The following is a 50,992-nucleotide window of genomic DNA, read 5'->3' as shown; positions in this document are numbered from 1 at the left end:
TCTGTTTTGTTTTGAGTTATACTGTCCAGAGTTGCAATTCTGAGTTGGACAATTAAGTAATTCTTCTAAATGCTAAAATAAAGTCCAGTTCTGCAGTTGTAGTTTGTATCAGTGGTGAGATTCAAATAATTTAACAACTGGTTCTCTACCCTAATGATTTCTTCCAACAACCAGTTCACCAAACTGCTCAGAAAGTTAACAACCAGTTCTCCCAAAGTGGTGCAAACTGGCTGAATCCCACCATTGGTTTCTATGTTTATGCTCTGCATGAGAAATTCTCAAACCTTGGGTAATGACTTCTGTAGGATTGTAAAGCTGAAGATAGGCCTACTCTGCCTAATTGCAAGGACCCTTTTTAATCCTTGGTACCGCAGGATATGCAATAATATAACTCATTGGGTGGGGAAAAACACATCAATAATAGAGCTCATTGCCCACTTGACCCAAATCCCGGGAGAAACAGTCAGATCTAACAGGATCATCTGAATCTCCCATGGCATGTTGTTCTAGAGGACAAGTGCTAAGAAGGCATTAGTCTTGGGTCTAGCAAGATGAAATTATTTAATAGAATAATTTCAACTGAGCTCTCAACTAGCTCAGGTGGAGTGCAGAAATTGATGCTGGACTAGAACCTGCCTGAGATACAGGAGCAGGACTTTTCTTCAACACATTATCTGTGGGGTCCTTAGTGCTCTCTGAGCATGGTGGTTTGCTTGCAGATATTTCATTATCAAACTAGGTAACATCAGTGTTTATTGTTGTATCATTGTTGTCTTGCAACAATGCAAGCCCTTAGAAGAGGGAAAAGGTGACCCTACCCAAGAATGCCTTAATCTTAGACAATTTTCCTCCAGTGGATTTAGAATTGAGTGAGGTTTCTGTAAGGGCCTTTTGACAATTCAGCTTTGGGGCATAAACCTCTCTTGTTGGATGACTGCCAGACCAGGCTCATCCCTGGTTGGACAACCAATGTCATTGTGATTCATGGAAAGGAGGAGGAGGAGAAAGTCACACAAATTTATTTATTTATTTGGGAATCAGGACATCATAAACTTTGAGAATGATGCTTTACATATATAAAGAAAAAGAAGAATAAACTTAGTCAGAGGCAGTATATTTTTTCCCAACAAACCATAGCAATGTCAATATTCTAGTTACTCAAGTATAGTTACATTGTAAGACTTTGGGGAAATGTTCTGAAAGATGACAAAATAGAAAGTTATGGGTGGGTATCGGAGAAAGGTTGGAATAATGACCATTTCACCATGTATTCAGCAGAGAATTGAGCCAACTCCTATGGAACTAACTGCATAGCTACCACTTAGATCACAGGTTGGCAACTATGGCATCTTTACGACCTGTGGACTTCAATTCCCAGAATTCTGGCTGGCTTAGGGATTCTGGAAGTTAAAGCCCATAGATTGTAGACACCAAAATTGCCCTCATAGATTGTAGAAGTTCTGTGTCAAAATATTTTCTCCTATAAACATTAGTGTCTTGCTGCTCTTTCTAAAAAGCGTTATTCTATCAGGTTGTTGTTTTTGTTAATATCACCAATTATTTTTGGAATGAAATATTGCCTAGCATTTTTATGTCTTGCCAATACTGCATTAAAGCGTACTTATTTTAAAAGGCTTTTTTTTTCATAACAAGATTATTTTTCAGTCTGAGGAACTCATTAATAAAGCTTTAATCCACAGAAGGCTTATGTCTTATTTGGATTTGTTCAGCGCCAGTTCATTTCTTTTCTTGGCATGCCCTCTCTGAACTTGCCGAGCACGGGACCCAAATCCCAGGGTTTGAAGTGACTCTGTTATGTACTTCTGGCTTGGAGAGACACACAATACCACCAGCAACTTTGCATCACCACCTAGAAAGAATTGGGAAGATATCCATGTTAACCAATTCAATTTCCCCAATGCCAAAGCTTGGCTCCAGAAACTTCACAACTGAATTTGCTCTTAAATAAATTTAGTTGCCATGAGATAGCATGATTTGTGTCTCTATGGATGATGAATTGGTTAGAAAGCAAAGCAAAGTCTAGGGATAAAGGGACATTTTTTTCAATGGAGGAAGTAAGAAGTGGAATCCCTGAAATGCCTATGTTGAAACAAGTGGTTTTTAAGTTGTTCATAAATGATCTTCATTCCCAGGTAGGCACCAAGCATCTCAAGTATGCCACAAAGAAGAGGGAGTCAAACTATGCTCCAAGGCACCTGAGGGTAGAACGAGAAGCAATGGGTGGAAACTAATCAAGGAGAGAAGCAACTTAGAACTGAGGAAAAATTTCCCAACAGTGAGAACAATTAATCAGTGGAACAGCTTGCCTCCAGAAGTTGTGAATGCCCCAACACTGGAAGTCTTTAAGAAGATGTTGGATAGTCATCTGTCTGAAACGGTATAGGGTTTCCTGCCTAGTCAGGGGGTTGGACTAGAAGGCCTCCAAGGTCCCTTCCAACTCTACTACTATTGTATTGTATTGTATTGTATTGTATTGTATTGTATTGTATTGTATTGTATTGTATTGTATTAATAATAACAAATGGTGGGGGCTCCATGTTAATGTTAACTAGGCAATATTCAAAGAGGGCAACAAAAATAATTAAGGAATTAAAATACTCTCAGTATGGAAAACAACTAAAACCTTTGGAATTCTATCTAGAAAAAGGAAATGGGGAGTGGGGATGACTGAGGTATATAAAATCACAGACAACATGGAGAAAATGGCCAGGGAGACATTTTTTTTTCTTTTGCTGAAAATTCTACATCCATGAATGATCCAAAGAAGTTACTTGGAAGATTTAGACTTCTTTACCCCATGGATAATTACCACAATACATTGCGATGACCACTAACTTGGCAGATTGGATAAATTTAGGCCCAGGTCTGTCAAAGGCCACTGGCTAAAGAATTTAATATTCCTTCTGATTGAGGGCAGTATCCCTCCATATACCAGTTGTAGGGGAGAATAGGAAAAGAGTACTTATTTATTTATATTCCAACTTTCTTATTTTTTTTAACTCAAGAACTCAAGGTGATGAACAGAGGTAGGTTGCTCCTGGTTTGGCCCAAATCGGGCAAACTGGTGGTAGCGGTGGCCGGAGGCTCCACCCACCCACCTGGCTGCTTCTGCGCATGTGCAGAAGTGTTGCATGTGGGAACATGCGTGGGAGCGCACCCAAACCAGTAGTAAAAATATTACCAACCCACCACTGGTAACAAACCTATCCAATACATGTTCTGTCTCCTGTTTTTCCCACAGTAACAGCCCAGTGAGGTGAGTTGGGCTAAGAGAGAGTTACTGGCCCATGCTGGCTTTTAGGCTAAGACGGGACTAGAACTCATAGTCTCCTACTGCCTAGCCTTGTTCCATAACCACTAGACCAAACTGGCTCTCATCTACATTTGCTTGTGAGCAGTCCAGAAACATCTGTTATCGCCATTGTGGGAAACACAGTAATGGATTCAGATGAGCCTTGGTCTGATTCAGAACTATTCTTTCATCTGGTAACCATCTCATTTTACAATATGCATGTGACATACTCAAATAGTAGGAATCTTGCTAGAAAAAAAATGAATAACTAGAAAATCTAGTATCTCTCCTTGCTTAAAATAAGGATTTAGCATCCTATCATTAAAGTCATCTTTGCTTCTTGAAACCACACTTCTATATCAACTATACATTTGAAAATTGGTATAGAAGTACAACTTCATTGTATTAATAAGAGGCATGTAACTAAGTATAAATATTATAGTGTACCAAGCTATACTCACCTATGGCATCCTGTAGCAAATGTGTAAGTTTGCTATTTCGATAGGGAATGTGGGAGTTCTGCTCTGATAGGGCTCCAAGTACATCTGCTAGAGCAGACAAACTGCGATTAATGAAGGAGGTCTCTCTTAACAGTGACCCAGTTACACCAGACATACCTGGGACAATAATCACAAAAAACAGAACACATCTGAAAACAAAAGTAAGCGTTTTGCATAATTTCGTACTTTTAATTCCTGCATCTGCCACATTTGAGTTATGTTGGACAAAAGATTGTATAAAACTCTTGAGAATGCTGTGGACAGCCAAGAAAACGAACGTACTTATCATTGAATAAAACGAGTCAGAGTTCTCACCCGAGGTACAAATAACCAAGTTCAAACTATCCTACTTTGGACATATTATGAGAAGACTTAGATCAGTGATGGCTAACCTGAATGCCCTGCTCCCCACGGATGTACGTGCAACCCTCCCACATGCATCCATGCTCCCGGCACTCCCCCCACCCCCACGCATGCGCACACACCTCCCTGGGCATCCCCCATGCCCTGTGCATGTGTGCGCAACCCCATGTGTGTGCCACACTCCCCACGCATGCACGTGTATCTCCCACATGTACCCCGCCTCCCATGCATACGTGGCAGAGACCCAAAACCCAGTTGGCTGGTGGGAGGCACAAACGCATGTGCATTGGAGCTGAGCTGGGGTGACAGCTCATGTGCCTGCAGAGAGGGCTCTGCGTGCCACTTGTGGCAGGCATGCCATAGGTTCACCATCACAGACCTAGATCTCCACTGCTGGGAAAACTGGAAGGAAAGAGAAGACAATGGTGATCAAGGTGGATAAATTCAATTATAGTAGTGATGATGCACCATTGAAAGAACTGAAGGACCAGGTTACGGACAGATCATCATGGAGAAAGTCTTTTCTTTGTGATGGTTAAAAGTCCCATAATAGTATGACGTCATATAAACAAGCAATGAACAAGAAATGAATACAACTGAAGAAACTGTATAGCAGGAAACACTACAAATTATAAATAAACTTATTGAAGAAGTAGATATATAATCCATACCATCAGAACACAAAAGCACTTTTAGGGCTGTGTTAAAATCTGTGAAATGAGTTGCTTCAACTTTTCTCAGGCAGATGCCCTTCGTATGGGACTTCAACTCCCAGAATTCCTAGACATCAGTGACCATGTTGCTTAGTATGCGCTAACTGTAGTCTGAGAAGTGTAGTGCCACCATATTTAAAGAAAACCAGATTAGTAAAAGATTAATCTAAATAATAAAAGATACATAGAATTTATTTAAGTGAGCCATGCAAAGTTTACAAGTGCAACAACTGTTCTCCTCACTTTGGAATTGAGTTGTTTTTGATGAAAACGTGGAAGACAAATTTGAATACAGTCCACTTTAAAACATGGCTGAGATAAATAGATATCAATGTAAAGACGAAGTAATATAAACAATGGCAGGAAGGCACTTTTCTGGTAAGGTAATACTATTAAATTGTGAGGGATTGTACACACCTAAAATAAGCACAGATTTAATTTAATTTTTTTTTTTTTTGCATAGAAGTTCAATTCCCATTATTTTTAAGACAGTATTTATTTATTTAAGATAATTACATAGCTGACCATGTTATGTTAAACTCTGGGCAGCTCCCAAACAAACTTTGTCCAACTGAACCTAACCAGCATTACCACATAAGGGAATTACTGACCACAAATATTACTCTGACGTGATATTCTTACCGTTCAATGGTCAATTCAAATAAATTCTTCAGCTTTAAAATTCAACATATAGTAAAAGCCTATCCACAATATGACAAATTTTGTGATAGAGAAAATCATGATAAGATTGTTCTCAGCATTAGAGAAGTAAAATGTTTCTTTGCCTTTTCTTTATCACTTCAGCAAACTCCTCTTATAATCCTGATTAAGAGCACAATTGCAATCCTAACATGGAGTTGGGACAGAAACCCCCTGAATACAGCTGGATTTAATTCTGAATAAATGTGTGTTAGGGTTACTATGTTAATCTATTTATTATGTAAATGTTAATATAGGCAAATTGGTATTAATCCCTGTAGTTAATGATGCCAGGTGATTCCCACCAAGATCTGGATTTTCATTGGAAAAGACCATCAAATGGTTCTCATCAGTGAATGGTGAAAATGTATAATGTGGTTCAACTGCATTTTGGTGTAAAAAACTTTAAAGTTATTTTTAAAGTTCACTATTTACTCTGAAAACAGCCACGGGGGGTGGGGGAGTTTTTGGCAGCCACCAAAAAATTGTGCCTTTATAACCTAGGTTCAGTTTTCAAAACATTATTTCTGGAAGGCTACATTTAACTAAGTGGCTTTTACTGGTAAGGAAGCTTGTACTTTAGGAAATGATCAGAATTTGTGGGGAGAAAAAAAAACCCTGTGCTTTTAAAAAAGGAAGAAAATATTTGGGAAAAGTAGAAGCCAAAGAAAACAGAAAATTGTTTATAAAAACCATTAATATTCTTACTACTGGAGACTTAATTTTTTTATTTCCGCTAATTGATTATGTGTTATCATGTGATTTTCAACTCCAGTGATGAGAAATAGATTTCTCCATGACAACCTGTCCCTAATCTGAATCTTCAGGTCTTCCAAAGCTCATTGACCCTGGAACTGAATCCATTTAATTTGCTGCTGGTTGTCCTCTTTATCTTTCCCTCCATCTTGCCCAGTCTTTGAGTCTTCTCCAAAGCACTAAGTCTTCACAAATTAAGTGGGTGTTTTAACAAATACGTGGCATATTTACATAGAACATAGAATAATAGGGTGGGGAATGACACTGAAGTAATTCTCGTCCAATCTCCTGTCCATGGCAGGAGATCCTATATCAAATACTTTTGCTTAAACAGCAAAATCTTAACACACAAGCTCTCTAAATGGGTTTAACACAGTCAATGCACTGTACTGCAGGACTGTCAGCAGTAAACACAAACATAGCTTCCTTGGCTTGGCATCTTGGCTGAGGAATTACAAAGCTAAATTATTGGGGTGATTTGTTCATCGAAGGGACTCCCTTGCATTTCTAAATGAAGAGATTGGGCCTAGTGTATATATGAAAAATGAACTGACTTCATGGGTGATTGTCCTTACACAGCCAACTAATCATCTGTCAAGAAAAGTATTAGCAGGGATAGAAGAATGCTAAGATGCCCCAAAGATTTTGAGTCAAAAACACCACTCAAAAATGGGATTAGAGGTTGATCATTCAACAAATTCAAAATGCTGGCTATTTGCAGCAGTTGTGGGTTACAACCGGTATGCCCCAGTACGGGCATACCGGTGCCTGCCGGGAGCACTGGGTGCCGTTCCAGTATGGTGCTCCACAGGGCCCGCCCGCCCGCCTCCGCTCCTTACCGGTGTTTGAGCTCTTTGGTGATTATGTGCAAGGAGTGTATGGCGCCTGCGCGATGCTCCGGTGAGCAACTGGAGCATCGTGGAGGCATCACAAAGTGTTGCGGGAGGTAAAGACACATGCGTGTGCTGCGCGTGTGTACGTGCGTGCTGCATGTGTTCATGTGGTGGACACCGGGTCCCATTGCACCGTACTGGTTGCAGCGTGATCTGGAACCCACCACTGATTTGCAGGGTAGGAAAAGAGAATAGGAAGATAGCATGAGATTCTACGGACTGGCGTTAAGAAAGCTTCTGTTCTGACCCAGCTTCACAAACACAACAAACTCTCTGTAGTTGAAGCAATGATTCCTTTATGAGGAGCGCCAGCAGCCCCGGCAAAAAGTTTCTCTCACACAGCAGGCTAACAAGTGTGTCCAGCAGGGAGATGAATAGTTATCTGCCACATCTATTCATCTCCACCCCCAGCCTTTTATCCCCAGAGCTAGGGTGGCTCTTCCATCCCAAGGAAGAATACAGATTTCCATTGCTCTCCTCTCCACTGCCTTCTGCACATCTGCGCATAAGGCACTGGACCCAGCTGTTCCTCCTCTTCCACATCAGCCACCTCCAGACCTGGGGGCTGTTGACTCTCCATCTGATGGCTGATGGACGGCCCAGGCTCCACCTCTATCTCTGTCTCTCTCTGACAGCTCCATTCCTTCTTCCCCCTTGGAGCTCTCAGGTTCCCTTGATTCTGACCCTGACTCCAATGCCTCCTCCCCATCTGATTTGGCTGCTGGAGGGGCTGATGGCCAACAGGCTACAACAGCTTCACATAGCTGTGTGAGCTTTTTACACCAACTTATACCAACCGTCATGCAGTGGAGCACCATCACACTAGAGCTGATGGTATACTAAAAATTCAAACGTCATAAAATGTAATGTTATCGGCCAACTCCCTTGCTTTATTTTTTAAGGTAAAGCAATACATGGATGCTCATAGAGGACAGCAAACATAGGTCAGGCAAAGTGTTAGCAGGGCTCTAACATTTGCGTACTACCAGCATAATTTTTAATAAGGCAACAACAACAACAAAAATCCATACACTCACTTTGAAGCTTTGTCCTGTCCCCCAAAAAAGAAATTGGAGGGCAGTTTGGAACTCTGACTTTTTGAGGAGATAGTATACAGTATAGTATTCCATAAATATTAAGCAACCAAAGTGAGGATATTCTACAGTAGTAGCTGGCAACAGCCCATTACCTGCCTCCTGGCTTCCTCATGAGCATGGTGCTAAAATTGGCTTCAAACTATTAAATAAAGGTGGTGACATTTTCAGTGGGTTTCTTACCAAAATAAGAAACAGAAGAAAAATGTCAAACTTCCAAGAGATTTAACAAAGCAATTTAATGTAAGTCCAACCTCAGAACAAATGGAGGGGGAGGAGAGTCTTTTTCCACCCCTGATCTTTTCCTGTCCACTGGTACAAAAACAAATTGTGGTTTGAGGGGCTGCTCGAGTATTCCCTGTTCCTATTCACCAACTTGACATAAAAAGTCTAATTTGATGGATTTCTGATACGATCGTAGGAGCTTCCATATGTTGCATGCACCTTCGGAAGCTAAATGAAAACTTGGCTTATCTCTTCACAAGAATAGGATGGTTTTGCTCCAAAGACTAACTTACCAACACTTTCACTACCAGCTAAATCCACCAGCTGAAGTTTTGTTCGCATTTGCTTCCGTCTCTCCACAGATTTCCTGGAGAGCTGTGCTGGTGAACAAGCTCTAGAAGAGCAAGCAGAAGTGAAGAAATGTTCTTTACCTAGTTTTTGACTAGAATGGTCACCTGTCCAGGAAGGAGCTGGATAATAATAAGGGGGGAAAAAAAGATTATTTTGAACCTGCAAAGTTAAACATACCATAGATTTGAATTATTTCAAAAGATCTGCAGACCTAAGGCTATAGCTAGTCTAATAACGAAAGGCTAGACAGAGGATAATATGATGCCTGCGCAAAAGGTATGGATGGTTGCCAATTGTTCACAACATTTGAAATAGTCTGACTATTTAAGGGATCTTCTGTCTCATTATGGACCTGTCCAGTTGTTAGTAGAAGAAGACCTCTTGAAGATAACTCCACTAACAGAGTTTAAAGTGCTTTTGTTGCACTATTGTTGGGATATGGAAAGTATTCCTTAGGAATTATATATTGCCCACCCCCTCCCCCCCTGCACACACACAAACACACACACACACCTGTTTCAATGTTTAGGAAATTTCAGAAGTGTCTACAGAATCAAATGCTTTTAGCAGCAGCATGCCATCATAGGGCAAATCACGACATGACATGCAGAAAAAGGCAGAGTGCAGGAAGTCTTCATTTAATGATCACTTGTTCAGCAACCATTCAAAGTCACGATGCTGCCGAATGAATGGTACATATGACCACTCTTCATAGTTGCAATGGTTGCAAAGTCCCGATAGTCACATGATCACAATTTCAGGCACCTGGTGATTAATTTGCAATTACATCTCAACCTCCCACAGTCCCAAATTGTGATTGCAATTTGCCTGAGTCAATAGTGAAGCCAGCAGAAAAATTAAAGTCATAGTCACAGGATATCCTCCCTTAACGACTTGCGTAGTCCTTGCTTAATGACAGAAACCGAGATTTCTGGAACTGCTGTCACTAAGTGGTGTCACATGGTCACATGACACCAATCATTTCCAATCATTTATGAAGAATTTCAGTCATGGTTGTCCCAAAGAGCTGAAGAAGTTTCTTGGATGAGAAGAGAAACGTCTTCAAAGAAAAAACAGAAAGTCCAGTTGCCTCTTGAAAAGCACCTTTGAGAGTTACCAATCCAACTTATTGTTAATGAGCAAGGACTTCATGAAATCACACAAACACATGTAATCTTATTGTGGTTTTATTTATTTATATATACTGTATATATGTATGTGTGTGTGTGTGTGTGTGTGTGTGTGTGTGTGTGTATGAAACGTCGCCAAGATACTGTCAATCTTACACGGGAAAACCCGAATACAACAGGACCAGCATACCTACCCTCGTGAAAATCTACGAGGGTAGGTATGCTGGTCCTGTTGTATTCGGGTTTTCCCGTGTAAGATTGACAGTATCTTGGCGACGTTTCAACGAGGTCATACTCATCATCTTCAGGCTGGTGCCTTTGGCTTCGTGCTTGTGTGAGCAAACCGTGATCGGAGCTGCTGTTCTTCTATAAATATAGGTGGGTGGGTGTGGAATGTTGGCTTTGTTGCTTTAAACAGATTGGTTGGCTGTGTGGTCACATCTTGATTGGTTGATGGAATTGATGTTTGGTGAGGGTGATTGGTGATGGTGTCCTGTGTTGTTCTGGGTCCTGTGTCGGTTTTTGTGGCTGGGACTCGTTTATTGACTAGGGCTAGTTTCCAGATGTCTGTTGGCGGGAGGTATCATCACATTTATTCATGTTATTCATGTTGTGGGGGTTTCGATAGCTTCCATAATTATTCTCTTGTTGAAGTGTTCAGTTTTGGAGAATAATTTGGTTCCTTCAAAATCAATTTCATGTCCTGTTGCTTTAAGGTGCTGGAAAAGGGAGAAAGTTTTTTCTTCTTTTCTGACTGCGTTCTTGTGTTCTGCAATGCGTGCATTTATTCTCCTATTAGTTTGTCCAATTTATGTGGCTGGGCAGATTTTGAATGGTATTTCATAGACGCCTTTGTTTTCTAGCTGGATCTTATCTTTGGGGTTTCTTAAGATGTTGGCTATTTTTTGGTCAGTGCCGAAGGCTGTCTTGATATTGTGTTTGTGGAGAATTTTGCTGATTTTATCTGTGGTGCCTTTGAAGTAAGGGAGGTGGGCGATGCCGTTGTCCTGTTCTAGGTTGGTAATTGTGGTTTTTTTGAATCCGTTGGAAATTAATACGTTTGTGAGGGTGTGTAATTCAGTTTTCAGGTGGTCTTTGTCAGCTAGGTGTTTGGTTCTGGAGATGAGGCTCTTGGCTACAGAGTTGATCTGTGCACGGTGGTGATGAGATTGTGCGTTTAAGTAGCGTGTGTTTGTTTTTATGGTAGATGGTGTGTCCTAGAGAGCCATTGGTTTTTTTGTAGATTAGGGCATCCAAAAAGGGAAGTTGGTTGTTAGCTTCTATTTCCATAGTAAGTTGCATTTTGAGGTGTAGGCTGTTGAGATGTGTGAGGAAGTTGTCCAGTTTTTCTTTCACATGCGGCCAAATTACGAAAGTGTCATCTACATATCTAAGCCAGAGTTTGGGTTTGTGTTCAGATTTAGCTAAGGTGTTGGTTTCAAAGTGTTCCATGTATAGGTTTGCAATGATGGGTGAGGGGTGATCTCATAGGTGTTCCTTCTATCTGTTTGTATCTTTGTCCACTGTGGATGAAGTATGTGTTGATTAGGAAGTGGTTGGTCAGATCTAGGATGTGCTGGGGGGGGTTGTATTTGTTTTGGATAGCTGTCAAGGCTTCTTTAATAGGCACTTGGGTGAAGAGGGATATGACATTGAAGCTCACGAGTAGATCGCTGAGTTGTAGGTTTTGTTTCTTTATTGTGTCTATGAAGTGGGTTGAGTTTTGTAAGTGTGAGGTGAGGGATTCTGTGTAGGGCTGAAGTTGTTTGGCAAGAAATTTGGCAAGATACTGTAGAGGTGAGCCTATGGAGCTGACTATAGGTCTGAGTGATGTTCCTTCTTTGTGTACCTTGGGGAGGCCATAGAGCCTGGGGCATCTGGATGATTTTTCCCTGGGGAGGATTCTTTGCTGGATCTCTTCACTGATGGAAGCGGCTTTTATTTTGGGTTTGGTGGTTTTTTCCAGGTAGGTGGTGGGGCCTGTGTTTAGAGGTTTGTAAGTGGGGTCTTGGAATAGATTGGATAGTTTGGCTTGGTAGTCAGATGTGTTCATCACCACAGTGGCGTTACCTTTGTCTGCTAGGAGAATGATTATGTTGTTGTCTTTCCTCAAGTTGTTGAGTGCTTTTTTTCTTCTTTATGTAAGTTGCTTCTGGGTGGATTGCTGAAGTTGAGGATGTTGGTGACTTCAAGTCTAATTTTATTGGCTTCATCTTGGTTGATATTGGTTAGGGTAGCTTCAACTCCGCATATGATGTTTTCAGTGGGGATGCGTTTGGGGGCGACTGTAAAGTTGAATCCTTTGGAAAGGACATTGGTTTCTGCTATGGTGAGGGGCTTGTCTGATATGTTATGTACTGTTTGTTTCATGAGTTGCCGTGGAGGGGGGTTGGGCATCTGGCGTTTTTCTAGTCTGTGAAGGTTGTTGGTGTGTGTGTCTGTCTTGTGGGAGGTTTCTATTTCGGCTCTCCAGAGGGATAGTTGTTTGGAGTGCTGGGTGGATTTTGTTGCTGAGTTTGAGGCGAAGAGTGAGTAGGTCTCTGTTAGTTTGGTCTAGAAGGAATCTTTTCCCATGGAGTTCGTTTCTGATTAGGGCTAATTCAATTCTTTTCAGGATCCTTTCGGATCCTTTTCAATGGAATTTTAGTTGGAAGCATGTGGGGATCACGATTTTGTCTCAGCAGTTGCGCAGGAATGTGAGGTCACATAAGATGGTGGTTCTTCAGACTTCGAGTTTTTCGTAGGTCCTGATCAGCAGGAAGGTTTCCTCCCCATAGAGGTAGGATATTTGTTTTCGTAGATTTTCACGGGTATAGGTATGCAGGTCTTGGCATATTTGGGTCTTTTCCCATGTAAGATTGACAGTATCTTGGCGACGTTTCGATGAGGTCACACTCTTCATCTTCAGGCTGCTGCCTTTGGCTTCGTGCTTGTGTGAGCAAAGCGTGATCGGAGTTGCTGTTTTTCTATAAATATAGGTCGGTGGGTGTGGAATGTTGGCTTTGTTGCTTTAAATGGATTGGTTGGCTGTGTTGTGTTTCTCTATTTCGATAGCTTCCATAATTATTCTCTTGTTGAAGTGTTCAGTTTTGGAGAGTAATTTGGTTCCTTCAAAATCAATTTCATGTCCTGTTGCTTTAAGGTGCTGGAAAAGGGAGGAAGTTTTTTCTTCTTTTCTGACTGCTTTCTTGTGTTCTGCAATGCGTGCATTTATTCTCCCATTAGTTTGTCCAATGTATGTGGCTGGGCAGATTTTGCATGGTATTTCATAGATGCCTTGGTTTTCTAGCTGGATCTTGTCTTTGGGGTTTCTTAAGATGTTGGCTATTTTTCCAAAACTGAACACTTCAACAAGAAAATAATTATGGAAGCTATCAAAATAGAGAAACACCCCCACAACATGAATAAACGTGATGATACCTCCCACCTACCAGACATCTATACACACACACATACAGTAAACAAGCTTCTTACCAAAATCATCCTCTGAGGCAGCCTTGATGGTTATAGTCAAAGTTATCACCAGGTGTGAACGAGACGAATCAGTATGTACAAGGGTTGAATGTTTGGTCCTCAGCTGTAGACCCTGGTAAACGAGCTCCAAGAGTTCCACAACATCTTCAACAGATCTTAGAAAATATACATACATAGACCCTGGTAAACGAGCTCCAAGAGTTCCACAACATCTTCAACAGGTCTTAGAAAATATACATACATACATACATACATACACATATATACACATATACATATATACAAACAGTATATGTGTATAGAATAATTTGGTTCCTTCAAAATCAATTTCATGTCCTGTTGCTTTAAGGTGCTGGAAAAGGGAGAAAGTTTTTATATAATGCTGGTTTTGTTAAAGTATATATATAATGCTGGTTTTGTTGTTTTCGGGTCTTTTCCCGTGTAAGGTTGAGATTGTCTTTGCAACGTTTCGGCAGGATCACACCTGCCATCTTCAAGCTGTGGGCTTAAAATGGGAACGGAGCTGCCATCTTTCTGTAAGTCTTGGTGGGAGGGGATGGGGTGGTGGCTTTGTTTCAGTAAGTGGAATGATTGGTTGTGTGGTTGTATCATGATTGGTAGATTGGTGCTGATTGGTGCAGGTTGTGTGTGCATTGTTGTTTTGTATTTTAACGGCTTGGGTGGTGGGTGGTGTTCGTTTGTTGGCTAGGGCTGGTTTCCAGATGTTTGATAGGCGGGAGGTATCATCACGTTTGTTCATGCTGTGGGGGTGTTTCTCTATTTCGATGGCTTCCATGATTATTCTCTTGTGGAGGTGTTCTGTTTTGGAGATTAACCTGGCTCCTTCAAAGTTGATTTCGTGTCCTGTAGCGAAATAGATCTATACTATTCTCCCTTTATTTATTTATCAGCACAAATGCAACACAAATGTAACAAAGGCAACATAAAAAAATGGCTTTCTGCCTGGATGGCTCCTAGGGTGAGCAGAAAGACAGAAAAAGGGAAGCAGTATGCTCCCTCCCATATTTGGGCATACCAGGGGTTGTAAAAGTCAGAGCATTTAGAATTATTTTACAGCAAAATACTCAGTGGGGATAGGAAAATGATAGAGCTTGCATATGGAATAATGCATTCACAATCAACCATTGTTGATTATATTACACTGTTATCTAACAAGCCATTTACTGGTACTTGAATCAGTGTTGCAGAAAAACTTCAGCAGTCCTTTCAATTTCAGAATACTTAACAAAACTGGAATACTGCAGTCTTAGGGAAATCAATTAATTTTTCAAGAAATGAAACAAGGGCCATCAAGAGAAAATTCAGCTTGACCCAGGGTTAGCCAGTTACTGAGGAAAGAACCTATCATAATCCAAACTGGTCTAAGGCTTCCTGCTCAGATTTGATTTTAGGTCATGGATTGGGGAAAATGGAATCTTACTTGCTATTATTTAGCACAAAGAAAAGAAAGCATAAATGCCTGCCAGCATCCAACATTTTAAAAAAATCAAAACAGCAGAAAATGGCAAGAAAATTCAGTGATTATCAGAGGACGACGTGAGCCAGTGTTCACAGAAATAAATACGGTGAATAGATTCCTTAATTGTAACTGTGCTTTTTTTAAAGCAATTATCAGTTCATTCATAGATGATTCTCTATGGTGCCCATGTTATAAACCATTTCAAACTGAGAAGATTCGGTTAGGAATCATCTGTTCAGTATGCACGTCCACTGAGGTTCTTGTCGCTCTTCTCCATTCCTATGTATTAACTGCTCTCTGTTTTTTGTTACAGATCACAAACAGGAGACAGTAGACATATCTTTTGGAACGTATCCCAAAGTTAAAGTAGGACTACTGCGTGGAATTTGCAAAGGAAGCAGATTTTGGGTAAACATGAAAACATACTTCTTAGCAGAATAGAATAGAATAGATGTTTAATAGCAGAAAGATTGTTTCAAAAAGTCAGGATTCTTCCTTCCTTAACCATAACCAAATAGAAGTTGGAAGCAGGAGTGGACTTCAAAAATTTCAGCAACTGGTTCTCTGCCCAGTTGCTGGGAGGGCATGGCCATGGTTGGCATGGCCTACGTTGGCCTCTTACACCATAGTGGGGGCCTCCCCCGGGCTCCGGAAGCCTTCTGGAGGCCAGAAATGGCCCTGTCTCTGGTCTTCTGGAATTCTAGGAGGCCCATTTTTCCACTCCCCGAACCTCCGCCTGGGCTGTGCACTTTCCTGGCATCCAAAAAGGGCTGTGTGGAGACTCCTGGGAGGGGAGGAGCTGGGCAGGGCAGGGTGGGAGGGGCCAGCAAGGGGTGGGGTTTGGAAGTTCTCCAAACTGGCCATAATGTTAGCTAAGGGTTCTTCTGAACCCAGGCGAACCTGTAGCAGTCCACCCCAGGTAGGAAGATTATTTATTATGGATGATATCATTGCATTTTGTGCAGATCAAAATGCTACTGACACAATGGCTGAAATGAAGGCTAATATACTGCCTGTAAACATCTCTTCTGGGGGGAAAAGAACCCAATTTTGCTCTCTTGATTAACCCAGTGAAGCAAAATAAACACTTATTTTTACTGCTTTGGATGATATTTGGGGAGAGCACTTATGGTTTTATATGCTTTATCAACACAAATTCACTACAGATTAAACATTATTCAAACTTCTAATAGCATATTTTAGACTCCAGAGAGACAGGGCAGTCAAGAATCATGAATGTTTTACTTTTTTTACATTGGTTTTCAGAGTTAAATTTTTCTGTATAAATTTGTGCATTTATTGGTACATTTTTTTTCTTGTGTCTGGAATTTAACACGTACCGTATGTGTTTCAGCTGCAAAAAATGTTTTGGAAAAAAAAACTATATTTTTCTATATTTTCTGGATTTCCCCCAAAGTTATATTTTTAAAGAAACCTGCTACAAATTGGAACTGCAGGTGGGGATATCTCTTTGTCCTGTCAGGTTTATATCACATGACCCAAATTCTAGTTTTTGCAATCAGTTCTCTTTCATTTGAATTTCGGGCACCAATACAAATTATAAATTATCCTGGGCTTTTAAATATTAGCCATCAATTGCCTGGGCAAGGCCAGAGGCCAGCTGTATTGTTGAGAAGGAGGATGAGTAATGCAAGGAACTGCTTTAATTCAATCTCTCTGCGGTCCTTCCTTTTGCCATCTTTCCTACAGTTACGCAAAAGGAAGGAGCCTATTTAGCTCTGCAGATTCTCCTCACACTTTTAATTAATTCATTGTGCAGCAGGAGTTAGTCACTGCAAACCACCATACAAGGCAGATGTTCACTTCAAGCTAATAGTACCACCAATAGCGCTTAGACTTACCGGTATATACTGCTTCATAGCGGTTTACAGCCCTCTCTAAGCAGTTTACAGAGTCAGCCTATGGTGCCCCCAACAATCTGGGTCCTCATTTTACTTCAGAAGGATGGAAGGCTGAGTCAACCTTGGGCTGGTGAGAATCAAACTGTTGGCAGTCGGCAGTCAGCAGAATTAGTCTGCAATGCTGCATTCTAACCACTGCGCCACCACGGCTCTAAACAACCAGCATAAAATAATGAAATGGTTTACAACAGAGCTCCCCAACCTTTCTGGGTTGGCAGCCTGGAGGGGGGAGGGAGGGACAAGTGCCTTTAAGCATGCATGCGTGTACGAACGGGGGGCACATGCATGCAATGGACACAGGGGCACAAGCATCCACGTGACACAGTGACGCTAGCGCAAGTGTGTGTGTGCATGCAGCCCACAGGTTGGGGAGCCAGGGTTTAGAAATGGAAAGCAGAACCTCTAACAACTTGATGGTTACATCGGGCCTGATGTATTAATGTCCACTTTCTAAAAGTGCAACTTTTGCCCACCAAAGTCAGGGTAAGGATACTGGAAGATTTTAAGAGATGGAAGATTATACCTAGTCCTTTGCAATGGTGGGGAAATTCTGGGAGTTCAAGTAAACACATCTTAAAGTTGCTGAGTTTGAGAAACACTGGTTGACGGTACTCACTTTGTTCTTTAAAACCCTTCCCATCCATTCCCGTAAAAGTGGAGAAATGGGCCAAAACTGGCAGTACTGTGAACAAAGGGAAGTTGCACTATTTAAAACTTACTTTAGAAGATGACAAAATTCCAACAGTTATCTGGTTTTATTTAATTCTTACTAAAATTTAAGAGCTCAGATGCTGATTTTTTTTAAAAAAAACAACAACCTTTGAAGTCTCAAAATATTATTCCCCTTTCAAATTAATCATGCATTTATTATTTAATTTTTTTAAAAAAATGTTTTTAATGACACAGAATCCAGCTCCCCTCCCACTAGCCATTAAATATAAAAAGAAAATTTACTGCCCCTAAAATATCAGCCTTAAGGAAATGTTCCAACCATGATTGTGAAAAAAACAACAGTTTCCCCCCCCCTCCTGTTCTGTGATCAGGGTACGCAGATTATAAAACCAGATGGAGAGAATTATGTCTGCTCAGACTCCCCTACCCCCAGTGTTTGGCATATTTTTAAATCAAGGGTTTTTTGGCAATGACAGAGAAACACATAAACAAAGCTCCAGTGGTTTGCTTATGTTAGTAAAACCCACAGACAAAAATACTGCCTTAAATTATCTCCTTTGTGGGTGCAGTATATTATAGTTTATAAAGGAAATAAAAGGACTGTTGTGTCTGAGTTCCATTTCCCTCCCTCCCTCCCTCTGCCAAACAGTACACGAAATGCTTGCACTGTGCAACACAACTTTGCAAGCTGAAGGAGCAGTGAAAAAAATCTCAATTCCACTGAGGTCAGAAACAGAGTTTACTTTGGAATTTAGCACAAGAAATGGCAAAATTCTTCTTAAAATCATCTATAGCAGTGTTTCTCAACCTTGGTGAATTCAAGTCTTGTGTACTTCAACTCCCAGAATTCCCCAGCCAGCTGTGCTGGCTGGGGGATTCTGGGAGTAGAAGTCTGCAGGACTTAAAGTCGCCAAGGTTGAGAAACACTGATCTATAGTTCTCCTGTACTGTAAAATGTAGGTTGCTGAGCACTCAAAATGTGATTTCATGACTATCCCCCCCCCCTAAGATGCTGGAAGTTTGAAACTGGTCATAAACATTTTGGGGAGGGGGGAACCTGTCATAACTTCAAACAATTGCTAAGTGATCCGTCTATGTAGATTCTCAGCAGTGATGGGTTCCGGATCCCGTTTCAATGGGGCCCGGCATCCTCCACATGAATGCGCGTGGTGCGTGCACACACACGCAGAGAGTGCACATGCATCTTACTTTCCAGCAACGCCTCCGCAAGCCTCTGCGATGCTCCAGCTGCTCGGCGGAGCGTCATGCAGGTACTGTACACGCCATGCACGTCCACAGAAGCGCCAAAGGCTTTAAAGGGACAGGTAAGAAGCTCGGGTGGGTGGGTGGGCCCTCCTGAGCACCGTGCTGGAACAGTACCCAGTGCTAAGGGCAGGCTCTGGTACGCCCGAACCTGCGACCCACCACTGATTCTCAGTCATCCATGTCATGGATGTCCCAAAGGTGCTTTTCAAAAGGCAACTGGACATTCTTGTTTTTCTTTGAAGACGTTTCACTTCTCATCGAAGAAGCCTTCAAACAAAAAGCAGAAAGTCCAGTTGCCTCTCGAGAAAGCACCTTTGGGATAAGTGACCATCATAAAACTTGTATAGGCAAAATTGTAAAATGCATCTCGCCATCAGCTCAAGGCACGTAGCTTGAAAAACTTTTGACGGAAAGAGATAATTTGAAATCCATATACTAGGTATTTTCCTACAACATGTGCAAAGTTAAGTAGAGAGTTTCCACAACAAGTGCATGGGCCAGCTGTCTGGCACCTTTACATACATCGGGGTTAAGCTTTGGACTAAGTGTGAGGAGACTCAGACCTTTATTTGAAACTGTGCCCAGCAACCCAGAAGAAAAGCCAAAGGTAAGCTGAGACTGGTTATGAATATCTTGGTGAAAAAGAAAGGAAAACAGATAGCAATTTCACCTATTTGCTTTCTACTAAATTGGGATTTAGTGAAGCTGAAGCAATCATTTTTTAAATTATTTTTTTTTTATTTTCAAAACAAACACAACACATCCTTCTTTACATACTATAGAAAGTGTATCAGTTGGTTACAAAAAGGCTTTCGTGCAACTCTTCCACAGTCAACAAACATAATTCATATTAACTCAAGTATTTTAACTCAGATATTTATACATGTTACCATCATCACACCTCCATTTTCATTTGACTATAATTGTTTAAACATCCTTCATCATAAAATATACCAAGATTTAATACATAACCACATACTGGCATTACATTTACTATTTCTAAAATCCTCCAATAACACTGGATCCTTATATCCTATTCTAGCTAAACATCCATAATATTTAATAACGTTTTCTAATCCTCCTTTCCAAATCACTGTTTACAATTTACATCCAGTTTCCTTATGTTGTACCCATACCTGTATATACGTTATCATTATCCCTCCTTTATTTAACTATATCCTGCATCATAACATTTCCCCCCTAACAATCAAGACTTAACTGTATCTAATTTAGATCTTTTTCATTAACCTTTATATATAATCCAAAAGGATTTCTAATCTTCCTTTCATGGGTACCATTCAATATTCATATCCAATTATTACTTATCATAACACTATTCATTGTATACATTATTATCATTATCAATTATTTATTTAACTATATCTATTGTCACTCAATTACACTAAGTTTAACTAGTTTTAAATTATACTCTTCCATCTATCAATCTGTATCTTTCCAGTAGCAAAACAGTCTCATGTCTTCTGCCATTTGTGGTGTCAGTCCTCTAATCATCTCCTTAATCAACTTTGTATGGACTCCTCTTAGCAACTCCTTGCTTATAAAATCTGTCATGTAATTTCGATGCCCTTCTTCTGTTTCCTTAATCAGCTCATCTTTGATTGTCGGTAGCGTTATCAATGATATTGCTAATAAAAATTCTCTCTTTAAATTCATAAATTCTTTTGTTTTTTTCTCCTTCTGTATCTTGCCATCTGGGGTAGATTTCCCCTCCATTTAATTCCTCTTTCAGTATTCCACTCTTTCCATTTTCAGAGACAAACCAATCACCATTAATATCAGCAATTTTAATTTCTTTATATTCATTTTCCTCTTCGATTTTTAGGATTTTAACCACCACTTTTTCCATTTGATAAACATCTCCAACTTATTCATCATATTTTACTGTTAGATACTCTGTCTTCCAACTTCTTCTCTATCCTCTCATATGTGTTTGATAATTTCTGTATTCCTGAGAATATCTTTTGCAGACTTAAAATTTCTTTCTGCTGTTGAAATTGTGCCATTACCTCCAGCTAACAAACACTGCTGTTCTAGCTTGGAAGGTTTTAACAAGATTAAGCATAGATTCACAATAACATTTTATTTTCACCTTTCTCTGATTAAAGGGACAAAGGGACATCTGTATGCTTTTCTTCTTAACACTCTCTATAAACAAGTAGTGAGACCTTGGAGTGCCAAGCCAGGATAATCAGTGAGTAAGAGTGTTTCGTTTTCAATACACAAACCACCAGCCTCCTAGTAGCAGTGCTATTGTTGCAATCTTCTCTGTTTCTTTTTGTATCTTTTTTGTATTTCAAGTTTTTTAAAAAAGTCTGATTCTTGAATGAGTTAGAAGAACACCCACAGTAATGAAAGAGGAGAATTTTAGTCCATAGGTTACAAAGAATAATAAAAGAAAAAATAGAAGAAGAAAACTTAATCCATTCATTTTAAAAGGCTTGCATAAATTCCATCCATGAAGATAGCATTTAAAAAGTAAGATAAGCTACTGTCCAAAACCATTGCAAATTTAATTCCGCCACTTATTTCTTCTGTTCTCCAATTTAAATTAGTTTTAAGTTTTTTATAAGCAGTCTCTTTTAAAATGGTAAAAATTCCTCACCAGCTGGAAACACTTTCTCTTTCCGTATCCTTCCATTTTGGAGCCGCCCCAGCTTCATTAGCCTAACGGCTGGATTTTTTGTTGCCAGCTTGAAGAACTTGTCTTGGATCGATCAGGGACTTTGCAATGTCCCTGAGATCAACAAGACGTATTCTTCCTGTTCACTGTCTCTGCGGGACGGATTTGGTCCGTTTGGACCACCCAGCGGCAAAAGTATCGACGGTGATCTGAGCATTGAGATAGCACGTCGTCTCGTCGCAGCATTGGCTCCTTCTCCTGAAGCAACCATTTTGAGAACGGAAAAGTTCTCCCTATCAGCAATTTTCTCTGACTACTATTTTGCACTTTATTATTTCACACTATAGTATTCTACTGCTTTTAACCTTGCAGTCTCAATTATCTTGTAGTATCTCAATTATGGGTCCTAATCAGATAGCAATAGCACTTAGACCAATATACTGTTTCATAGTACTTTACAGCCCTCTCTAAGCAGTTTACAAAGTCAGCATATTTCCCCCAACAATCTGTGTCCTCATTTTACCGACCTTGGAATGATGGAAGGATGGGTCAACCTTGAGCCAGTGAAAATCAAACTGCTGAACTGCTGGCAGCCGGCAGTCACCAGACGTAGCCTGTAGTACTGCAGTCTAACCACTGTGCCACCACGGTTCTTGCAAAAGCCCTAAAGTTGGAAACTGGCTCCTGAATGCTATAAAGATTTCCAAACCCATGGGTCATATTTGCTTATTACTCCTTTTTGTATCTTTGTGCTAAATGTAGGAGGATCTGCACACATAGAAATATCGCAGTGGGATTTGCATGAGCCGAATAATCAATCCTTCCCCATTGGGATATTCTTAAACTACATAAACTTTCAGAGAGGAAATAGAATACATGTTTCCATGCAATCAAGAGGTTAAAAAATTAACACACTGTTACAATGCTAATATGCCACAAACAGATATGGAATGGAAGACACTTTGATAGATGTTAAGCTCACATTTTTTGACAATGCCGAATGACACATGTTGCACAACAAGTTATTACTCAAAGACACTCCCTGAAGTACTCACTCATTGGTAAGAAGTGGAATATCATTCTTTCCTTCTTTATTTGTCATTATACCCCTTTTGATACCATTCAGCCTTCCAGAGTTGTTTTTGGCCAGAAGATCAAAAACTTCATTATTATACACTTCTACAACAGAAACCTCAACCCAATGGCTCCCTGGTGACTTTTCTGAAAGAAGTCTGAAAGAAGAAAAAGGACTTAAACACTGGAATAAAAAAAAAACAACCTAAATAAGCTATGTCAGTGACCCAGATTATTACAGCTTGAATGGATACTAAAAGTCCATAATCTTTGATATTTGTTGGTTTTCTGAGATACCTGAGCTTTTCTAAAATGTGATTCAAAGTATTTATTCACTGCTTAGTCTGTGATGTGCTGTAAAGCTCTGCTGTTTTAATGTAATGTGTGTGGATGATCTTAAGGAAGGAGGGGAAGGGAAACATTCAGATAAAACAGACAGGAGACCCCATTGGCTTAGCAGTCAGAGATAGAAACTTAGGAAAAACCCTATTGGATCAAGCGGTTAAAAGTGGGGTTGGGAGGTCTGTGCCTGCAGATCTCCAACACTGATATTATTGCACTATTATTATTGCACATATTAGCCCTCCCAGGTAGACTGAAGATATGACTAGACAAATGAATTTTATTTTATTGTAAAGTTACATTAACAAAATATTGCAAAATATCTTTAAATAATTATTATTAATGTATTTATTAACAAATGCATTACCAATCTTCTATAGTAAGTTGTTGGAAGGTCACAGGATACTATAGATAGAGGCATTTTATAGGTATTTTACGTAGATGTTCTATTTTTGACCCAAGAAGATGCAGTGATAATTCAAAGTCTAGTGTACAATTATAATTTAATGTACAGTATCTATCAGGCTGAGTCAAAACGAGGTCTCCCTTGACTAGAAGGCTACTTGAGCAAGTCAATTCCCCCCCCCCCCCACAGAACTAGTAGATCTCTTTGTATGAAAATAGAATTGAAATGTAACAGCATATATCTAGCAATTCAAGGTGTTATATTCAATCTCTGGCATATAAGATCTCAAAGTTTATGTACAAACTCTCAAGTCATATCCTGCAACAGCTTGCATAAAGAACTGCACGGTTTCAAGGCTGATGTTTAAATTATTGATTGCTCTGTCTTCAACAGGACAACTTGCAGTAAACCCAGCCAGCAAAGCTTCCTCCACTGACAAATGTCTACATTCAATTCCTCATAATTTCAGCCTATCTGTGTACAAGTTCACTGGGTTCCTTGACAGATAGCACTTTTCATTTCATCTCTCAATAATTCAAATGCTCAAGGGTATTTTGTAGAACATACAATGCTTGATTCAGATGTGGAAGGGGCACCCAGCTGCTTGTGCACATCTGCCATTCTCCTTTCTTAAAAGACTATCCCCAAATTTCAAAGAACAATCTGATAATTGTAAAAAGAGGAAGCCTATTTGCACAGTAAATATACAAAGCCCTGATTGAAAAATCACAAAGAATAATGGAGAAAAGGCATCAATCACTGCAACGGAGACAGACTTGTACAGAAACACCATGAATGAAAAGTGTAAAATAATTCTGTACTGAAACTGCAACCATTTGCTGTCAGCTGATTTGTTTTATCTAAGTGTACTGATAAGTGTTAAATGCCCACTTTCGTATTTTCTGAATGGGGGTTCACAATTATTTAAATTATAGGCGGCAGGAACTATTCAAGTTCCACTCAGATGATTTGCTCTTTCATGATTGATTGAGGAAAAATAAGATCCAGTACAGTAAATGTATTAATGATGTCCATCTGTCATTGGGCCGATGATTACATCACAGCAACTTCCTCAGAAAGGCCTTTGTGTTCTGTAACAATCTGCCAAACAACTCTGGAAACTTTCCACTCTTAGACCGACTGTAAAAAAAAAAAAATCTATTACAGTATCCTTTTGAGACATGGATTTTATTAAGCTTTTTAAAGAGTGCATTGTTGGGGTTTGTCCCCCCCCCCCCCTTGTCTCTCTGATTGAAACTGCAACTTTGAGACTCTTATGGTAATAAGCAGATTTTTTTTTTTCTGAAAGAAAACTGAAATACATACGTGCATAGACACGGATATATATATCGATATAATCAATACCTGAATACTTCTTTGCTGGCTCTAGGAATGATTCCTAATTCTGTCTCATCTTCCACTGAGAAACGGAAACTGTTTTCAAGCTGTGGGCCCAACATTGTGTATGTTTTCCCACTGCCAGTCTGCCCATAAGCCATAATACACACATTGAACCTGAAAAATAGTGAGAGAGAAGTGATTCTTAAAGACGGACTTTAAATGGTCGAAACAACCTTGGAAGGAAGGAAGCTTACTATTTTGCACAGAAGGGGGTCCTCATTCTAATGCTGGAAAAATCAATGTAAGAACATCCCGCCTGCCTGTCTCTTTTACCTAGCCCCAGTTGAAAATTTCTATGAATGAGGAAAGAAGTTTCTTCTTCCTAGCAGGATACAAGGAATGCTATAGAGTAGAAAAGATAGAAGGGCAGAAGCAAAATCAGATCACTGCTTTTAGGATAATGTTTTCCCATTTGATGAGCTGTGGTGGCGCAGTGGTTACAGTGTGCCACCACTGTACTGCAGGCACTTCTGCTGATCACTGGCTGCCAGCAGTTTGGCAGATCGAATCTCACCAGGCTCATGGTTGACTCAGCCTTCCATCCTTCCAAGGTCAGTAAAATGAGGAGCCAGATTGTTGGGGGCAATAGGCTGACTCTGTAAACCGCTTAGAGAGGGCTGTAAAGCACTGTGAAGCAGTATATAAGTCTATTGCTACTGCTATTGATTCCTTGGAGCTTGTATCCTGAATCAGACAGCTGGAACAGAGGCAAGAGGCTGGATTCCATTGGCAAGCTGACCGCAATACTTCCAATTTTCAATAAACAAGATTTTGGGTGTGTGCAGTAAAATAAGAAGCACAATGAACACATTCTTTCCATCCATTAATTTCTTCCTCCAAAGGCTAAGAGTCTAAGCCAGGGGTGTCCAAACTTGGCAACTTTAAGACTTGTGGACTTCAACTCCCAGAATTCCCTAGCTCTGCTGGCTGGGGAATTCTGGGAGTTGAAGTCCACAAGTCTTAAAGTTGCCAAGTTTGGACACCCCTGGTCTAAGCCCTGTTCACTTTGGGGACAATGGCCACATCGTTTATGTCTTATGGTGGACATTTTTTTTATAAAATGGGATTGAGGCGCCAGCCCCCCCCCCCCGCAAAGGCTCAAGCCTCTGCTTTAGAGTATCCCTGAAAACATTTATTTGACTGAATAAGAAAAAACTATAGTAATGCCAGCATGATTCATTCACAAGATCCTATTTCCTGCTACACTGTGTAGCACAGAGCATGCACTTAAATCTGACTGCAGTGCCTGGCTTAGAAACCTTTTTAAAAACTCAAATCTGAATGTACATTTCTTGCTTCAATATCACGGACTTGCCCCGCAACCTTCAGGTAGCACACAGACAGTATTTTCAAGAACCCACATTCCCAGATAGTGTCCCAGATGGACAGGCTTTATAATGAAGACAGATACCTACCGGTAAAGGGTTTCATAGTTATAAAGCACATTAATTCATGCTCTACTGGAGCAGTAAATTCTCTAACATGTTACTCTGACTTTCCAGCCAGATCAACCCTTAGAGTAATATAACTCTCAAGAATGTTATGATGAATCAATAGGTAAAACAGGATATAATGCAGAGAAAAAAGAAAATGAAAAATATGGCTATTTATATAAAAAGACATCAGAATTAGAAAAAGGGGCAGGGTATAGCATAGGATCTTCTGTGATCTCAGGGCAGTATTTCTGATATGTAAGAAAAATCCTTAGATATTCAATTAGAAGATGTCTAATTGTTCTATTTGGAACAGTAATTTTTTTTTCTGTACTTATTTATGAGGCACTTGGAGTAGAATACAGCCTTTAATCAAAAATATGGAATGAGCAATCGCAATCCAATGCAAACAGATTTCAAATGGTAATAACTGTGGGGAAAACATGTTTCAAAGTACGTAGTGTATTTTGAAACAGAAACTGGTTGCAGTTGAGGACAAAGCTTCTCCAATCAGTATATTACGGTAACTGCAATTAATAGAAAATGTGATTATTTGTGTAGACAAACAACTGGAGAAGGAATCCTTCCTCTATGATCTAGTAGTGTCACTTAAAAGGTAAAAAAAAATCATCCAGCAACCTTGTCATTTTGATGTGCACTAGAGATTTGCTAAGGGATGCGATGTTGATCAGAAAGGTTGGCGGTTCAGCGGTTCGAATCCCTAGCGCCGGGTAACGGAGTGAGCTCCTGTTACTTGTCCCAGCTTCTGCCAACCTAGCAGTTCGAAAGCACATAAAAATGCAAGTAGAAAAATAGAAACCACCTTTGGTGGGAAGTTAACAGTGTTCCATGCACCTTTGGCGTTTAGTCATGCCGGCCACATGACCACGGAGACATCTTCGGACAGCGCTGGCTCTTTGGCTTTGAAAAGGAGATGAGCACCACCTCCTAGAGTCAGGAACAACTAGCACATATATGCAAGGGAAACCTTTGCCTTTAGAGATTCACTAGAATTTTTTTGGGACTGAGTCTTCGTGAGGTATTTAATTTACAAGATTCTTAATTAGCTGTTCTACCATCTGGGAGAAAAGATTGTAGGCATACATCGTAGCAGACATATAATCATGTCTTTCTTTCCTTGAAATAGTTCTGAACTTTTTTTTTTTTTTTGCTTTCAGTTGTACTTACCCATCCAGCAAAGAGGTTAGCAAAGGAGAAATATCTGCAAATACTGCCACTTGTGAATCAGGTGTGCTATAAACCCTGAGAAAAATAAAACAAGATTCATTCAACCAATGATCACAGTGAGTAAGGAATAAGAACAAGAATACAATTACTCAATGCAATTTTATGTTAGTTTAACAATGCCAATTTTCTTCAGAAGCCCCTGAATAAGGAAGAATTATGTCCACTACGAAGCTATGTTAGACATCAGGAAATTAAAATAGAAGAACAGTAGAGTCACAATTATATTCCAACAATCAGATGGTAGTCATTTAAAATGTTCTGAGGAGAGCCAAGGCCGAAGGCCCTTGACAACTACAACCTATTTCTAGAGAGACAGTCTAGGTTTTATGTTCATAGAAATGCCAAAAGAAAAGGAAAAAACTGGAGCCTTTGAGTTCCATGCAGATTTCCTTCGAGGCTAAAAAGGATCAAAGCATAAAAAAGAAAAATTAATAATGAATACAAAATGTCAAGCTAGCTCTAATTGTAAAGAGAGAGGGGGGGGGCAGAAAAAGAGAATATTAATAGTGTGTAGATATGTAAGTGAAGAGATAAGTATGGCCTTAGGTGGGAACACTCTGACCATGCTCATAAAGAGGTTAAAATTAGATACAGAGATGGTCTGTTGAGTAACTTGGCATTGAGCACCATAGGGAATCACGAATTAAAACAAGTACTTTTGACAGGACTCAAGAACACATAAAAGATGCCAATGCAATGGACAGTGGGGATAATATAATCAAAGCCCCCAGTCCAATAATTAGAACTACTGGCATGATTTTATGGCAACCCTAGCATCATACATTATAAGGATAGTTGCCAAAGCTAGATAAGTCTTAGCACGCTTTCTCCATCAAATAAGCCTAAAAGTGGAGACTTCCGGTTCCGGCGGCTACGGCGACGGGCAAGAACTTTGCCCGCTCCCGCTCTTCGGTGGGCTTCCCCCGTCTTTGGGGGGGGCACAGGATGCCCCGGAGAGGCGTCCTGCCGAGGGAGCGGCTCGCGGAAGGCTCTGGCACCGGCAGCGGCTGGTGGGGGCTTCTCCGCTTTGCTCCAGGCACCGGGGAGCAATTTCGGAGGGCGCGCCTGCGTCTCGCTCCATGCCGATCGGAGAACGCAAAACTGAAGGAAGCAGCGGCGGTGCGGTGAGATGCTTCCTCTCTTCATTCCCTTACTTTTGAGTTGATGGACTTTTCAGTAATTTTAAAAGTTAATCTTTCGGATTTTTCTTGGAGGAGCGGCTGGATGGGAGGGGGATTCCCCCCCCCCTTGGACAAGCGGCTTGAAAAAATTTTGCTCTCGCCCCCAGGGGAAGGAGGAGGGGGGAGAGCCAACTAATGATGCCTCACCTCAGTAAAAGTGTTTTTCATGGGACTTAGTTCCAGAACTTATTGATGACTTGAGAACTTTGTGAACTTTTAAAATTTTTCCTATGCCTCTGAGCCCAAAGCTGGCAGGGCAAGATGGCACACTTCCGTTGTCCTCATGAACTGTGAAACCTGACTCCACCTTTAAAATTCAGGCTTCCGGTCTTTGTCTCCGTGTCACCCAGAGGAATCTCTTGTGGATTGTTATTTCCTGAACTCTTTGGAGAAAAAACTTTCATCTGTTGCTAGATTGACTAAAGAAACTCCCACCTGTTTGGATCTTCTGCCTCCTGGACTCATCTGCCTGCTCTACTTCTCCAGCTGCCCAGTCTCTACACTGACTGATCTCTTTGTTTTATAAACCATGTCTCCAAAAAGACCACCCCCTGGAAAACCTGGCTTTGCTACTTCTGCACCGACATCTGCAACATCCAGTCCTGCCACACAGTCAAAGATTAGAGAACTGATGCAACCAAAGAGTACAGAGATGGATTTGCAACAAATGCTCCAGCAACTCATACAGGGCCAGGAAGAAATTAAGAAACAATTAAAAGAAATGAAGGAAGAAATTAAAGAGAATCAAGTCCAAATTTATAAGAACTCACAGAGACTGGACCTTGTGGAGGGTGGGGTGGCGGAGGCGAGAGGGGGGGTAGAGGCTCTACAGAAGGGAAACAAAGAACTTGATATCCAACAAATGAAAACAGAGTTTGAGAGAATGTCCTTTTATCTTAGATAAAATAGAAGCAGATGGGGAAAATATAAGGGACATTATGACTAATATTTTAGCTGAATACATACACAAAGATAAACAGCAGATGGAATGGGAGATAGATCTGGTCTATAGAGTGAATTCAGCATATGCCAGAACACACAATGTACCCAGGGAGGTTCATATTAAATTCCTTAGGAAAAGCACAAGAGATGAAATTCTGGGTGTACAAAGGGGGCAAGCATTGACATATCATGACAGGGAGATAACCATCCTGAAGCAGATCCCCCAAAAAATTAGGGAGAAAAGGAAAAACTATTCGCAATTGGCGAATAAACTATACCAGAAGGGGGTGTGGTTTAGATGGTTGATGCCTGAAGGTATGCTGATATTCTGGGAGGAGACAAGAATCAGAATCAATACACCCATAGAGGCACAGGCCTTTATGGAAAAAAATAAAGCGAACCTAGAAAAAACAGAAGACACTACAATGGTCATACAGGACACGGGAGGGGCCGGAGCTCTGCCAGTGGGGGGTGAAGGGGCAACACCAAGAAAGCTCAGATCACAAAAATGAATAAGAAAACCACAATGTTATAAACAGACCGAAAGTAATAATGAAATTATATCTAGACTATATATCATAACTATATAAACTGATTGAAAACTTTTTTTTTAGAATTAATATGCTGATTTTTTATGATTATGTATTAATGTTTTATACTTAGATGTATCTTATGAGTTTGGAGGGAGGGGGCGTCTGCCACACTTGCAACTGCCAAAGTTTGTAACCATTCCACCTACCCTTTTCCTTATAAATGTTTTTAAAAACCAATAAAATTTTTTGGGAAAAAAAAATAAGCCTAAAAGTGGTGTATCAGCTGAAGCTGCTAAAATGTTTTGAGCAAGAAGGTCATTTTAACCTCTAAAGAAACAATTGGATCAATGAGCTTTGCTCAGATTGCAAACCTGTTCTTTTAGGACAGGGGTGTCCAAACTTGGGAACTTTAAAACTTGGGAACTTTAAGCTGGCTGGGGAATTCTGGGAGTTGAAGTCCACAAGTCTTAAAGTTCCCAAGTTTGGACATCCCTGTTTTAGGACAAGGAAAACAATTTATATTACCCCAAGGTGTGCATAGTATATTGAGTCACACACACACACACACACACACACACACACACACACACACACACACACACACACACAAACACCGAATAGGAGTTAAGCCCTTTTTAATTTTTTCTCAATTACATTTTTTCCAAATGTAGTACAGATAGTCCTCAACTTTCAGCCCTGATTGAGTCCAAAGATTCTGTTATTAAGTGAGACATTTGTTAAGTGAGTTTTGCCCCCTTTTATGATCTTTCTTGCACAGTTGTTAAGTGAATCACTGCAGTTGATAAGGTAGCAATTGGATTGTTAAGTGAATTTGGCTTCCCCATTGACTTTGCTTGTCAGAAGATATCAAAAGGTGATCACATGATCCCGGGACACTGCAACTATCATAAATATGAGTCAGTTGCCAACTACCTGAATTTTGATCATGTGGCTGTAGAGATGCTACTGCAATGGTCATAAGTGTGAAAAATGGGTATAAGTCAATATTTTCAGTGCAGTTGTAACTTTGAACTAAACCACTAAACGAACTGTTGCAAATAGAAGACTACCTGTACCTTTTTGCTTTCTGTGTGGCTCTAGGAATCTGTTCATGTGAATACCATGCCCTATATAGTTGTCAAACTCATGGGCCACAGGCCGGATGTGTCATGTGCGGGGTCTGCCCCCACCCGGTTTAGTGAAGGGGGGAAAAAGTCCCAATACATCACGTGACACCGCCATGACGCTGCGAGTTTGAAAACCCTGGTGTAGAGGAACAGTTCACTTGCAGCAGATTGTTCGTGAAGGGGGTTGTGACTTGATCAGAAGCTTAATTTAGAGGTAACACAACTATGTATTTTTTTTTAAAAAAACTAATCTGATATTCTACAGCATTCAAAGAAATGGGGATAAAGCCATCTGCTTTTTCCATTTAGCGGGAGCTTGGAATTCTTATTTGTTCCAAATTTTAAGCCTGGATGATTAAAGGGGAAGTCCTCAAAGGAATCTTGGGATACTAACAGACTGTTATCAGTTCTCACTGCAAATCCTATTTTCTTTCAAAAAAAAAAAACCAGCACACACCAAAATTGCTCTTGGGACCACCCACCTTTCAAACTGGTATGTCTTGTTTATCAAAGCATGACCAGGACGGCTGCACTTCACTACGATGGTTTCCTAGCCAAAAAGAAAGGAAGGGTGGAAGCAATTAGAATGTGTATCATTAAGATCTAAACCGGGAGGGGGGGAGGAGGTTATGTTTAAAGGTTTGCCACAAAGTCAGGATTTTAAGAACTTCCAAATGGTGGAAGCCACATTGCCATATCCTGTCTCCGAAACGTAAATGGGTAGGGTTGCAGCAGGGAGAGATGAGGAAGTGTGTACTGTTTGCTGCAGTTTGAGCTGCCACACACACATTTGTGTGAGGTTGACCTTCATCCTTCTCTGTATTTCTACCACAATTAGACATTTAAGTTAGAGGGAAGACCATACGGTGCATCTGTACTCCATAGAAGGCTATGACTCAGGCCTGGGAAGATAAACTCCATGTTACCTCCAGCCTGCCTCTTTATTCTGCTCTCAGCTCTTGGGAGACCAGGAAAGTCTCTCATTTTTGAGGGAGACCGCAGCAGAGAAGTGCATTTGGTGAGGTCTCCAAAACTATCATCTTAAAGGCTTTCTCAACATTAAAAAATAATAATAAACAGGAAACAACCTGAAAAAACATTGCCAGATTTGTGAATGAGCCAAACCAGAGGATGGAAAAGATTTTGGTTTTGAAGGGCAAGATAATAATAAATAATGAAAATATTACTGTATTTATTAATGCAATTCATATGGCCACCCATCTCAATTTCATGATTCTGGGCAGCTTACAAGTATAAAGTATGCAAAAAAAAGAAACAATTTTTTTTTAAAAAAAATCATATCACTAGAATCAGCAGCTGTGGTACAAAATCCATCAATAGCAATTAACAGAGCCGCTGCATGAACTTTACAACATATATGGATCTCAGTGACCCAGTGACAGAACTAGGACTTTTAAGACCTTGCAAAAAGACAGGGGGGGTGGATATATATCTGCTTCAAAGCATTTTTCTCGAACTCTGTAGAAGACATTTAGAGAATATTTGATGTGGGGCACTTCATGCACCATATGAAATATTGCTGTGCCAACTCAGAAAGCTCAAACTGCCCAAAGAGCTGCTGATTCAGTTCTACAGGGGAGTTATTGAGTCTGTCATCTGCACCTCTATAACAGCCTGCTTTGGCTCTGCAACACAACAAGACAGACACAGACCTCAGAGGATAATCAGAAAAACCATTGAGGACCTGTACATTGCACGAGTCAAAAAGAGGGCTGTGAAAATATTTACAGATCCCTCGCATCCTGGACATAAATTGTTTCAACTCCTACCCTCCAAATGATGCCATAGAGCTCTGCACACCAAAACAACCAGACACTAGTTTTTCCCCCAAACACCATCAGTCTGCTAATAATTCCCTCAACACAGTCACAGTCAAACTATTCACTAAGGCTGTATTACTATAACTATTAATCTTCTCATCCTTCCTATTACCCATCTCCTCCCACATATGACTGCATGACTGTAACTTTTTTGTTTGTATCCTTATGAATTATATTGTTTCCTAATATGATTTGATTGCTTATTTGTACCCTATGACTATCATTAAGTGTTGTACCTTATGATTCGTGATGAATGTATATTTTCTTTTATGTACACTGAGAGCATATGCACCAAAGACAAATTCCTTGTGTGTCCAATCACACTTGACCAATAAAGAATTCTATTGTATTCTATTCTAAATGGATAGAAGCTCTACTGTCTAGAAAAAAAATACATTTAATTTTCTTAAACTTTTTTTCTCCAAGGACCCCTTATTTTTGAGGACCCCCAAAATTGCATTGTATGAGTTGCATTGATTGATATTTACTGTATTAAAAATTAAAACTGACACATTTGCTACTGTTCGCTCACAATTGTTTTGACAGGATTTTAACATTGTGTTATTTTTCAACACAGGCTGGCAAATAATTTTGATTTCAAGGCTTCCTGAGAGGGTCTTGGGGAAGCCCTGGGGGTTTCAGGATTACCCTTTAAAAAACACTGATCCAAGGAGTAGGCATCAATTTCTCTCTATGAAGATTCGCTGCAGGTTGTAATTGTAAACATACTTACCATGATCTAAACCTCACTGCATACAGAGGGATTTACAGAGTCAATTTATACAGCCACATTGAAAAATGACTCAAAGTGGTACACAATGGATGAAAAACTTCATCAAAACAAAAAACTAAAGAACCAAATACCGCAACAGCAGAAAATTAAAATGCCAGGCACCAAATTGCCTTGCTACAGGGGCTGCTCAAAAAGTCATTTTTTTAACACCTTCCTGAATGTACAGCAAGATCAGGCCCAAAGAGACCTGGGAGTGAGGACAAAACGATATTTCAGAGGAAGGAGCAGGATAAAGGTAATCTTTGGCTTACCAGCATTCATTTAATGACCATTCAAACTTATGGGACTGAAAAAAGTGACTTATGACTGTTTTTCACACTGAAGCATCCCCATGCCATATGATCAAAATTTGAATGCCTGGCAATTGGTAGGTATTGATAGCAATAGCACCTAGACTTATATACTGCTTCACAGTGTTTTACAGCCCTCTCTAAGCAGTTTACAGCACGGGTGTCAAACTTGACAGCGTCACGTATTGTGACGTATCGTGATATTTTTTTGCCTTTGCGGAGCTGGAGTGGACGTGGCCTGTGCATGACACAGCCGGCCCACAGGCTGCCAAATTGACAGGCTTGGTTTACAGAGTCAGCATATTGCTGCCAACAATCTGGGCCCTCGTTTTACCGACCTCAGAAGGCTGGAAGGCTGAGCTAACCTTGAGCTGGTGAGTATCGAACTGCTGACAGTTGGCAGAATTAGCCTGCAATACTGTACCCTAACCACTGTGGCACCATGGCCCTTTATAACAGTTGCACTGTCCTGGGGGTCATGTGATCACCATTTGCAACCTTCCCAGCTGACTTCCAACAAGCCAACGGAGGAAGTCAGATTCACTTAATAACTGCAATATTTGCTTAATAAACTGTGGCAAAAAGAGATGTAAAATTGAGCACATCTCACTTAGCTGTCTTGCTTCACAACAGAACCTTTGGGCTCAGTTGTGGTCATAAGTTGAGGACTGCCTGTACTCTGTCGTCAGAAAGCACACCCATTATAGTTTCACATTCTGGGCCAAGCAGGTATATTGCCAACATTTCTTCTTTGTACTCGGCTCAAGTTCTGTTACAATGAATTAGACGGTAACACTACATGCTTTCAAACCTGGGGAAAACTGTTGATTAAATTACTTATTTTAGCTCTCGCTAACAAAGCAGGAAGCCGCATTGCAAAGCAAACAAAAACAAGAGAAAGGAATGGAAAGCCAAGCCAATCCTCTGCCCTTTTAAAGTGATTAAATCAATATTTCATTTTGAATTAGTAAGGTGAGACATTGCCACAGCAATAGCGCTCTCTCATTCCTTTTGAGCGCAGTAGTCAAAATCATCCATAGGAAAATAAGATTTCTAAGGCTTTACAAGGATGAATGAGCTCCAGTGAAGCCCTCTGCTTTACTTTTCAATAAAAACCTAAACCATATTTTAAACCTCTGGAACCGAAGTTTTGGTTATCAAGCCAAAATATACAAGACCCTAGAAGAGAGGAAATCGCTTGGTCTTCTAGCAAATAAACAAAGTGGAAATGACTTTTAATTTTATTTACCACAGACTTTCAAAAATCTTTGGGCCTTCCCAGATTCAAAGGAATTTTGGCCAACTATATTATTTCAAATCAGTCTCTGCTTGCAATTTTGGAGCAACTGAAAGCAGAAGAGCTGGCCAATTTACTGTTGAGATAAACCCTGCCTGTTTTCAACAGCAAACTAATCTCCATTAAAACTGTATAGTTTTGTGATATTTGAGCAGAGGCAATATCAGTTGTCAGAAGGAGGGTTTTTGGGAAGCACTTGTGTTTTTTTGAAGATGAAACCTCTCAATGCTTTTCAGGATTAGTGCTTCCCCCCCCCCCCTATCAAGAGTCAAATGATTTATTCTCTGCTAATTCAGACATAAAACAATATCAAAATACCAGATTTGGTTTAGCATTGCTAGTAGTTTCTGACCCTTCTTGAAGAAACTCATGATTTTGCAGAAAAATTGGCCAGATTGATCTAAATGCATTTAGAAACTGAGCTCTACGAGCGACCTAGACCAAATAACAGAATTTTCTATTCATGCAGAATGTTCAAAATAGGGAGATAGGCCCACAGACAATTTTTGTCTAATTTCTGGGCCAAATCAGGTAGCAGGTGCGAATAAGCCTGGAGCCGAATTTGAGTGACAGATAATAAAATAATATCAGCCTATTGAAGGAACCTCAAGGATGCAGAATTGCAAAAAAAACCAATAATCTTATTAACAGTAACAAACTTGAGTTAGAACTGATCTTCTGAGCCTATGGAGGGCTGAGCATGCTCTGAAATCTGAATGGAATTCAATTAAAAATAGAGGAGAGATACAACTAGGGAGGAGGAGAGGAGAAGGAGGAGATAGAGAAGGGGAAGAGGAGGAGGAGGAGGAAGAGGAAGAAGAAGAAGAAGAAGAAGAAGAAGAAGAAGAAGAAGAAGAAGAAGAAGAAGAAGAAGAAGAAGAAGAAGAAGAAGAAGAAGAAGAAGAAGAAGAAGAAGAAGAAGAAGAAGAAGAAGAAAATGCACATGCTAATGGTCTTGACTGGACAGTACAAGAAAAGAATACAAGACAAAATGTTGTTCCAGGTCTTATTAATCAACATGAGAACTTGATATTTGCATGCTACTGGGGAAATCCATAGTTTACTACAGTACCTAAAATTGTCCACATATCCACATAAGGTGGATACATTGATTATGTAACAAAGACATTCTGACAATTTCTTTGAAATGATAAGTGGAACAAATCACTTCAAAGGCTGTGATAGAATAAATGGCTTGTGTTTCTGAATCACTTTTCTGCACTTTAGGTTATTTCAAATGGATGCATGTTTTTGGAGAAATTTTTAATGAAGGGTAGTGTTATCATATTTTAAGCATTTAAAATAAATATGTCAAGGGATTTGAGGGAAAGCATCAGTGAGTTGTGTCCCCCCCCCCTTCTGACAACATGTACAGACTGTTTCTGAATGTACCTGTATCACTTATTTTGAGGGAAAGCTATGCAAATTCCTTTTTTGTACATCCTGGAATCAGACAGGGAGGTAAACGCAAGCCAGTTATTCTTCTCTTTTAGTTTTTTGATCTAGTAAAAGATAAAGGTTCCCTCGCACATATGTCATTCCCGACTCTAGGTGCTCATCTCTGTTTCAAAGCTGAAGAGCCAGCACCGTCCAAAGACATCTCCATGGTCATGTGGCCAGCATGACTAAATTTCGAAGGCACACAGAACGCTGTTACCTTCCCACCAAAGGTGGTCCCTATTTTTCTACTTGTATTTTTACATGCTTTCTAACTGCTAGATTGGCAGAAACTGGGACAAGTAATGGGAGCTCACTCCGTTATACAGTGCTAGGGATTTGAACCATCAAACTAGTAGACCAAAACAAATAGGCCAAAACAAATAGGGCCAAGCACATCCCAAGATGGTTCCACTGGATATGTTTAAGATTACACATGGGAAAAGTTAATGCACTATCAGACTGCATGCTTTGTTTACAGAAAGTTCCTGGTTCAGTCCCCAGCTTGTCCTCTTAAAAAAAAGAAGAAGCAATTTATGAGGCTAATTCCATGAGAATTGCAATCACTGCACTAATGGTCAGTCTCAATAGATGTGCATAATTCTTCTATTTATAAAGGGCATCTTCCTGCATCCTTTTCAATACTCTCAGACAAGGAAAAGCTGACTATGCCCTACATGAAATATATAAGCTGGAGCATCTGTCCAAAAGCTCCCAAATAGTAAAACCAAAATTAAAACTCTTAGCATACCACATCGAGCCTTTCAAATGTTATTTCTTGGTAACAGGATTAATTAATATTGGAATACCATATGGATTTGCAGTTCGGCTCCCATCTGGGATTTCATGCCTCCTGGATTTAAACCAGGTTGCTTTGATGCTCTTGAAAGCAAGGCTTGGTAAGCAGCCATGTTTCATTTTTGTGATAATACATTTGCAATGGCACAGCATCAGAGAAGCGAAGGGGAGTTATTTAATGGGAAGGCTAAAGAGATGTCTTGATCATGAGATTATCTGTTAGTGATAAGATTCAGAGAAATGATCTAGTGGCCCAAGGACTGCATCTGAGCTTTAAGCATTATTATTTTTTTGCTTAGCTATGGAGGATTGAGAATGTAAGAAAAGTTGAGAATACTCACATCATCTGTTGCACAGATCACATTTTCTGAAACACTTCTTTGCCTTTTAAAAGAAAACGTATTTATTTTTAAATTAGAAAACTAACACTGCAAATAGTGAAGATGAAGACCAAATTACAGGAATGCCACAAGGAAGCCATGTTTCACAACATCTATATCTGAGTTTTCAGGTTTGCGGACCGGTGGGAAGTGGGGAGAGGGGAAGGTTCCGTGCGAACTGCCAGCAAGCATGCATGCGTGCATGGAAATAGCCCTATTTGCACAAGCAATGTGTGTGCATGCCTGTCTTTCACTTAAGTGGAACATGCGCTTGCTGACTGCTTGTGCAAGTGAGGATGTGCATGCACGCTCAGTGGCTGTTTCTGTGGCCCGGTTTCAAATCCCTTATGGCCCACTAATGGGCTGTGGGCCACAGGTTGGGGGGGGGCTGATCTATACTACAGGACATGTCCATCCTTTGCTTCTCCTTGCCACTTCTACATTGACGTAGCTTGAATGAATTACCTTTTTTGGTCAAATATTATAAGCTGTTATTTCTTCTGCTTGACAATAAAAGGTATGTGAAGAATTGGAAGGAAGGATGGAGGCAGGGTTGGGTCAATCCCTAGGCTAAGCAAATTCCAAAAATGAATTTGAGCTCTAGCAGAGCATACTTCTCAGGTGTAGAAATTCTCAGGATTGCTTCATGCCCATGTTCCTTCTTACACAAGAGCTTTTTAAACACCCCCTGCAATTCCGAACATTGTACCTCACTGATTGGCCACACTCCTATCAGGGAAAAAATAGGATGGTATTTAAATTCCTCCTGTAGATAAAGACCCTCATCTGTAAAAATGAAATCAAAATAACAAATGAAATTACTCTAATTTAACAAGCAGCTTGTTAGAAGAATTTAATAGCAACTTCAGAAGAGTTGTGAATTAGGTTTGGGGCAGGGAGAAAAAAGGTTTTTTTTAAAAAAAAAAAATCTCCCCATGATCACAATCAACAGCCATTTTCCTCCTACTATTTATAACTTAAAAATGGGGAGGTCCAACCTATGTACAGGTAGTCTTTGATTTACACTGGTCATTTAATGATTGCTTGAAGTTACAACAGATATTCTCAGACCTTTTTATGACCTACTTTTGAAGTTATGTCAACTGCAAACACACACACACTCTTACATTATTGCAACTGGCTCATCTTTGCACCATTTGCAGCATGCCATGGTTACATGACTGTGATATGTAAAGTTTATTTGCCAGTTTCTGTCAAAAAGTGTCTATTGAGGAAAATGGATGTGCATAACCACTGCCACGTTTGCTTAATGACTGCCACAAAAAATTGGGTCTGGCCATTTGATACCTCAACTTACAACAGCAACAAGTTACAAGCATAATTACTGTCTCAACTATGGTCATACATTGAGGATTCCCTGTATTTAAAATTAAATGAAATATCGCTGGCACATTGGATATGCAGTAATGTGCAACTTCATGCAGCCTATACCAATGTTTGGAGGTAAAGTTGAAAAACAGGCAACTTAGATTAGGAAGAGCCTCCTTATATTCTCTGATACAATAAAAAGTTGCAGCATTTAGGTATAAATATTTAGAATATAGCAATAGCACTTAGACTTTTTATACCACTTAAAAGTGCTTTACAACCCCCTCTAAGTGGTTTACACATATGCATATTGCCCCCAACAATCTGGGTCTTCATTTTACCAATCTTGGAAGGATGAAAGGCTGAGTCAACCTTGAGTCTGGTGAGATTTAAACTGCTAAATTGCAGCCAGCCGTCAGGCAGCAGAAGTAGCCTGCAGTACTCCACTCTAACCACTGTGCCACTGCAGCTCTTCACTGATATGTCCGATTTCCCTGCTTTGGATGCTCCAGTTTAACAGCTGTTGCTATATGAAGGCAATCATTCTCTTTGGAGACTCAAAGGGTCAGCATCACACACCTTTTCCCCACGATGATACTTACTTTCCTAATTGTAACATCAGTTAATTATATGTAAGTAGTGCATCTTTCTCAAGCACATAAGCTGGGGTGTGTCTGAGTGGATGATGAAATAGAGGCTGTTCTATTCCGCTGGATATATACAACAAGCTGAATTGGTGTAGAAGAAGTGATACATGTATGAGTAGATATTTTTGGAGATAGGCCATAGCATAAAGATGAGTAACACAATGTTGTAATACAACACTGAAAGAAAGAGACATTTGTGTTGAATGTCATGAACACATGACACTTCACATTGTGAAGTTCTGCTTTGCTTCTCTTACATGGATACAATGTTACATACCTACTCCTTCTGATAACATTAGCAATAGCACTTAGATTCCATAGTGTTTTACAGCCCTCTCAAATGCCAGCCTATTGCCCCCAACAATCTGTGTCCTTATTTTACTGACTTCAGAAGGCTGAATTAATCTTGAGCTGGTCAGGATTGAACTACTGGCAGTCAGCGGAAGTAACCTGCAATACTGCATTCTAACTACTGTGCCACCACGGGTCTCCATGATGTAATGGACATCAAATTTGAGACCGCTTAACCTCCTCTTCCCCACATTGTCAATCCTGGAATATGGGATGGATTACCCCATGTTTCCTTTTGGCATTTACACAATCCCACGTTCTGACCTTGCACAAATTCAGATTGACCAGGCGTGTAATAAAGAAACACTTCTACTTTTACTATAGTTGATTGAAAGAGAAACCCAGAGATACAATTCATTCAGTATTGTACTCCTCTCTCCAGGCAGTCCTTGATTTATAGCCATTTGTTTAGCAACTATTCAAAGTTAGGACAATGATGAAAATAGCAACTTATGCCCAGGGCTCACACTTACAATAATTGCAGCATCCGCGCAGTCATGTGATCAACATTTGGGCACTTGGCAACCAGCATTTATTTATGGCCGTTGTTGTGTCTTGGAGTTACATGCCCGCCATCTGAAACCTTCCCAGGGAATTCTCTATATGCAAATCAATGAATACTGGATTTGCTTAACAAATGCATGACTTGCTTAACGACTTATTGGCCCACTTAATGATTGCAGCAAAAAGGGAAGTAAAATTGGGCACAGCTCACTTAATGACTGCATTACTTGGCAATGTAAGTTGTGGTCCCAGTTGTGGTTGTAAATCAAGGACTACCTATACTCTAAACCTAGTAAGCACAATGTCAAACCCAAGGATCAGCTAATTCTCTAGAATGAGGGGGAGGCAGAGTAAGCGCTTTTTTCAGGCCTACTACTTTCATCTTCAGCTGTTTGAATGCGGACAGAATTAAAACCAAAACAGGACAACTGAGTAAAAATAGAGGAAATAAGAGAAGATACATGTGATGAACAAAAAATGAAAAATGCAGCAGCTAGGAGAAGCTAGACATCCCTGGCTCACACCAAAAAAGTAAGTAGATCAGCCCTGGGAAATACTTGAAAGGGAAATTCCCAGGAAATCTCAGGGCTATAGGCTAACTGGGAAGTTGACAAGCATCCTGGGGAAAGGCTGTGGCAAAGTATTTCATGGTTGTTGCCAAGAAAGCATCACAGAGATAGATATTCGTATAGAAATGAATGAATTCTTTATTATGGCCAAAACGCAGGAATATAAATTAGCTTGCTAGAACAAAACCATTATGGAATATAAAATAAAACAGAGGAATATCAAAACGATAGAGGATCATATATTTCTACTAGAGAGGGAGACAGATTACCAGTTTGGCTGATCTCCCCTCTTTCTCTGATTGCACTCACCTTGCTGCCTATCTAACTATTTGCAGGTAAACAGGCAAGAATTCATAGGGAACCCTTATTAAAAGGGGACAAGAAATGTATGGCTAGGCCCATGTAAAACTAGATGTCCAAAGGCAGGAATGCTCCACCTTGAAAAGTGACAAGTTCATAGAATCATCAAGAGTTCAGCTCAACTGAAAAGAGACTTGATCCTTAACTGCAAATTAAAAAGGTCTTCTACAGGTTGCAAAACCTTGGAAACGAAATAATATTTACATGCTTGTGAACAGTACATGCTTCGGTTGCTTAGATTTATAGTCTACCTGGCTTATTGTAGAAGATCTTAAATGCTTGAAGGTAAATCTCAAATTGTAGCTCTATAGTATTAGTGTCTATCTTAAGAAAAGTTTCAATGAAGAATAAAAACCTTTAAATTTCTTTGCCAAGAAAGCTAATTTATTTAATTACCTGTCTTCCATAGCTGATTCTTCAGGAGCTGCATCAAATGGCAAAAATGGACGGATTCTGCAATGTACTCTGATGTTGCCTCTTAACTCCTAGGGTTACAACACAGAAACCTAATTATTACTATTATTATTGATCGATAGCATACAAATGCAGCATGTTTCCAGAAACACATTGCTGGATAGATGATGTCTGAAATAACAGAATATATAAGATCATCTCATGATCTGATACTAAACACATTTATTTCGCCAGCAAACCTCAGGAACGTGAGTAGAAGAGCAGACTGCTTATTGTTAAGGATCCTCAATCCAGTCTGTTACTACAAACAGATAAGAAGAGAACTGCAATCCTGGAGCAGAAGAACATATTTTCCAGTTAAATTATGTCATTATAAAGTTAGAAGCTTTTTACAGATTACAGTTTGCAGAAAACAAAATATGCTTTCAATTCAACCACAACTGTATGAGGTTCAAAAGTGCATACAAGATAAGTGGAGAAATGTCCACAAAGTTTACTATCTTGGGAATCTCAATTTTGTTTTTGTTTTAATCAAATCCTAGCCTCTGGATTATTTGAATAAATAATCCAGCGAAAGCCAACCCTGCATGGCACCAGCTCATTTATAGGCTGTCCTAAGATACAGACTTAGTTAGTTTACAGATTGTATAGGTAATACTGGTAGTCCTCAATTTATGACCACAACTGAGCCCAAAATTTCTGTTGCTAAGTGAAATATTTGTTAAGTGAGTTTTGCCCCTTTGCGACTTTTCTTGCCAGAGTTGTTAAGAGAATCGCTGTGGTTGTTAAGTTAGTAATACAGTTGTTAAATGAATCTGGCTTCCCCATTGACTTTGCTTGTCAGGAGGTTGCAAAAGGGGACCACATGATTCCAGGAAAACCGCAACCATCATAAACATGAGTCACTTGCCCAAGTGTCTGAATTTTGATCCCGTGACCATGGGGATGCTGCAATGGTCGAAAGTGTGAAAAACTTTTATAAGTCTTTTTTTTCCCAGTGCTGTGGTAACTTAGAACAGTCTCTAAATGAACTGCTGTAAGTCGAGGACTTCCTGTAGTTTGCTTCCCTGTGATTTGTTGAAAAAAATCGCAATGACTGCTTTCTAAGATTCAAGCCAGGATTTCACAAGGACAAAACGTTCATTGTGATGTCACTGTGCAAGCTCACTCTTTTACACTCTTGCATGCAATGTCACAACACAAGTACAAAAGAGGAAAAACCTGTGTTGGGAAGTATATTTTGTAATTTGCCTCCTTCCACTCCAGATGCTTATGAAGATTAATGGGCAATGGGAAGTAATTGTTAATAAAGTGAAAGCGAATTCCAAAATAATTATACAGGTCTGTTCAGACATTGTTAACTTAATTATCAAGATACTTACAAGTAGGCTGTTATGCAATACTTTTCTTTTTTGTTTTTCTTTCATATATCTCTCCTTAATCTCATGCAAGGATTGTTCAAGTTCCAGTGTTTTAATCTGAAATGCTGGAAAGAAGTTTTCACAAATGTTCAATGAACTATTTACATGTCTTCCTTGGTGAAATAGAGAAGTGGGGCTGAAATGATTACATGCAAAGTTCTACAAGCAATAAACAAAGACAAACAAGATATATTTCATAAAGCATGTAAAAGGCTTGGTTGCACACCTCTGGCTGAGTTTACACATGACACTAAATTAGAATTTTTAACCATGATTTCTTGAGCAAGCCATAGTGATTTGGTTTGAACTATAATGCTAAGCTCTAGTGTGGATTCATAACAGAGTAAGTTTAAATGGAGCAACCACATCACATCAGTACACCATGTATGTTGGACTTTGTTCATGAACTTCCAGAACAACTGGTTCCTATTGATGGGAATAGAATGGTAGATAAAATGGATCCTTAGCTGAGGTCGCAACATTAATGTTCTTGCAAGGCAGGTCAAATTGTAGAATCTTCCACCACCATCCATGTGCTCTATGGAATTCCTTTCCCCCACCATTTATTTCTGCACTAGCCCTACAGCTTTATCATTGATAAAGCACCTCAGGAGAAACCCCAAATCAAAGGGAAACTATCTGCTTCTCATCTTTTGTTTGCTATTCTGACGAGAACTGAGTATCTGCTCCACAAATTCTGCATTAGATAAGGTCCTAGCATCAATAGAGCTTCTATGGTATAATCCTCCCAAATCAAATGCCTTCCACGTTGGTTGAAACAACAGCTCCCATAGTTCCCAGCCAACAGTTTTAAAAGCTTGTTGTAACCGGCTGAATCCTTTAAATGTCTGCTTGATCAACTTTATATGACTCTTATGTCTCTTACTTTCCATAGTCTCCTTCTGTAATTGTAGCTTTTGGACAGTGAGCAGAACTTGATGGAGAAAGCTCTCACCCTGATGGTGGATCTCCCTTGAAAATTGAAGGGCAGACAAACGGAGATTCTGCATGTCTTGTTTTAGTCTCTAAATCACAAACATAAAGAGCTAGTGTTATGTTAGGTCATAGAAACTCAAGGTCTATTTATGGATCTGGGTTATTTCCTTCTTTTTCCCCTTAGCAATAGCAATAGCATTTAGATTATATACCACTTTACACCCTCTATAAGGGGTTACAGAGTCAGCCTATTGCCTCCCAACAATCTGGGCCCTCATTTTATCAACCTCAGAAGGATGGAAGGCTGAATCAACCATGAGCCAGTGAGAATTGAACTGCCAAACTGCAGTCAGCTGGCAGTCAGCAGAAGTAGCCTGCAGTACTCATTCTAACCACTGTGCCACCACAGCTCTTACATATATGTACACAGTTTATGTAATGGTCTGCGGGAATAGCCTTGAGAGGAAGAAGGGAAAAGTGGTGCAGCCAGTGTACTGGTCAGATAAGAGAGATCTCAGTCTGTAGAAGGAATGAGGACAGGAAAAGAAGGGACTTTTTTTAGTTTGTTAGAAAGTAAAGGCAAGATGGGGAGATACCTGCTTTCCAACATGCAAGAACCTATTATTTTAACCATACAATAAAGGTAAGAGGTGGCTCAGTGGCTAAGATGCTGAGCTTGTAAATCAGAAAGGTCGGCAGTTTGGTGATTCAAATCCCTAGCACCATGTAACGGAGTGAGCTCCCATGACTTGTCCCAGCTTCTGCCAACGTAGCAGTTCGAAAGCATGTAAAAATGCAAGTAGGAAAAACAGGAACCACCTTTGGTGGGAAGGTAACAGTGTTCCATGTGCCTTTGGCATTTAGTCATGTCCACGGAGACATCTTCGGACAACGCTGGCTCTTCGGCTTTGAAACAGAGATGAGCATCACCACCTACAGTTGGGAATGACTAGCACAGATGTGCGAAGGGAAACTTTACCTTTACCTTTACAATAAAGGTAATGTTAGTACTCATAGTTTGGGGTTCTTCTCTAGACTGTCTCAAATGACTGACAATTTGAAACATGTTGGACCTTTCCAGTTCTAATAAACCTCTTTACCTGTATGGCTCTGTGAAGCTGGATTACAATGGATTTTGTAGTTCCATGAAATTTCTTCGTATTATTATAAGTAAAATTATGTTCTGCTGAGCTGTTCCTAATTATTCCGTGATTCTGCTTTTAAGAAAAACAAACACTTGTTACTCTGAAGATTAGTTTCAGAATTAGAAATTTCCAAAAATCCAGCAGTGTAAAAAGCAGTAATAATAATAATCACAATAAAACTAACTGTTACGCTTTCTGACAGTGTATTGTATCATGCTGAGCTTGATTGAAGACTCAAAGCATTTTCTCTAGAATCCACAATGCCGTCTGTGCCTCTATAGCAGGGGTGTCTAATCTTGGCAATTTTAAGATTTGTGGACTTCAACTCCCAGAATTCATAACCCCCAGAGGACTAGATCTCCAAGGTCTCTTCCAACTCTGGTGATCAATAGTAAGTGCAGCAAAAGAACAGGAAATAGCCTAGGTACAGCTATTTAAATTGGAGTGACCAATGGCTAGTCATTCTTTCTTTCCAATCCAGAACATTTCATTTGCAATTCATTCACATCCTTGTATGGATATTTTCGCTATAATCTCATTGTCCTGGAATGTACAAACACACTAGATTGGGCCCATTAACCCATTAAGGTTTGCACAGAGGACAAAAAACAATTGACTCTTAAACCCTAAGGTCATACTTAAAAAGAAAAATGCAGGTTGGGTAAAGAATGCTATATAAACACCGCATTTCAAGCCAATTCTTTGTTGATAGCAATTATGCATGAAAATTGGAGATTCCAGCTACCCAGCCTGATTCTCTTGTCCTGTAACTGATCCTGCATCCATTACACAAAGCTGAGTTCATCATGCCTATGACAAGGAAAGAAGCAAAGGATTTTAAAAACAGAATCCTAAGCCTGTAGAGAAAACAATGGAACTCACTGAGTTAGAACTCAGTAAGTGAGAAGATGGAGTCATATATTATGACTATAAACCACAGTATTATTATCTTTTTGCTGACTTTTGTAACATAATTCTTTTGATGTGATCTGTGGATGCAAACAAAGATAGTGTTTTCTGTCATTTTTTTCCTAATCTATGAGCCCTGATTAACAATCACATTCCAGAACTTCAATAGAATGAAACAGAGGGTAATTCATTGCAATAAGAGCTGGTAATGCTCTTGGAAAGTAAGTGAGAAGACTATAGCTTAAATATCTTTTTTTTTTTTAAAAAGGAAGAAGAAAATCCCTATTCAATGAGTGGCTTTTTGTCAGAATGATAACATAAAATATTTGTATTCACAAGACACTACTTCTCCAATTACATATGTAAGCAACATCTCTTTCTGCTGTGCTATAATCTACAGCGGAGATGCCAAACTTGCAGCCGGTGGGCCAGATGCGTTACAAGCAGGCCACGCCCACCTGCTCCGCGAAGGGGAAAAAAAACATTGCAAAACTTCACATGATGGCACCATGACGAGTTTGACAGCCGTGATCTACAGAATTAGCTAACCAAGGACAGCTGGAAATTGAGCCAAACAACTTCATTTTTAATCACTTTGGAGCAGATCAGCCATGAATACATTTGCTATTTTAGCAGCATTCACAGACACACTTCGTTTCTAGAGTCACTTAGCTGAGATGGACAGCTATAGAAATCAAATAAATAAAGTGATAATAAATAATTGTAGCGATCAATTGTCCTATAAGATCTCTGCCAGATCATATGCACATTGCATGTACACCAGTCACAGAGGCAGTAGAATTCTGAACATGTTGTTTTGGAACAAATAACAGAGAGCTAAGTCCTGGTGGATTTCTTTGGAAACAGGATGATGAATCAGATGGGACCCTTGGTGTAATGCAGACTCAGGCCATATATCTGGCTCAACTTCAGTAGCATTGAACTAAATTTCTGTTTTCTTGTGGCCAAACTTTCCCCAAATTTATCAGATATAAATATTTAATTAATGAGAATGGAGCCATTGTCTAGCATGAAAAACAACCCAGATAGTATCAATAATCTGGATTTGAGAATTTTCAAATCAGACAATGAATATTGGGGTAAACTAACCATGCATGAAAAAATAATTTTAAATATTGGGAAGGCTCTTTGGTCTTGTTTATTTATGGTAGTTTGTTTTTATCCACATGAATACATATTCTGGCTGATTTTTTTAAACCAAGAGCTGGATCAGTCATTTAGTGCTTCAGTCAGGGAGGGAAGGTTGACAGATGTTTTTCAAATCTGCTTATGCTTAACTGCATTTTCAGAGATTACTGAAAGTCACAGTAATCACCTGCACAGGTGAGGATGTGCATTCAAACTGCCATCACAAAATGGATGCTAATCTCTCTTTATTCAGTGCTTTGCTGACCAAGGTATCACCTGTTAGATCACAACACAAACCACAATCAGTTTTGATAGTTTTCAGGTAAATCCATAACCAAAATCAGGCATTTTGTAGATTTTTTTTTTTTAAAAATATTTTTGATAACTATAACCACTCTGAGTGAAGAAAAGAAGCCTAAAAAACAGACAGGCTGTTTTAAACAGGGTTTAAATTGGAAAGTCTAGAAAAAATATGCACAAAATAATAGGTTGAAGAAATGAAACTGTTGTTACCTTTGCAAGCTTGAGGTGCAGAAGGGCATTTTCTGTTTCCAGCACAATTATTCTTTCTTCTTTTGTCTGACAAAACACAGTTCAGAAGGGCCTGAACTTAACAAGTACAATCAGCGAGGCAACAAGCCAGAGTAGTTTATTATAATCAGTGGTGGGTGGCTAGCTGGTTTACTACCCGTTTGCTCATGCTCATGCACATGCGCAGAGGCATCCGGGCAGGTGGGCGGAGCCTCCCACTGCCACCACTACTGGTTCGGTCGAACTGGGCCTAATGGGAGCAACCCACCTCTGATAATAATCCTTCTTCAGCGATTGTATCATTCAGCCTTTCATATCTTAAATCCTGCCAATCACTCCGTCAAAGAACCCAGGTCCCATCATGATAGAAACCTTAAAGCCTGTTTTCTAGAGATAGTGATACGTTTATATGCATTCTGTTATTGTGCTCATCTCCCACTGGATCTTTGAACTACTTATTTAAAATTTCAAATTGTCCCACCCACCTGCCTTTGGAGTCCCATTTGTCTTAGGCAGGGGTGTCCAAACTTGGGAACTTTAAGACTTGTGGACTTCAACTCCCAGAATTCCCCAGCAAGTCTTAAAGTTCCCAAGTTTGGACACCCCTGGTCTTAGGCATATCACAGTTTGGTCTACAGCCCCCATTAGTATTTGCCCACGCTTGCTCTGAATGATAAGGGTTTATTTATTTATCAAATTTATATGTAACTGCCATCTCATGATAGATGATTTTGGACAGTGTGCAACAAAGCTAAAAGCACGTATTTAATAAATACTAAATCATTATTTAAATGACTTTTTTAATATATAAGAAATAAAAAGAAGGAATATTGTGTGAAGAGCTGTTAATAATTCAGTGTAAAGTAATGCAACTGAAGGATACTAGTGGAGGGAGTCTGGAAACTGAGATGAGATCATCACAAGATCACAGCTTTCCTAGCTTTAATTCCTGATCCCAAATATCTAAAGTCACCTTATGTCACACTTCCTCCTCTCAAGGTTTAGAAGATCCGCTTTGGTAACTAACCATTGATGGATTGATGGATGTTTCCATCAAGTTGGTGTAGATTGTTAGTAACTACCTAGATGGGTAGTAGATTTGCTGCACGGTGACACCGATTTACATCATCTCAACACTCACTCGCAGCTTCCGTTCCAGCTGCCGAATTTGTTGCTCCGATACAAAACTGCGGCTAACCGCACTGCCGGGCTTCCTCGTTTGACGCCGGACCATCGCAGATAGTCAAAGCCGAGGGAGCACTTCCCCGTTCCTTCTTCCACTTTCAAGGAAAGCGGTTTGAACCATCCAATCACAAGCCACGACTAAGCTTCTCGGGGGTTGCTATAGTTACCCGCCGGGCTTTCTGCAGAGAAGCGCGCCGGCTTAAGCGGATCATCGAAAGCGATCGCTCTGCGAAGCCCGGCGCGTGCCTTTTTGGGAGCGATGATGGTGGGGAGGCTTTTTGCTAGGAACAATCGGTGGGGCACCACCGGCCTTGAAGAAGCCCCTCCAAATGCTCTGGCCGATGCATTATTCGCTTTCAAATAGATAAAGAATATTTTCCATATGAGGCTTGTTTTCCCCCGTGCTTGAAGGATAAGTTGCTGAATATTGGGAGAAAACAGGTCAGAGACACGAAACCATCAGGTCTGATGTACCCCAATATTCCCCGGCCTCTTTTCTTTTGTTTCTCCGGCTATCGGAAACAGAAGTCTCACTGATGTTGCAAGCAGAGCTTGGTAAAACGAAAAAAAAAAAAGGGGGGGGGGGAACCAGCATTCCCAGCTCTTTGTTATCTGCAGCAGGCAGCAGCGCTTGTTTTTATTGGATGCGTCAACTACTCTCCTGGAAAAAATATGTAGCTTTAAGTTTATAGCCTCCCCCTCCCCCGCAAAACAATTGTGTTTAATCTAAGAATCAACTGTGCCCATCCATTCTCTGGGGCTCTGGAGAATAAGGTAAAAATTGTTTGGTTTTGAGCTTAACCTTCCCTTCAAGCTGGCACAACAGAACAAAATTATAAGTGAGTAGGAAGTTAAATGCAGTTTTAAGGTCCATTTCTAAATATGCAATAGGTCTTGCCTTGATTGGAACCATCTCATTTCTACATCTTGGTATTTCTCCCAAATATTCATAGTGGTCCCTTTCGGGATACTGGAAGCTACAAGATTGAGGTAGATGCACAAGAAACTGATACACATATCCATAGTGGTGGTTATCCCAGTGCCATATTTCTGATTTGCAGCATAAGCTAGGTACTTTGTCAAACCCAACCATATGGTACAAGGCAAGAATGCATTCTTGATGATATTGAAGTTTTTAATATTAAGAGATGTTAACTTATTGAAATTATCTGTATAGAAGTGATAATTTATATGTGCTCCCTTAAGTTTCCCAATATCCCTAAACCCTCTTAAAATTCTAACTATGCCCATTCGCTGAAAAAGATTGGAAATTCCTACAATGAAACAGGCTCTCCCCTTATATACTTAAGGGCATAATGGTTAGGGCTGTAGCTCATGGATCTGCTGTTGTCACTGGTGAAGAAAGAGATCAAATGCATTGTTCATGCTGCAAACTTATTAAGATAGGACTCGCAATCATGGTGACAGCCCTTTGACGAGTCGTTTGGTTAGATTTGAGTAACTGTCCTTAGGACATGAATGTATGTGTATAAATGCTGTTAAATTCCACAATTTTCTACAGAAAGT

At 39.9% G+C, this 50,992-nt stretch overlaps 1 protein-coding gene across 11 annotated transcripts; it reads right to left on the bottom strand.

Moving 5' to 3' along the window:
• Positions 1–1,103: 1,103 nt before the first annotated feature.
• KIF25 (kinesin family member 25) lies at positions 1,104–49,548 on the bottom strand. 11 transcript variants are annotated; one of them, XM_081944465.1, is made up of 15 exons: positions 49,308–49,548; positions 48,263–48,328; positions 45,647–45,760; positions 44,497–44,635; positions 43,572–43,675; positions 42,172–42,260; positions 37,977–38,019; positions 31,662–31,729; positions 27,337–27,411; positions 24,680–24,829; positions 22,548–22,724; positions 13,512–13,666; positions 8,850–9,026; positions 3,775–3,930; positions 1,104–1,870 (listed from the first exon to the last, which is right to left on the bottom strand). In XM_081944465.1, exons 1-15 carry the CDS (start codon positions 49,332–49,334, stop codon positions 1,713–1,715), a joined length of 1,698 nt encoding a protein of 565 aa, XP_081800591.1. In that variant the 5' UTR covers positions 49,335–49,548; the 3' UTR covers positions 1,104–1,712. The 11 variants fall into 11 exon arrangements, with proteins under 11 accessions (XP_081800591.1, XP_081800597.1, XP_081800587.1 ...); XM_081944471.1 differs by having other exon boundaries at positions 49,363–49,548; XM_081944461.1 differs by having other exon boundaries at positions 45,647–45,763; positions 49,422–49,539.
• Positions 49,549–50,992: the final 1,444 nt, after the last annotated feature.

This window comes from Natrix helvetica (assembly GCF_964273705.1).
Source record: "Natrix helvetica genome assembly, chromosome: 2".
Classification (NCBI taxonomy): Eukaryota; Metazoa; Chordata; class Lepidosauria; order Squamata; family Natricidae; genus Natrix; species Natrix helvetica.
Note: the sequence above shows the minus strand (reverse complement) of the source record. Positions and strands in the feature narration are given on the sequence as shown.

What these genes read in the sequence shown, in the direction of transcription:
- KIF25 (XM_081944461.1), bottom strand. Translation starts at nt 49,514, where the DNA reads ATGGTCCGGCGTCAAACGAGGAAGCCCGGCAGTGCGGTTAGCCGCAGT. An exon ending in TGATCTGTGCAACAGATGAT is followed by an intron (nt 31,730 to 37,976) that starts GTGAGTATTCTC and finishes CTTTTTGGCTAG; the next exon opens with GAAACCATCGTAGTGAAGTG. An exon ending in ATTCCACTTCTTACCAATGA is followed by an intron (nt 13,667 to 22,547) that starts GTGAGTACTTCA and finishes ATATTTTCTAAG; the next exon opens with ATCTGTTGAAGATGTTGTGG.